Raw genomic sequence first — 69,814 nt, 5'->3', positions numbered from 1 at the left:
TCAAAATCAGGGGGGGAAAACCGGGGGGTGCAAAGCAGGGGATGAAATCCGAGGGGTGCAAAGCAGGGAGTGAACATCGGGGCTGAAAACAAAAACCGGGGCTGAAAACCAAAACCGGGGCTGCAAATGGAACGAAAACCAGGGCTGAAAACCAAAACCGGCACCACAAACCGGGCTCGGGGCTCCCGTTACCTGCCCGTTCTTCATCAGGTCGGCCCACATGCTGGTGCCGTCCCCGCCGCGCATCAGGACGTGGTAGGTGAAGAAGTAGATGCCGGGCAGGGGGCAGGTGAATTTGCCGCTCGAGGGCTCGTAGTAGTTGCCCACGTTGGTCACCACATCGTCGAAGCGCAGCACCTCGTAGCCCTCGTGCGGCTTCCTCAGGCCGGCGTAAAAGGCGATTTTGGGGCTGTAGAAGGACGGGATGTACCCGCCCGGGCCCGGCCCCGGAGGTCCCGGCGGGCCAGGCCGGCCCGGTTCCCCCGGGGGTCCCCGCGGCCCCGGCGGCCCCGGCGGCCCGCGGAGCCCGGAGCGGCCCTTGCGGCCCGGCTCGCCCTTAGCCCCGGGCAGGAAGGGCGGCGGGGAGGCGGCGGCGGCCGGGGGCAGCTCGGGGTAGGGGTCGCAGACCATGCGGCAGCTGCCCAGCATCTCGTAGTGCGCGGCCGCCTTGGAGCCGTGCACCAGCAGCGGGATGGCCACGAGCAGCAGCAGCAGCATGGCCACGCCGATGGCCACGCCGGCCACCCGCTTCCTGCGGCTCAGCCGCGACGCCGCCAGCGCCAGCAGGTCCTCGTCGCCCTTGGGAGCGATGGTGGCGAGCGGCGGAGACGGCGGGAGGCCGCCCGGGGAAAGCGGAGAGACGGAGGGGACGGGGATGGGGATGAGGCGGGGATGGGGACAGGGAAAGGGACAGGGATGGGGCTGGGAATGGGATGGGGACGGGGATGGGGACAGGGATGGGGACAGGGATGGGGCTGCTGGTGGCGGTGGGAGAGGGGGGAATGGCAGATTAGGGGTGCAGGGAATGGGGACAGAGCGGGGATGGAGTTGGTGGGGACAGGGATGGGGACAGGGACAGCAATGGGGACAGGGACAGGGATGGGGCCAGCGGCTGCAGCTGCGGGTGGAGCCGGGGGTGAAACGCAGCGAGGGGATGGGGCGAGGATGGGATTGGGAGCGGGGATGGGGCCGGGAAGGGGTCGGGGATGGGGCTGAGGCCGGAGAAGCTGCGGGTGGAGCCGGGGATGGGACCCAGAGCAGACACGGGGCCGGGAATGGGATCGGGATCAGGAGCCGGTAATAGGATCAGGAACGGGATCGGGAATGGGATCGGGAGCCGGGAATGAGATCAGGAACTGAGATGAGCCCAGGAATAGGATCGGGAATGGGGCCGGGGCTGCGGGCGGAGCCGGGGATGGGACCCAGAGCAGAGACGGGGCCGGGAATGGGATCGGGAGCCGGGAATGGGATCGGGAGCCGGGAATGGGATCGGGACCGGGGCCGGGGCTGCGGGCGGAGCCGGCGGCGGCACCGGGAGCGGGGCTGGGGCTGCGGCCGAGGACGGGACCGGCGGCGGGGCTGGGGCCGCGGGCGGGGCCGGGAGCGGCGCTGGCGGAGGGGACGGAGCGGAGCCGGCGGGGCTGGAGGAGCCGGAGCCGGTACCGGAGCTAGAAGTGCTAAGGAGCCGGAGCCGGTACCGGGAGCGGAGCCGGGGGTGCTGGAGGAGCCGGTACCGGGAGCGGAGGCGGGCACGGGCTGGGAGCGCAGCCGGACACGGAGTCAGAGCGGAGCTCCTGCAGCAGCCAGGACCGGAGCCGGGGTGGGAGCTGGTGATGTAACCGGAGCCGGGATGGAGCCGCCAGGGAGCCGCCACCGGAACCGGGATAGAACCGGCACCGGGGCGGGGTGGAACCGGGACAGAACCGGGATGGAGCCGCGACCGGACCCGGGCTGGAATCGTGATGGAACCGGGAAAGAACCGGGAATGAACCAGGATGGAACCGCGACCAGAGCCGGGATGGAACCGGGATGGAACCGGGATGGAACCGGGATGGAACCGGGAATGAACCGGGATGGATGGAGCCGCGATGGCCCCGCCACGACGCGCGGGGCAACTTCTCCCCAAGTTCCCGTGAGTGACGCGCGGGGAGCGGCACCCCCGGGATTGTCCCCCCAGGGATTGTCCCCTCGGGATTGCCACCCCAGGACTGTCCCCTCGGGATTGTCACCCCGTGATTGTCCCTCGGGATTGTCACCCTGTGATTGTCCCCTCGGGATTGTCACCCCGTGATTGTCCCTCGGGATTGTCACCCCAGGATTGTCCCCTCGGGATTGCCACCCCAGGATTGTCCCTCGGGATTCTCCCCCCCAAATTGTCCCCTCGGGATTGTCCCCTTGATTTTGTCCCCCCGGTATTGTCCCCCCGCGCTGTCCCCGCCGTGTCCCGCGGGTCCGGCCCGGGCGGCAGCACCGGGGGGATCTCCCGGGGGTCCCCCCGCCGTCCCGGGTCCCCCCCCCGCCGGTACCTGCGGCCGGTGCCGCCGCCGCGCCCGCAGCGAGCCCCGCTCCCGCTCCCGTTCCCGCTCCCGTTCCCGCTCCGCTCCCGTTCCCGCCCCGCCCGACGGCCCCGGGCACGGCGGGGGCGGGGAGGGGCCGGCGGCGGGGGGGGCACGGGGGGGGGGGTGAGTGTGCAACGGGTGTGCAACCGGTGTGCAAGGCGGTGGGGATGGGGCACGGGGGGTTTGGGGCCATCCCGGGGCTCGGGGACGCCCCCGGTACCGGGGGTCCCACACGGGGGTGAGGGGTCCCTGGAGGAGGAGGGAGCTGGGGGGGGTTTGCACACGCGTGTGAATGGGGGGGCACACGCGGGGTCTGCATGGCTGCGGGGGGATCCTGTGGGTGCACGGGGAGTGTGCAGGGCCTGGCCAGGCGTGAGTGCAGGTGTGAGTGTGCAAGGTGGGTGTGCAGGTGTGAGTGTGCAAGGTGGGTGTGCAGGTGTGTGCGCAGGTGTGAGAGTGAAGGGCCCGGGCAGGTGTGAGTGTGAGTGTGAGCTCTGCAAGTGAGTGTGAGCTCTGCGTGTGAGTGAGCTCAGGGCCTGTGTGAACTCTGTGTGTGTGTGTGTGTGTGTGAGCTCCGTGTGAGCTGTGTGTGTGTGTGTGAGTGAGCTCAGGTCCTGTGTGAACTGTGTGTGTGTGTGTGTGTGAGCTCTGTGTGTGTGTGTGAGCTCTGTGAGTGTGTGTGTGTGAGCTCCGTGTGAGCTCTGTGAGTGTGTGTGTGTGTGTGTGTGTGTGTGTGTGTGTGAGCTCTGTGTGTGTGTGTGAGCTCTGTGAGTGTGTGTGTGTGAGCTCCGTGTGAGCTGTGTGTGTGTGTGTGTGTGTGTGAGCTCCGTGTGAGCTCTGTGTGTGTGTGTGTGAGCTCTGTGTGTGTGTGTGTGTGTGTGTGTGTGTGTGTGTGAGCTCCGTGTGAGCTGTGTGTGTGTGTGTGTGTGAGTGAGCTCAGGTCCTGTGTGAACTGTGTGTGTGTGTGTGTGTGAGCTCTGTGTGTGTGTGTGTGTGTGTGAGCTCCGTGTGAGCTCTGTGAGTGTGATCCCACGTGTGAGCTCTGTGTGAGCTCTGTGTGTGTGTGTGTGTGAGCTCTGTGTGTGTGTGTGAGCTCTGTGAGTGTGTGTGTGTGAGCTCCGTGTGAGCTCTGTGTGTGTGTGTGTGAGCTCTCTGTGTGTGTGTGTGAGCTCCGTGTGAGCTCCGTGTGAGCTCTGTGTGTGTGTGTGAGCTCCGTGTGAGCTCTGTGAGTGTGTGTGTGAGCTCTGTGTGTGTGTGTGTGTGAGCTCTGTGAGTGTGTGTGTGTGAGCTCCGTGTGAGCTCTGTGTGTGTGTGTGTGTGAGCTCCGTGTGAGCTCTGTGAGTGTGATCCCACATGTGAGCTCTGTGCATGTGTGAGGTCAGGCTGTGTGTGCCTTGTGTGAGTGTGAGCTCTGTGTGTGTGTGAGCTCAGGCCATGCGTGTGCATCCTCCTGTGAGAGTTCTGAGCGTGAGCTCCGTGTGAGTGTGAGCACTGTGCATGTCTGTGCATCCTGTGTGTGAGCTCAGGCCGTGTGTGTGATCCCGTGTGCGAGTTCTGTGTGTAATCCTGTGTCTGTGTGTGATCCTGTGTGTGAGCTCTGTGCACGTGTGATCTGTGTGTGATCTGTGTGTGATCCTGTGTGTGAGCTCTGTGCACGTGTGATCCTGTGTGTGATCTGTGTGTGATCTGTGTGTGATCTGTGTGTGAGCTCTGTGCACGTGTGATCTGTGTGTGATCTGTGTGTGAGTGTTGTATTGCACTAAATGTGAGCTCTGTGCACGTGTGTGAGCTCCGTGTGTGAGCTCAGGCCTTGCGTGTGTGATCCCGTGTGCAAGTTCTGTGTGTAATCCTGTGTCTGTGTTTGATCCTGTGTGTGAGCTCTGTGCACGTGTGATCTGTGTGTGATCTGTGTGTGAGTGTTGTATTGCACTAAGTGTGAGCTCTGTGCACGTGTGTGAGCTCTGTGTGAGTGTGAGCTCTGTGTGAGTGTGAGCTCCGTGTGTGAGCTCAGGCCGCGTGTGTGATCCCGTGTGCAAGTTCTGTGTGTGAGCTCTGTGCACGTGTGTGCATTTTGTATGACAGTCCCGTGTGTCAGCCCAGGCCATGTGCGTGTGATCCTGTGTGTGTGAGCTCTGTGTGTGAGTGCGAGCTGTGCGTGTGCGAGATCTCCGTTCACGTGTGTGTCCCGCCTGTGTGTGAGTGTGAGCTCAGGCCACGCGTGTGATCCCGTGTGTGCCAGCTCTGTTCACGTGTGCATCCCATGTGTGAACGTGTGTGAGCTCTGTGTGAGTGTGAGCTCTGTCCATGCTCACCCTGTGCGTGTGCAAACCCCACGTGTGCTCACTCCATGCGTGTGCCAGCCCTGAGCACGCGTGTGCATCCGTGTGTTCGTGTGTGTGTGAGTGTATTTCAGGTGTATTTTCAGTGTATTTTTTGTGCATTTTAGGTGTATTTTGGCTGTATTTTAGGTGTATTTTCAGTGTATTTTAGGTGTTTTTTGGCTGTATTTCGGCTGTATTTTGGCTGTATTTTGAGTGTATTTTAGGTGAATTTTCAGTGTCTTTCGGGTGTATTTTGGCTGTATTTTAGGTGTATTTTCAGTGTATTTTGGGTGCATTTTAGGTGTATTTTGGCTGTATTTTAGGTGTATTTCAGGTGTATTTTGGCTGTATTTTAGGTGTATTTTGGCTGTCTTTTAGGTGTATTTCAGGTGTATTTTCAGTGTCTTTTGGGTGTATTTCAGGTGTATTTTGGCTGTATTTTGAGTGTATTTTAGGTGTATTTTCAGTGTATTTCAGGTGTATTTTCGGTGTATTTCAGGTGTATTTTGTCTGTATTTTACGTGTATTTTCAGTGTATTTCAGGTGTATTTCAGGTGTATTTTGTCTGTATTTTATGTGTATTTTCAGTGTCTTTTGGGTGTATTTCAGGTGTATTTTGGCTGTATTTTGGCTGTATTTTAGGTGTATTTTCAGTGTATTTCAGGTGTATTTTGGCTGTATTTTGAGTGTATTTTAGGTGTATTTTCGGTGTATTTTGGGTGTATTTCGGGTGCATTTCCTGCCTTTCCCATGCATTCAAACATGGATTTTTTTGGTGCTTTTTCTGCGTTTCCTGTGTGCTTTTAAAATGAATTTTCTACATTTCCCACGTGGTTTTACCCATTTCTATGTTGCCCACGTATTTTTTTACCCATTTTCCATTTTCCCACCTATTTTTACCCATTTCTATGTTTCCTATGTGCTCTTTTATGAATTTTCTATTTTCCCCACCTATTTTTTACCCATTTTCTTTTCTCCATGTGTTTTTTACCCATTCCTATATTTCCCATGTATTTTTTACCCATTTCCCACCTATTTTTACCCATTTCTATATTTTCCATGTGGTTTTTACCCATTCCTATTTTTACCACCTATTTTTTACCCATTTTCTATTTTCCCCCACTTATTTCTTATCCATTCCTATGCTTCCCATATATTGTTATTAATTTTCTATTTTCCCACCTATTTTTTACCCATTTTTTATTTTTCCCACCTGTTTTTTACCCATTTCTATGTTCTCCATGTGTTGTTACCCATTCCTATATTTCTCATGTATTTTTCACCCATTTTCTGTTTTCCCACCTATTTTTACCCATTTTTTAATTTTTCCCACCATTTCCCCCTTTTTTTCTATTTTCCCACCTATTTCTTACCCATTTTCTATTTTCCCACCTATTTTTTACCCATTTCTATATTTTCCATGTGTTTTTTACCCATTCCTATTTTCCCCACCTATTTTTTACCTTTTTTCTATTTTCCCACCTATTTTTTACCCATTTTTTATTTTTCCCACCATTTCCCCCCCCATTTTTAATTTCCCACCTATTTCTTACCCCTTTTCTATTTTCCCACCTATATTTTACCCATTTTTTATTTTTCCCACCATTTCCCCCCATTTTTTATTTTCCCACCTATTTCTTACCCCTTCCTACGCTTCCCATGCATTTTTAAATTAATTTTCTATTTTTCCCACCAATTTTTTACCCATTTTTTGATTTTTCCCACCGATTTTTCCCCGTTTTCTCCCCTCCCACGCCCATTTCTCCCCCTCCCTGTCCCTTGGGGACAATCCATCGCGACAATCGCGACAATCGCGGCTCTATCGCGATTCCCGCTCGGGATTCACGGCCGGGTTGGGGACATTGAGGGGACAGCGGTGCCAGCGCCACCCCCGCGTGTCGCCTCGGCCTTAATGAGAGAATTAATTAGCGGCGAGGAGAGGGGGAAGCGCTAATTAGGGGGGTGGGGGACAGAGGGGGAGCGTGGGGGGGGCGGTTTGGGGACATTTTTGGGGTCCCCCATTTGGTGTCACCCAATGGGTGACAGATTTGGGGTCCCTCGGTTGGTGGCACTCGGGTTTGGGGGGGTTTGGTGACAATTTGGGGTCCCTTGAGGGGTTCACTCCCGTTTTTTGGGGGTCCCTTGGTTGGTGGCACCGAGGTTTGGGGGGGCTTGGTGACATTTTTGGGGTCCTTCATTCGATGTCACTGAGTTTGGGGTCTCAGCCCCATTTTTGGGGTCCCTTGGTTGGTGGCACCGAGGTTTGAGGGGTTCGGTCTCAGTTTTGGGGTCCCACATTTGGTGGCACTGAGATTTGAGGGGTTTTGGGGACATTTTTGGGGTCCTTCCGTTGGTGTCACCCGATTTGGGGGGGGGTTCAGTCCCATTTTTGGGGTCCCCCATTTGGCGTCACCGGATCTGGGGACATTTTTGAAGTTCCTCATTTGGTGTCACCGGGTTTGGGGTCTCAGCCCCATTTTTGGGATTGGTGGCACCCGATTTGGGGGGTTCGGTCTCATTTTTGGGGTCCCTCTGTTGGTGACACCGGATTTGGGGGGTCTCACCCCCTTCTGCGTGGGTCCGTCCCATCCGTGCCTCAGTTTCCCTCCCCGCTGTGCCACCTCTGTCCCCCCCAGACGCTCAGGGGGGGTTTGGGGACAAGTGACAATGGTGTCCCCCTCCTTTGTCACCTCTGTGTCCCCCCCAGACGCTCAGGGGGGGTTTGGGGACAAGTGACAATGGTGTCCCCCTCCTTTGTCACCTCTGTGTCCCCCCCAGACGCTCTCGGTGCCGGGGGGGGGGGGTTGGGGACAGGCGACATCGCCCCCCCCGCGGTGGCGGCCGGGCCCAGCCCATGAATAACGCATCAGCTCCGTGTCCCCACGGCGGGGACGGCGCCACCACCTCGGCCACCACCTCGGCCACCAGCTCTGTCCCCAGCTCTGTCCCCAGCTCTGCCACCAGCTCTGTCCCCAGCTCTGCCACCACCGCGGTCCCCGGCTCTGTCCGTGGTTCTGTCCGTTGTTCTGTCCCCAGCTCTGCCACCAGCTCTGCCACCAGCTCTGCCACCACCGCGGTCCCCGGCTCTGTCCCCAGCTCTGTCCCCAGCTCTGCCACCAGCCCTGTCCCCAGCCCTGTCCGTGGTTCTGTCCCCAGCCCTGTCCCCAGCCCTGTCCGTGGTTCTGTCCCCGTCTCTGTCCCCAGCCCTGTCACCAGCTGCCACCGCGGCCCCCCAGGACACACCGGGAGCGGGGAGGGGGTGACAGAACTGGGGGGGGGTGACAGATTCAGGGGTGACAAATGGGGGAGGGGGCACATGGGGGTGACAAATCGGGGGGTGACAGGCCCGGGGGTGGGGGGGGGAAATGGGGGTGACAGATCGGAGAGGGACAGAACTGGGGGGGGGGGGGGCGGTGACAGATCCAGATCCAGAGGTGACAAATGGAGGGGGGATATGGGGGTGACAAATCGGGGGGTGACAGATTCAGGGGTGACAAATGGAGGGGGGATATGGGGGTGACAAATCGGGGGGTGACAGATTCAGGGGTGACAAATGGAGGGGGGATATGGGGGTGACAAATCGGGGGGTGACAGATCCCAGAGGTGACAAATGGAGGGGGGATATGGGGGTGACAAATCGGGGGGTGACAAATCGGGGGGTGACAAATGGGAGAGGGGGGAAATGGGGGGACAGATCCGGGGGTGACAGATCGGGGGGAAGACACGGGGGTGACAGGTTCAGGGGTGACAAATCGGGACAGGGACATGGAGGTGACAGAGCGGGGGTGACAGATCCGGGGGGGGGACATGGGGGGGACAATTAGGGGGGTGACGGGTCGGGAGGGGACAGACTGGGGAGGGTGACAGATTCAAGGGGGGGTGACAGCCCTGGGGGGACACTGGGGTGACACGGGGGGGGGCACCGAGGGGACACTGGGGGGGCAATAAGGGGGATAATGGGGGACACTGCGGGGACATTGGGGGGACACTGGGGGGGACACTGGGGGGGACACTGGGGGGACATTGGGGAGGCAGCGAGGGGACAATGGGGGGGATAATTGGGGGAAATTGGGGTGACACCGGGGGGGATAATTGGGGGACATTGGGGGATAATTGGGGGACACTGGGGGACATTGGGGGATAATTGGGGGACATTGGGGTGACAGTGGAGGGGACACTTTGGGGGGACAATGCGGGGACATTGGGGGACAATGAGGGAGATAATGGGGCGACATTGAGGTGACAATGGGGGGCAATGGGGGGACACTGGGGGGACAAGGGGAGGCAATGGGGGGATAATGGGGGGACAATGGGGGAGGGACATTGAGGTGACATTGGGGGGACAATGGGGGCCACTGGGGGGGATAATTGGGGAATACTGGGGGACAATGAGGGGGACATTGGGGTGACAGTGGGGGGACAATGGGGGCCACTGGGGGGGATAATTGGGGAATACTGGGGGACAATGAGGGGGACATTGGGGTGACAGTGGGGGGGACAATGAGGGGATAGTGGGGGGAGACACTGGGGGGCAATGGGGGACATGGGGGGCCAGTGGGGGGACATTGTCGGGGGACAATATTGGGGACATTGAGGGGGCCACACTGGTTGTAGGATTGCCCCCCCCCGCGCGATCAGGACCGGTTGAACCCCGTTTGTTTGGGATTCGGAATTAAACATTTGGGATTGGTTATTTGGGGTTGGTTATTTGGGGTTGGTTGTTTGGGGTTGGTTATTTGGGATTGGTTATTTGGGGTTGGTTATTTGGGGTTGGTTATTTGGGGTTGGTTATTTGGGGTTGGTTGTTTGGGGTTGGTTACTTGGGGTTGGTTATTTGGGGTTGGTTATTTGGGGTTGGTTATTTGGGGTTGGTTGTTTGGGGTTGGTTATTTGGGGTTGGTTACTTGGGGTTGGTTATTTGGGGTTGGTTATTTGGAATTGGTTATTTGGGGTTGGTTATTTGGGGTTGGTTATTTGGGATCCGGGCGGTGCCGATCCATCCCAGTTAGGGCAGGGGGGCTCTCCCGGGGGGGTTTTCGGGATTTATTCCCCCCTCCCGTCCACGGTTAAATCCCATTTATTTAGGATTCATTCTTTAGGATTCGCTCTTTGGGATTCCTTCTTTGGGATTTGGGATTCGGGAGGTGCCGGGAATTCCAATTAGGGCGGGGGGGCTCTCTCGGGGTCGTTTTTTAGGATTTATTTCCCTCCCCCGCGGTCAGGACCGAGTTAAATCCCGTTTATTTGGGATTCCTCATTTAGGATTCCTCATTTGGGATTCCTAATTTAGGATTCATTCTTTGGGATTCATTCTGCGGGATTTGGACTTCGGGAGGTGCCGGGAATTCCAATCAGGGCGGGGGGGGGGGGGGTGGGTTAGGATTTATCCCCCCTCCCCGGTTAAATCCCATTTATTCAGTATTCATTAATTAGGATCCATTAATTAGGATTCATTCATTAGGATTCATTCTTTGGGATTCCTCATTTAGGATTCCTCATTTGGGATTCCTCATTTGGGATTCCTTCCCTGGCATTTGGGATTCAGGCGGTGTCCGCAGCCCCAGTTAGGGCGGGGGGGGGGGTTTAGGATTTATTTAGGATTTATTTCCCCCCTCCCCGCCCGCGTTTAAATCCCGTTTATTTGGGATTCCTCATTTGGGATTCCTCATTTGGGATTCATTCTTTGGGATTTGGGATTCGGGAGGTGCCGGGAATTCCAATTAGGGCGGGGGGGCTTTTCCCGGGGGGGTTTTTTAGGATTTATTTTAGGATTTATTTTCCACCCCCCACGGTTAAATCCCGTTTATTTGGGATTCCTCATTTGGGATTCCTCATTTGGGATTCCTGCCCCGGCATTTGGGATTCAGGCGGTGTCCGCAGCCCCAATTAGGGCGGGGGGCTTTTCCCGGGGGGGTTTTTAGGATTTATTTTTCCCTCCCCCGCTCGGGCCGGGAGATGGATGGGGTCGGGTTAAACCCGCGGCCAGCGCCGCTCATTTGGGATCCATCATTTAGGATTTGGCATTTAGGATTTGTCATTTCGGGTTCGTTTACTCGGGATCCGGGAGGTGCCGGGAATTCCAATTAGGTTCTCCCGGGGGGGTTTTTTAGGATTTATTTTTCCAACCCCCACGTTTACATCCCGTTTATTTGGGATTCGTCATTTAGGATTTCTTATTTGGGATTCCTTATTTGGGATTCATTCTTTGGGATTTGGGATTCGGGAGGTGCCGGGAATTCCAATTAGGGCGGGGGGGGGGTTTTTTAGGATTTATTTTAGGATTTATTTTCCACCCCCCAGTTTAAATCCCATTTATTTAGGATTCCCTATTTAGGATTCCTCATTTAGGATTCATTCTTTGGGATTTGGGATTTAGGAGGTGTCGGGAGCCCTGATTCATCCCCAGTTAGGGCGGGGGGGCTCTCCCGGGGGGGGGGTTAGGACTTATTTCCAACCCCCACGTTTAAATCCCATTTATTTGGGATTCATTATTTAGGATTCCTTATTTAGGATTCATTCTTTGGGATTCCTCATTTAGGATTCATTCTTTGGGATTCATTCTTTGGGATTTGGGATTCAGGAGGTGCCGACAGCTCCAATTAGGGCGTGGGGGGGGGTTTAGGATTTATTTCCCCCCCTCCCGTGGTCAGAGCTGGGTTAAATCCCATTTATTCGGCATTTAAGGTTATTTATTTAGGATTAATTATTTAGGATTAATTATTTGGGATTCATTCTTTGGGATTCCTTTATTCGGGATTTGGGATTCAGGAGGTGTCAGGAATTCCAATTAGGGCGGGAGGGGGGGGGGGTTAGGATTTCCTCCCCCCCATGCATTTAAATCCCATTTATTTGGGATTCATTAATTAGGATTCATTAATTAGGATTCCTCATTTAGGATTAATTATTTGGGATTCATTCTTTGGGATTCCTTTATTCGGGATTTGGGATTCAGGAGGTGTCGGGAATTCCAATTAGGGCGGGGGGGGCGCTCAGAGTTTTTTATAGGATTTTTGAGCAGTCAGGACAGGGTTAAATCCCATTTATTTGGTATTTAAGATTGTTTATTTAGGATTAATTATTTAGGATGAATTATTTGGGATTCATTCTTTGGGATTCAGGAGGTGACAGGAATTCCAATTAGGGCGGGGTGTTTATTTAGGATTTCTGCCCCCCGTCACGATCAGGACTGAGTTAAATCCCATTTATTCGGGATTTAAGATTAATTATTTAGGATTAACTATTAGGAATTCCTTCTTTGGGATTTGGGATCTGTTTTTTGGGATTGGTTATTTGGGATGGGTTATTTGGGATTTGGTATTTTCAGGATGGGTTATTTGGGATTTGGGATGGGTTATTTGGGATTTGGTATTTTCGGGATGGGTTATTTGGGATGGGTTATTTGGCATTTGGGCTATTGGGGATTTTCAGGGTGGGTTATTCAGGATGGGTTATTCAGGATCTATTTGGGATTGGTGATTTGGGATGGGTTATTTGGGATTGGTTCTTTAGGGTGGGTTATTTGGGATTCAGGATCTGTACTTTGGGATTTGGGATGGGTTATTTGGGATTTTTGGGGTGGATTATTTGGGATGGATTATTTGAGATTCAGGATCTGTACTTTGGGATTTGGGAGGGGTTATTTGGGATGGGTTATTTGGGATATCAGGATGGGTTATTTGGGATGGACAATTTGGGATTGGTGATTTGGGAGCTGTTATTTGGGATTGGTGATTTGGGGTGGGTTATTCAGGATGGTTTATTTGGGATTCGGGATCTGTACTTTGGGATTTAGGATTTGTTATTTGGGATGGGTGATTTCAGGATGGGTTATTTGGGATGGATTGTTTGGGATGGGTTATTTGGGATTTGGGATCGATGATTTGGGACGGGCTGTTTGGGATCTGTTATTTGGGATTGGTGATTTGGGGTGGGTTATTCAGGATGGTTTATTTGGGTTTCGGGATCTTTCATTTGGGATTTCGGGATGGATTGTTCAGGATGGGTTATTTGGGAAGGATTATTCAGGATCTGATACTTGGGATGGGTTATTTCGGATTTCAGGATGGGTTGTTTGGGATGGGTTATTTGGGATGGGTTATTTGGGATGGGTTATTTGGGATTTGGGATCGGTGATTTGGGACAGGCTGTTCGGGATCTGTTATTTGGGATTTAGGATGGCTTATTTGGGGTCTGTTATTTCAGGATGGGTTATTTGGGATGGATTATTCGGGATGGGTTATTTGGGATTTCAGGATGGGTTATTTGGGATGGGTTATTCAGGATGGGTTACTTGGGATGGGTTATTTGGGATTTCAGGATGGGTTATTTGGGATGGGTTATTCAGGATGGGTTACTTGGGATGGGTTATTTGGGATTTCAGGATGGGTTATTTGGGATGGGTTATTTGGGATGGGTTATTTGGGATTTCAGGATGGGTTATTTGGGATGGGTTATTTGGGATGGGTTATTTGGGATTTCAGGATGGATTATTTGGGATGGATTATTCAGGATGGGTTATTTGGGATGGGTTATTTGGGATTTCAGGGTGGCTTATTTGGGATTTCAGGATGGGTTATTTGGGATGGGTTATTCGGGATGGATTATTCGGGATGAGTTATTTGGGATTTCAGGATGAGTTATTTGGGGTGGGTTATTTGGGGTGGGTTATTCAGGATGGGTTATTTGGGGTGGGTTATTTGGGATGGGTTATTTGGGGTGGATTATTCAGGATGGGTTATTTGGGATTCAGCCGCTGTTGATCCCAATTCCCGCGGCCCGGGGGGGGGGGGGGGGGGGGGCGACGCCGCCGAGCGCTGACATTTGAGCAGAGCTGCGGGGGGGGGAACGGGCTGAGTGTGCACAGGTGTGTAAATGCACAACTGTGTCCCCCCAGCCCCATTTTGGGGTCCCCCAGCCCCATTTCGGGGTATCGGGGGCTGCTGGAACTCCCCCCTGCAAAGGACGGGAGGGGTTTGGGGGTTCCCCATTGCTGGGGGGAAGCGGATGGACCCCAAATTCCTCCCCAAATCCTCCCCCAAAATTGCCCCCAAATCGCCTTAAAATCGTCCCCAAATACCCCTAAAATCGCCCCCAAATCGCCCCAAATCCCGCCCTAGGCTGGGTTGGGGGGGAGGGGCAGCAGGAGGGTCCCGCCCCCCCCCGATCGATCCCAGGCAAATCCTGACATTTCCAAATCCCGGGATTCGCTCCGGATCGATGGCAGGGAGGGGAGCGGGGGGGAGGGGAGGGAGATGGGCTGGGAGGGGCTGGGGGGGACCCCGAGATGGGGATGAACCCCCCCAAAATGGGGAGAGACCTCCAAAAATGAGTAGGGATCCCCCCAAAAGGCTCTGAGCCCCCCCCAAAAGATCTGACAGGGCTGGGAGATGAATGTGCCCCCCCCTAAAATGGGTCTGGAGGGGCTGGACCCCCCCAAATGGAACAGAATCCCCCCAAAACGTGTCTGAGCCCCCCAAAATGTGTGTGAGTCCCCCCAGAAGGTTCTGCCATGCTGGAGATGGATGTGCCCCCCGAAAATGGGTCTGGATCCCCCCCAAATGCCCAGAGCCCCCCGAAATGCGTCTGGACCCCTCCTAAATGTGACAAGACCCCCCCCAATAGTTCCGGACTGCCCCTAAATGTGACAAGACCCCCCCCCCAAAGATGTGTCTGAACCACCCCAAATGTGACAAGACCCTCCTCAAATATGACAGGACCCCCCCCAGATGTATCTGAACCCCCCCAGATGTGTCAGGACCCCCCCAGATGTATTTGAACCCCTCCCAGATGTGTCAGGACCCCCCCCCAGATGTATTTGAACCCCCCCCAAATGTGTCAGGACCCCCCCCAGATGTGTCTGAGCCCCCCAAGATGTGTCAGGACCCCCCCAGATGTATTTGAACCCCCCCCCAAATGTGTCAGGACCCCCCCCAGATGTGTCTGAGCCCCCCCAAGATGTGTCAGGACCCCCCAGATGTATTTGAACCCCCCCCCAGATGTGTCAGGACCCCCCCCAGATGTGTCTGAGCCCCCCCTAAATGTGTCTGGGCCCCCTCCTAAATGTGACAAGACCCCCCCCCCCCCAATAGTTCCGGACTGCCCCTAAATGTGACAAGACCCCCCCCCAAGATGTGTCTGAACCACCCCAAATGTGACAAGACCCTCCTCAAATATGACAGGACCCCCCCCAGATGTATTTGAACCCCCCCCAGATGTGTCAGGACCCCCCCAGATGTATTTGAACCCCCCCCAGATGTGTCAGGACCCCCCCCCAGATGTATTTGAACCCCCCCCAAATGTGTCAGGACCCCCCCCAGATGTGTCTGAGCCCCCCCTAAATGTGTCTGGACCCCCCCTAAATGTGACAGGACCCCCCCCCGATGTCTCTGCCCCCCCCTCGGTCGCTGCCATGCCAGGATTGATGTCTCCCCCCCCCCCGCCGTGCCCCCCCCGGCCGGGCCAGCCGAGCGTGCCCGGGGGTCCCGCGGGAGGCGCTGTCAGAGCGGGGGGAGGGGAGGGAGGGGGAGAGGGGGGACTGAAGGGGGGGGCGGGTGGGGAAAATGGGGAATTAAATCTAAAAATGGGGAATTAAAACCAAAAAAAAAGGAGGGGTTTGGTCCCAAAAATGGGGGGGGGGTCCCAAAAAAGGGGGAATGGGACCCCAAAAATGGAGGGATTTGGGTCCTAAAATGGTGGGGGTTGGGGACCTAAAAATGGGGAATTAAATCTCAAATAATGTGGGGGGCTGGACCCCAAAAATGGGTGGTTGAGTCCTAAAAATGGGGGGATTGGGACTGCAAAAATAGGGGGGTTTAGGACCTGAAACTAGAGGGAGAACTGAACCCTAAAAATGGGGAATGGGACGCTAAAAATGGAGAGGGAGGTGGGTTCGAAAAATGGGGAATGGGACCCGAAAAATGGAGGGGTTGGGGACCTAAAAATGGGGAATTGGACCTCAAAAAATGGGGAATTAAATCCTAAAAAATGGGAAGAATGGACCCCAATAATGGGGAGGTTGGGGACCTAAAATTGGGGAATGAGACCCTAAAAATTGAGAGTTTAGGTCCTAAAAATGGGGGGGTTTGGATCCCAAAAATGGGGAATTGGACCCTAAAAATGAGGGGCGTTGATCCCAAAGACTGGGGGAATTGGACCCTTAAAATGGGGGCGTTATGGGGGAACTGGGGGACTCATGGGAGGAGGGGCTTGGGGGTTCTTAATGAGACTGGGGGCGCATTGAGGGGGGGTGTCACCAGTTCAACCCTCCCTATTTCCCCCCGATCCCCCTCAGTTTTTGGGGTGTCCCCCCGTTGTTGGAGTGTCCCCAAATGTCGCCGTTCCTGATCGGGGATTCGAACCCTCGACCTGCCGATCTCCGCGCCGCGCGCGGTTTCGGCCGTTCCCGGAGCGCGCTCGGGCGTTTCCGCCGCTCTCGGCAGTTTCCGTCCACGTTCGGCACCCGCCGCTCCACCCATAAAGGGCGTGGTTTCGGAATAAAGCAATATGATTGGTTAAGTGCGATAAATGGGCGGGGCTTTTGGACAAAACCACTCTACCATTGGCTGGCGGTTCCCTCGCGCCCCCGCCCCTCCTCTCTCTGAATGGCGGCGGGAGGAGGGCGGGACAAACGAAGCTTTTCCGCGCTCTGATTGGTGAAAACACTGAGAGCGCCACGCTTTGATTGGCTAGCCGTTGAAATCCGAGCTCTGATTGGCTGCCGCGCTCTGAGAGCTCTGCCGGGCCGCGGCCCCCTCCCGGAACGTCGCGGGTCAGGCGGGGGGGGGGGCGAGAGACCCCCGGAACCCCCCGGGAGCTCTCGGTGAGTTCGAGACCCCCGGGAGCCCCGGAGGGCGCGGGGGCAGCGGGGGGAGCCCGGCCGAGGGGGCGGAGGGGCCTCCGGAGGGGATGGGATGGGGCAGAACTGCGGGGTCTCGTGAGGGGGAGGGGGGGCTGAGAGGCCTGAGGGGATTTGGGGGGGCTGGGGAGGATTTGGAGGGGTCTGAGGGGTTTTGTGAGGGGATTTGGGGGTTCTGAGAGATTTTGTGAGGAGATTTAGGGGGTCTCAGGGGTTTTGTGAGGGGATTTAGGGGCGCTGAGGGGGTTTGGAGGGGTCTGAGGGGTTTTGTGAAGGGATCTGGGGGTTTTTGTGAGGGGGTGAGTGGGTTCTGGGGGCTCTGAAGGAGTTTTGTGAGGGGTTTTGGGGGCGCTGAAGGAATTTATGAGGGGATTTGGGGGGTTCTGAGGGGTTTGGGGGATCTAAGGGTTTTGTGAGGGGATTTGGGGGCGCTGAGGGGATTTATGAGGGGATTTGGAGGTGCTGAGAGGATTTGGGGGTTCTGAAGGAGTCTTGTGAGGGGATTTGGGGGATCTGAGGAGTTTTGTGAGGGGATTTGGAGGTGCTGAGGAGATTTGGGGGGTGTGAATGCGTTTTGTGAGGGCATTTGGGGGCGCTGAGGGCATTTGTGAGGAGATTTAGGAGGTCTTAAGGATTTTGTGAGGGGATTTGAGGGTTTTGTGAGGGGTTGAGAGCCAGTTCAGGCGTTTTGTGAGGGGATTTGGGGGGGTCCTGATGAGGAATTAGGGGGATCTGAGGAGTTTTGTGAGGGGATTTGGGTGCGCTGAGGGGTTTTGTGAGGAGATTTAGGGGGTCTGAGTTGTTCTGTTAAGGGATTTGGGGTTTTTTTGAGGGATTGAGGGCCAGTTCAGGAGTTTTTTGAGGGGATTTGGGGGTGCTGAGGAGTTTTATGAGCGGATTTGAGGGGTTTTGTGAGGGGGTTTTGGGGGATCTGAGGGGATTTGTGAGGGGATTTGGGGGAGCTGAGGGGATTTGGGGGGTCCTGGTGAGGATTTAGGGGGATCTGAGGGGTTTTGTGAGGAGATTCAGAGGCGCTGAGGTGATTTGGGGGTGCTGAGAGGATTTGGGGGAGTCTGAGGAGTTTTGTGAGGGGATTTAGGGGATCTGAGGGGATTTGGGGGTTCTGAAGGAGTTTTGTGAGGGGATTTGGGGGCGCTGAGGGCATTTGTGAGGCAATTTAGGGGGTCTGAGTTGTTCTGTGAGGGGATTTGAGGGTTTTGTGAGGGGTTGAGGGGGAGTTTAGGGGGTTTTGGGGGATCTGAGGGGTTTAATGAGAGGATTTGGGAGAGCTGAGGGCATTTGGGGGGTCCTGGTGAGGATTTAGGGGGATCTGAGGGGTTTTGTGAGGAGATTCAGAGGCGCTGAGGGGATTTGGAGGTGCTGAGAGGATTTGGGGGAGTCTGAGGAGTTTTGTGAGGGGATTTGGGGGAGTTGAGGGGATTTGGGGGTTCTGAAGGAGTTTTGTGAGGGGATTTGGGGGCGCTGAGGGCATTTGTGAGGCGATTTGGGGGTGCTGAAGGAGTTTTTTGAGGGGATTTGGGGGCGCTTTGGGGGCGCTGAGAGGATTTGGGGGAGTCTAAGGAGTTTTGTGGGGGGATTTGGTCACGTTGAGGGGATTTATGAGGGGATTTGTGGGTTCTGAAGTGTTTTGTGAGGGGATTTGGGGGTTTCATGAGGGGATGAGGCTGAGTTGAGGGGGTTTAGGGGGATCTGAGGAGTTTTGTGAGGAGATTTGGAGGCGCTGTGGGGATTTGTGAGGGGATTTGGGGGCGCCGAAGGAGTTTTTTGAGGGGATTTGGGGGCGCTGAGAGGATTTGGGGGAGTCTGAGGAGTTTTGTGAGGGGATTTGGTCACACTGAGGGGATTTATGAGGGCATTTGTGGGTTCTGAAGGAGTTTTGTGAGGGGAGTTGGGGATCTGAGGGGTGTTGTGAGGGGATTTGGGGGCGCTGGAGGATTTTGAGGAGTTTTGTGAGGGGATTTGGAGGTGCTGAGAGGATTTGGGGGCGCTGAGGAGTTTTGTGAGGGGATCTAAAGGGTTTTGTGAGGGAGTGAGGGCCAGTTCAGGAGTTTTGTGAGGGAATTTGGGGGGATCTGAGGGGATTTGTGAGGGGATTTGGGGGCGCTGAGGGGATTTGGAGGTTCTGAAGGAATTTTGTGAGGGGATTTGGGGATCTGAGGAGTTTTCTGAGGGGATTTGGGGGCGCTGAGGGCATTTAGGGGGTTCTGAGGGGTTTTGTGAGGGGATTTCGAGGTTTTGTGAGGGGGAGTTGAGGGAATTTTGGGGTATCTGAGGGGATTTGGGGGCGCTGAGGGGATTTGGAGGCTCTGAAGGAATTTTGTGAGGGGATTTGGGGGCACTGAGGAGTTTTGTGAGGGGATTTGGGGGCGTTGAGGGGATTTAGGGGGTGCTGAGGGGATTTAGGGGGCCCTGATGAGGATTTAGGGGGGTCTGAGGGGATTTCTGAGGGGATTTTGGAGGTTTTTGAGGGGTCTGAGGGACTTTAGGGGGTTCCGAGGGGATTTAGGGAGTTCTGAGGGGATTTCTGAGGGGATTTTGGAGGTTTTTGAGGGGTCTGAGGGAATTTAGGGGGTTCCGAGGGAGTTTCTGAGGGGATTTTGGAGGTTTTTGAGGGGTCTGAGGGGATTTAGGGGGTTCTGAGGGGATTTAGGGGGTTCTGAGGGGATTTCTGAGGGGATTTTGGAGGTTTTTGAGAGGTCTGAGGGAATTTAGGGACTTCTGAGGGGATTTAGGGGGTTCTGAGGGGATTTCTGAGGGGATTTTGGAGGTTTTTGAGGGGTCTGAGGGGATTTGGGGGGCCCTGATGAGGATTTAGGGGGGTCTGAGTTGTTCTGTGAGGGGTTCTGGGGTTTTTTTTTTGTGCATTTGAGGACTTTTAGGGGATCTTTGGGGTCTCTGTGGGGTTTTTGGGGCTCTTTTTGTGGGGTCTGAGGCATTTTCGGGGTTTCTGAGGGGTTTTTTGGGGTCTTTTTGTAGGGAATATTTAAAAATATTCCCAGAAAACCCCCCCTGGATCATCCCTTAAATAAAGAAATATCCTAAAAAATATCCCAAAAATAAATCAATATCCTAAAAAAACCGTGAAATATCCCAAAAAAAACCCCTGAAAATCCCAAAACCCCCCTAAAAAATCCCCCAAAACCCCTGAAATATCCCTAAAATAAAGAAATATCCCTAAAAACCCCTGGAATATCCCCAAAATAATTCAATAATTAAATAATGGGAATAAGGGATCCCAAATCCAATGAAAAAAATGGGAAAATAAAAGGAATTATTGGAGAAAAGGGGGAAAATCCCCCAAATTCTGATGGGGGCAGGGAAAAAAAAGGGAATTTTTCCATTAGAAAAATGGGAATAAAAGGGAATTTTGAGCTGAGGATGGAATTAAATTGGGAATTCTTTAATTGGAGTTGATGAATAATTCATGGAATTCACCTGGAAAAGGTCAAAAATTCCCTGGGAATTTCAAGCTGGAAAAAAAAAAGGAAAAAGGGAGGGGAATATCTGGGTTTTATTAAAATATATTCCTTTTTTTTTTTAATATTTCTCTATTTTAGGGACATTCCAGGATTTTTTGGGGTTATTTCAGGTTTTTTTTGGATATTGATTTATTTTGGGATATTTCCAAGGTTTTTTTTTTTTTTTTTTTTTGTGGATATTCATAAGATTTTTCCTTCTTTAGCATCCAAAAAATTCCATTTTTTGGGTAAAAAAAGGGAAAAATCCCCAATTAACAAATCCTAATTAATCCCAGCTCTCTGTTAATTATTCCTGATTTTCCCAACCTCCCAAATCCTCAACTTTTAGGGAATATTTTGGGTGTTTCCTATCAAAAAATGGAATTTTTTTCCCTTCCAGCTTCATCCCAGGAGGAAATTCCTGCTTAAATCCCTTAATTAATTAATTCTAATTAATCCTAATTAACCCTGCATCTCTGCTAATTCACCCTGCCTCCCAAATCTCCCAATTTTTTGGGAATTTTCCAACATTTTTCCATTAAAAAAAGGAAAATTCCCAATTTTTTTTCCCTGTTCCATTCTTAATTAATTAATAAATTAATCCTAATTAATCTTGGCTTTTCCTGGTTAAAAACTTTTTGGGAATGTCCCAGTTTTCTATTAAAAAAGGGAATTTTTAAAACTTTTCTTTGTTTCCTTTCTTTGTTTGGTTTTCCAGGGGAATTTTCCTTTGGAATGGGGAAAAAATGGGAAAAAAAGGGGAAAAATGAGGAAAAAATGAGGAAAAAAAGGGAAAAATGTGGAAAATATGGGAGAATAAAATGGGGAAAATTGGGAAAAATGTGAATAAAAAATGGGAATAAAAATGGAAAAAATGGGGGGAAAATTGGGATTAAATTGGGATAAATTTATCCATTAACTTTTAATTCCAGGTTATTTTTAATTCCTTTACTTTAATTCCTTTATTTTAAAATTCCAGGGTTTTTATCCTTTAATTCCAGGGATTTTAAAAAAATCTTTTCTTTTTAATTCCAGGATTTTTCACCCTTTAATTCCATTTTTTTTTTTACCTTTTAATTCCATTTTTTATCCTTTAATTCCATTTTTTATTTCATAATTCCATTTTTTATCATTCCAATTTTTATCCTTTTAAATCCCATTAATTTTCATTTTCACTCCTTCATTCCCTCCCCATTTTTTATTCTTTTCCCCCCTCCTAAAATTCATTTTTTATTCATTTATTTCCATTTTTTCATAGGAAATCTCCCCAAAAATCCCAAATTTCTGCTCCAAACTTCTGGAATTGCAGCCAAAGATGTCCAAGAAGCAGCAGCTCAAAGGTAGGAGATAAAAAAACCCCAAAAATTTGGGAATTTCAGCCCAAAAATCCCAAAAGTTGGAGAGGGAAGGGGGAAATGAAGGAAAAAATTGGGAAAAATGGGGGAAAAAAGGAGAGAATATTGAGGAAAAAAGGGATAAAAAAGGGGAAAAATTGGGGGAAAAATTGGGATAAAAAGGGGAAAAATTAAAGAAAAAAGGGAAAATAAAGTGGGAAAGGGGAAATTTGGGGTTTTGGGGGATTTTCTTGGGATTTTGTGGGGAAATTAAAGGAAAAATGCTGGGAAATGGAGGAAGAAAAAGGAAAATTTTGGGGTTTTTGGGATCTGAGGTTTAATGGGAATTTCCCTGGAATTCCAGAGGGTTTGGGGATCAAAAGCCCAAAATTCCCTTTAGAAGTCCCAAAAAAAGGAAATTAAATGCAAAAAAAAACCCCAAAATTCCCATTTTGTACCCCACAGTTCTCAGGGAATTTTTCCATTTTTTTCCAGGGATTTTCCCTTTTTTTCCCCCATTTTTTCCCAGGGATTTTCCCATATTTTTCCTATTTTATTCTCATTTTTCCCCATTTTTTCCCAGGGATTTTCCCATATTTTTCCTATTTTATTCTCATTTTTCCCCATTTTTTCCCAGGGATTTTCCCATATTTTTCCTATTTTATTCTCATTTTCCCCCCATTTTTTCCCCCTATTACTTCCTAATTTTTCCCAAATTTTTCCCCATTTTTTTCCTATTTTATTCCCATTTCCACCCCAGTTTTTCCTAATTTTATTCCTATTTTTCCCAGTTTTTTCCCCAATTTTTTCCTATTTTATTCCCATTTTTTCCCATTTTATTCCCATTTCTTCCCTTCTTTTCCCCCCAATTTTTTCCTATTTTATTCTCATTTTATTCCCATTTTTTTCCCTTCTTTTTCCCCAATTTTTTCCTATTTTATTCCCATTTTATTCCCATTTTTCCCTTCTTTACCCCAATTTTCCCCCAATTTTTTCCCATTTTATTCCCATTTTTTCCCTTCTTTTCCCCCCAGTTTTTTCCCATTTTATTCCCATTTTATTCCCATTTTCCCCCCAATTTTTTGCTATTTTATTCCCATTTTATTCCCATTTTTTCCCTTCTTTTCCCCATTTTCCCCCCAATTTTTTGCTATTTTATTCCCATTTTATTCCCATTTTTCCCCAATTTTCCCCCCATTTTTCCCCAGTTTTTTTCCCATTTTTTCCCAGTTTTTCCCCCATTTTATTCCCTTTTTTTTTCCCATTTTTCCCAGTTTTTCCCGGCCCTGAGGATTCCCTGCAGTGCCAATTCCAGCGGGGGAGGGGCCTCGTTTGTCTTCATTTACCTTTAATTAATTATTGAGAGGCAATTCCAGCCTGGCCCGGGGATTTGCATTTTCTCATCCACATGGAACCTAAAAAAAATGGGAATTTTGGGGGGAAAATAGGGGAAAAATTGAGGATTTTGGGGAAAAAAATTGGGGATTTGGGGCAGGAAAAAAGGGGGGAAAATTGGGAATTTTGGGGAAAAAAATTGGGGATTTGGGGCAGGAAATAAAGGGATTTCTGGGAATTGGGTTCAGCATTGCCAGGATTTTGGGATTTTGGGAATTTGGGATTTCTGGGAATTGGGTTCAGCATTGCCAGGGAATTTGGGAATTTGGGATTTCTGGGAATTTGGGATATCTGGGAATTGGGTTCAGCATTGCCAGGGAATTTGGGAATTTGGGATTTCTGGGAATTGTGCCCAGCATTGCCAGGATTTTGGGATTTTGGGAATTTGGGATTTGTGGGAATTGTGCCCAGCATTGCCAGGATTTTGGGATTTTGGGAATTTGGGATTTGTGGGAATTGTGCCCAGCATTGCCAGGATTTTGGGAATTTGGGAATTTGGGATTTGTGGGAATTGTGCCCAGCATTGCCAGGATTTGGGAATTTGGGAATTTGGGATTTCTGGGAATTGGGTCCAGCATTCCCAGGATTTTGGGAATTTGGGATTTCTGGGAATTTGGGATTTCTGGGAATTGGGTTCAGCATTCCCAGGATTTGGGATTTGTGGGAATTTGGGATTTCTGGGATTTTGGGATTTCTGGGAATTGGGCCCAGCATTGCCAGGATTTGGGAATTTGGGATTTTGGGATTTGTGGGAATTTTGGGATTTGGGATTTCTGGGAATTGGGCCCAGCATTGCAGGATTTTGGGAATTTGGGATTTGTGGGAATTGTGCCCAGCATTGCCAGGATTTGGGAATTTGGGATTTCTGGGAATTGGGTCCAGCATTCCCAGGGAATTTGGGAATTTGGGATTTCTGGGAATTTGGGATTTCTGGGAATTGGGTTCAGCATTGCCAGGATTTTGGGAATTTGGGAATTTGGGATTTCTGAGAATTGGGTTCAGCATTCCCAGGATTTTGGGAATTTGGGATTTCTGGGAATTTGGGATTTCTGGGAATTGGGTCCAGCATTCCCAGGATTTTGGGAATTTGGGATTCCTGGGAATTTGGGATTTCTGGGAATTGGGTTCAGCATTGCCAGGATTTTGAGGGTTTGGGATTTCTGGGAATCGTGCCCAGCACTGCAGGATTTTGGGAATTTGGGATTTTAGGATTTCTGGGAATTGTGCCCAGCACTGCAGGATTTTGGGAATTTGGGATTTTAGGATTTCTGGGAATTGGGTTCAGCATTGCCAGGATTTTGGGAATTTGGGAATTTGGGATTTCTGGGAATTGGGCCCAGCATTGCCAGGATTTGGGAATTTGAGATTTCTGGGAATTTGGGATTTCTGGGAATTTGGGATTTCTGGGAATTGGGTCCAGCATTGCCAGGGAATTGGGACTGTGAGAATTTGGGATTTGTGGGAATTTTGGGATTGGGATTTCTGGGAATTGGGCCCAGCATTGCCAGGATTTTGGGATTTTGGGAATTTGGGATTTCTGGGAATTGTGCCCAGCATTGCCAGGGAATTTGGGAATTTGGGAATTTGGGATTTGTGGGAATTGTGCCCAGCATTGCCAGGGAATTTGGGAATTTGGGAATTTGGGATTTGTGGGAATCGTGCCCAGCACTGCAGGATTTGGGATTTTGGGATTTGGGATTTGGGATTTGTGGGAATTGGGCCCAGCACTGCAGGATTTGGGATTTGGGATTTGGGATTTGTGGGAATTGTGCCCAGCATTTCCAGGGAATTTGGGATTTGGGATTTGTGGGAATCGTGCCCAGCATTCCCAGGATTTGGGATTTTGGGATTTGGGATTTGTGGGAATTGTGCCCAGCATTCCCAGGATTTGGGATTTGGGATTTGGGATTTGGGATTTGTGGGAATCGTGCCCAGCACTGCAGGATTTGGGATTTGGGATTTGTGGGAATTGGGCCCAGCACTGCAGGATTTGGGATTTGGGATTTGGGATTTGTGGGAATTGTGCCCACCATTGCAGGATTTGGGAATTTGGGATTTTGGGAATTTTGGGATTTGGGATTTTGGGAATGGTGCCCAGCATTCCCGATTTGGATTCCCCACAGGTCCCTCGGGGTTCGTGTTCGACTCTCGCTCCGGGGCCGTGCGGGCGCAGGGCGGCGCCTCCGAGAACATGAGGGAGAAGGTGCCGCATCCCAGCATTGCAGCATTCCCAATAATTCCCAACGTTCCCAACATTCCCAACATTCCAGCATTCCAACATCCCAACATTCCCAACATTCCCAATAATTCCCAACGTTCCCAACATTCCCAGTAATTCCCAATATTCCAACATTCCCAACATCCCAGCATTGCAGCGTTCCAACATTCCCAATATTCCCAATAATTCCCAACATCCCAACATTCCCAATAATTCCCAACATCCCAGCATTGCAACATTCCAGCATTCCCAATATTCCAACATTCCCAGCATTCCCAACATTCCCAATAATTCCCAACATCCCAACATTCCCAAAAATTCCCAGCATTCCCAATAATTCCCAACATTCCAACATTCCAGCATTCCCAACATTCCCAATAATTCCCAGCATTCCCAACATTCCCAACATCCCAACATTCCCAATAATTCCCAACATTCCCAATAATTCCCAACATTCCCAACATTCCCAACATTTCCAACATTCCCACATTCCAACATTCCCAACATTCCAGCATTCCAACATCCCAACATTCCAACATTCCCAATAATTCCCAACATTCCAACATTTCCAATAATTCCCAACATTCCAACATTCCCAACATTCCAACATTCCAATAATTCCCAACATTCCAACATTCCAACATCCCAACATTCCCAACATTCCCAATAATTCCCAACATTCCCAATAATTCCCAACATCCCAACATTCCAACATTCCCAATAATTCCCAACATTCCCAATAATTCTCAACATCCCAACATTCCAACATTCCCAATAATTCCCAACATTCCCACATTCCAACATTCCCAACATTCCAGCATTCCAACATCCCAACATTCCAACATTCCCAATAATTCCCAACATTCCAACATTCCCAATAATTCCCAACATTCCCAATAATTCCCAACATTCCAACATTCCCAACATTCCAACATTCCAATAATTCCCAACATTCCAACATTCCCAACATTCCAACATTCCAATAATTCCCAACATTCCAACATTCCAACATCCCAACATTCCCAACATTCCCAATAATTCCCAACATTCCCAATAATTCCCAACATCCCAACATTCCAACATTCCCAATAATTCCCAACATTCCCAATAATTCTCAACATCCCAACATTCCAACATTCCCAATAATTCCCAACATTCCCAACATTCCCAATAATTCCCAACATCCCAACATTCCCAACATTCCAACATTCCAATAATTCCCAACATTCCCAACATTCCCAATAATTCCCACACATTTTCCCTGTGTTTTTCCATGGATTTTCCCCTGATTTTTCCCTGGTTTTTCCCATGTTTTCCCTGCATTTTCCCCCCATTTTTCCCCTGATTTTCCCCATTTTTTCCCCGATTTCCCCCATATTTTCCCCACCAATTCTCCCACATTTTCCATGAGTTTTCCCATGGATTTTTCCCACATTTCCCATGGATTTTTCCCATGGATTTTTCCCTGATTTTCCCCGTATTTTCTCCCTGAATTTCCCCATGATTTCCCTGTGTTTTTCCATGGATTTTTCCCACATTTTCCCTGTGTTTTTCCCATGGATTTTTCCCACATTTCCCATTAATTTTCCCAGATTTCCCATGGATTTCTCCCTGATTTTTTTCTGTTTTTTCCCATGTTTTCCCTGCATTTTTCCCCCATTTTTCCCCTGATTTTCCCCCTGTTTTTTCCCCGATTTTCCCCATATTTTCTCCCTGATTTCCCCATGAATTCTCCCACATTTTCCCTGTGTTTTTCCATGGATTTTTCCCACATTTTCCATAGATTTTTCCCTGATTTTCCCCTGATTTTCCCCTTGAATTTCCCCATGATTTCCGTGTGTTTTTCCATGGATTTTTCCCACATTCTCCATGTGTTTTTCCCATGGATTTTCCCACATTTCCATGAGTTTTTCCCTGATTTTTTTCTGGTTTTTCCCATATTTTCCCTGCATTTTTCCCCTGATTTTCCCCCTGTTTTTTCCCCGATTTTCCCCATATTTTCTCCCTGATTTCCCCACGAATTCTCCCCCATTTTCCATGGATTTTTCGATGACTTTTCCCACATTTTCCATGTGTTTTTCCCATGGATTTTTCCCACATTTCCCATGGATTTTTCCCACATTTCCCATGGATTTTCCCCGTATTTTCTCCCTGAATTTCCCCATGATTTCCGCGTGTTTTTCCTATGGATTTTTCCCACATTTCCCATGTGTTTTTCCATGGATTTTTCCCTGATTTTTTTCTGCTTTTTCCCATGTTTTCCCTGCATTTTTCCCCCATTTTTCCCCTGATTTTCCCCCTGTTTTTTCCCTGATTTTCCCCATATTTTCTCCCTGATTTCCCCACAAATTCTCCCCCATTTTCCATGGATTTTTCCATGACTTTTCCCCCATTTTCCATGGATTTTTCCATGACTTTTCCCGTATTTTCCATGGATTTTTCCATGACTTTTCCCCTGATTTTCTCCCTGAATTTCCCCATGATTTCCCTGTGTTTTTCCCATGGATTTTTCCCTGGTTTTTCCCATGTTTTCCCTGCATTTATCCCCTGATTTTCCCCCTGTTTTTTCCCCGATTTTCCCCATATTTTCTCCCTGATTTCCCCACGAATTCTCCCACATTTTCCTTGTGTTTTTCCATGGATTTTTCCCACATTTTCCTGTGTTTTTCCCATGGATTTTCCCACATTTTCCATGTGTTTTTCCCATGGATTTTCCCCACATTTCCCATGGATTTTTCCCTGATTTTCCCCTGATTTTCCCCTTGAATTTCCCCGTGATTTCCGTGTGTTTTTCCATGGATTTTTCCCTGATTTTTTTCTGGTTTTTCCCATGTTTCCCCTGATTTTCCCCCTGTTTTTTCCCCGATTTTCCCCATATTTTCTCCCTGATTTCCCCATGACTTTTCCCCCATTTTCCATGGATTTTTCCATGACTTTTCCCCCATTTTCCATGGATTTTTCCATGACTTTTCCCCCATTTTCCATGGATTTCCCCACGAATTCTCCCCCATTTTCCATGGATTTTCCCATGACTTTTCCCGTATTTTCCATGGATTTTTCCATGGATTTTCCCATGACTTTTCCCCCATTTTCCATGGATTTTTCCATGGATTTTCCCATGACTTTTCCCCCATTTTCCATGGATTTTCCCATGACTTTTCCCGTATTTTCCATGGATTTTTCCATGGATTTTCCCATGACTTTTCCCCCATTTTCCATGGATTTTCCCATGAGTTTTCCCCCATTTTCCATGGATTTTTCCATGGATTTTCCCATGACTTTTCCCGTATTTTCCATGGATTTTCCCATGACTTTTCCCCCATTTTCCATGGATTTTCCCATGACTTTTCCCCCATTTTCCTTGGATTTTCCCATGACTTTTCCCCCATTTTCCATGGATTTTCCCATGACTTTTCCCCCATTTTCCATGGATTTTCCCATGACTTTTCCCCCATTTTCCATGGATTTTCCATGGATTTTCCCATGGATTTTCCCATGGATTTTCCCTGTTTCCCCACACTCCCAGGTGCAGGCGGTGCGGGCGGTGGTTCCCAACCGCAGCAACACCGAGATCGTGCTGGTGCTGCAGCACTTCGACAACGCCGTGGACAGGGCGGTGCAGGCCTTCATGGAGGGTCAGCATTCCCAAAAATCCTGGAATTCCTGAAAATCTGGGAATTCTGAGAGGGAAATCTGGGAATTCTGGGGCTTGGGGCTGAAATTCTGCGGTTTGGGGGTGAAATTTTGGGGTTTGGGGGAGTTGGAAAAGGGATTTTGAGGGGGATTTGGGAGGGGATTTTGGGGATAAAACCACTCAGGTCTTCATGGAGGGTGAGAATTCCCAAAAAATCCTGGAATTCTGGGAATGCTGAGAGGGAATTTTGGGGTTTGGGGCTGAAATTCTGGGGTTTGGAGGGAATTTGAGAGGAGATTTTTGAGGGATTTGGGAGGGGATTTTTGGGATAAAACCACTCAGGTCTTCATGGAGGGTGAGAATTCCCAAAAAATCCTGGAATTCCTGAAAATCTGGGAATTCTGAGAGGGAAATCTGAGCTTTGGGAAGGGAATCTTTGGGAATTTTTCTTTTTTTCCTTCCCTCATTCCCAATTTTTCCCATTTTTTTTCCAGGCAATGCCAGTGAGGTGCTCAAGGAATGGACGGTGACTGGGAAGAAAAAGGTAAATCCCAAAAATTCCCAAATTTCCCAAAAAATTCCCCCCAAAAAATCCCAAAAAATCCCCCCAAAAATCCAGAAAAATCCCCAAAAAATAAAAAAAAAAAAAAATCCCCAAAAAATCCTCCAAAAAATCCCAAAAAAATCCCCCAAAAATCCTCCAAAAAATAATAAAAAAAAAAATCCCCCAAAAAATCCCAAAAAAATCCCCCAAAAAATCCCCCAAAAAATCCAGAAAAATCCCCAAAAAATCCCCCCAAAAATCCCCCAAAAATCCCCAAAAAAATCCCCAAAAAATCCAGAAAAATCCCCAAAAAATAAATTTTAAAAATCCCCCAAAAAATCCCCCAAAAATCCCAAAAAAATCCCCCAAAAAATCCCCCAAAAAATCCCAAAAAAATCCCCCAAAAATCCCCAAAAAATCCCCCAAAGAATCCCCCAAAAAATCCCCAAAAAATCCAGAAAAATCCCCCAAAAATCCCAAAAAAATCCCCAAAAAATCCCCCCAAAAATCCCCAAAAAATCCCCCAAAAAATCCAGAAAAATCCCCCCAAAAAAATTTAAAAAATCCCCCAAAAAATCCCAAAAAAATCCCCCGAAAAATCCCCCCAAAAATCCTAAAAATCCCCATTTTTTTTTTTAAATCCCTAATTTCTTCCCCCATTTTTTCACTATTTTTTTCCTGATTAAAATATGGATTTTTCCCCATTTAAATTATGGATTTTCTCCAAGTTTTCCTCAATTTTTCATCCATTTTTTTCCCAATGAAAACCCAAATTTTCCCCCATTTTCCCCCAATTTTCCCCCAAAATTTTCATGATTTTCCCCCAATTTTCCTTATTCAAATATGGATTTTTCCCCCAATGAAAACCTGAATTTTCCCCAATTTTTCCCCAAAATTTTCCCCAATTTTCCCCCAAATTTTCCCCCATTTTGACCCAAATTTCCTCCCATTTTCCCCCCATTTTTTCTTTATTTTCCCCCAAATTTTCCCCAAATTTCCTCCCATTTTTCCCCCCATTTTTTCTTTATTTTCCCCCAAATTTTCCCCAGATTTTCCCCAAATTTCCCCCCCAATTTTTCATGATTTCCCCCCAATTTCCCTCCCAATTTTCCTTATTCAAATATGGATTTTTTTCCCCCATTTTCCCCAATGAAAACCTGAATTTTCCCCAATTTTTCCCCAAAATTTTCCCCAATTTTCCCCCATTTTGACCCAAATTTCCTCCCATTTTCCCCCCATTTTTTCTTTATTCTCCCCAATGAAAACCTGAATTTTCCCCAATTTTTCCCCAAAATTTTCCCCAATTTTTCCCCATTTCCACCCCAATTTTTTCTCCAATTTGCCCCCAAACTTTTCCCCATTTTAACCCAAATTTCCTCCCATTTTCCCCCAAATTTCCCCCCAAATTTCCCTCATTTTCCCCCAAATTTTCCCCCAATTTTTCATGATTTTCCCACACTTTTTTCCTTATTCAAATATGGATTTTCCCCAATTAAAACCTGAATTTTCCCCAATTTCCCCCCAATTTTTTCCCCAAATTTTCCTCAATTTTTCCCCAAATTTCCCCCCATTTTGACCCAAATTTCCTCCCATTTTCCCCCCATTTTTTCTTTATTTTCCCCAATGAAAACCTGAATTTTCCCCAATTTTTCCCCAAAATTTCCCCCAATTTTTCTCCCAAATTTCCCCCAAATTTCCTCCCATTTTCCCCCCATTTTTTCTTTATTTCCCCCAATTAAAACCTGAATTTTCCCCAATTTTTCTCCATTTTGCAGAACAAGAAGAAAAAGCCCAAAGGCCAAACCCAGCCCGGCCCCTCCCCCGCAGCCCCTCAGGAAAAGTTGGAAAATTGGGAAAAATTGGAAAAAAAATTGGAAAAAAATTTGGGAATTTCCATCAATGGTTTCCATGGCAACCGCTCCCCATCCCTGGAGTCGCTCCCTGAGCCCGGAGCAGGTCGGGAAATTCGGGAATTTGGGGGAAATTTGGGAATTTTGGGGGAAATTTGGGAATTTGGGGGGAATTCTGAGGGAATTTAGGGGGAAATTTGAGAATTTTGGGGGGAATTTGAGGGAAATTTTGGGGGTAAATTTGAGGGAAAAATTTGGGAATTTTGGGGACATTTAGGGGGAAATTTGGGAATTTTGGGGAATTTTTGGGGATTTGGGGGGGAATTCTGGGGGAATTTTGGGGAAATTTAGGGGGAATTTTGGGGGAAAATTTGGGAATTTGGGGGGGAAATTTGAGGGAAATTTTGGGGATATTTAGGGGGAAATTTGGGAATTTTGGGGGAATTTTGGGAATTTGGGGGGAATTCTGGGGAAATTTAGGGGGAAATTTGGGAATTTTGGGGGGAATTTTGGGGACAATTAAGGGGAAATTTGGGAATTTCAGGGGAAATTTGAGGGAAAAATTTGGGAATTTTGGGGACATTTAGGGGGAAATTTGGGGGGAATTTGGGGGGAATTTGGGACTTTGAGGGATTTTGGGGGGAATTCTGGGGGAAATTTGAGGGAAATTTTGGGAATTTTGGGGAAATTTGGGGGAAATTTGGGAATTTTGGGCACATTTAGGGGGAAATTTGGGGGAAAATTTGGGAATTTTGGGGACATTTAGGGGGAAATTTGGGAATTTTGGGGGGAATTTTGGGGACATTTAAGGGGAAATTTGAGGGAAAATTTGGGAATTTTGGGGACATTTAGGGGGATATTTGGGAATTTTGGGGAAATTTGAGGGAAAATTTGGGACTTTGAGGGAAATTGGGGGACTTTGGGGGGAATTCTGGGCACATTTAGGGGGAAATTTTGGGACTTTTGGGGACATTTAGGGGGAAATTTGAGGGAAAATTTGGGAATTTTGGGGACATTTAGAGGGAAATTTGGGGGAAATTTGGGACTTTGAGGGATTTTGGGGGGAATTCTGGGGGAAATTTGGGAATTTTAGGGGAAATTTGAGGGAAAATTTGGGAATTTTGCCTTTCCCAGGCCTGGGCAATGGAATCCCAAATTCTGCCCCGACCCCGACCCGGAGCAGCCCCGGATCCCCCGGGGGGAGAAAACTGGGTGAGAAAATGGGGAAAAAATGGGAAAAATGGGAAAAATGGGAATTATGGACAGGAAAATGGGAATTATGGACGGGAAAATGAGGAAAAATCAGGAAAAAATTGGAAAAAATCAGGAAAAAATAGGGGGAAATGGGGAAAAATCAGGAAAAAATTGGAAAAAATCAAGAAAAATTGGAAAAAATCAGGAAAAAGTGGGAAAAATTAGGAAAAAATAGGGGAAAAATGGGGAAAAATCAGGAAAAATTGGAAAAAAAATTGGAAAAAATCAGGGAAAAATGGGGGGGAAATTAGGAAAATAACTGGGGGAAAATGGGGTAAAATGAGGAAAAAACCAGGAATAAATTGAGAAAAATGGGATAAAAACGCAAAAAATTGGGGAAAAAATTGGAGAAAATCAGGAAAAAATCAGGAAAAATTGGGAAAAATCAGGAAGAATTGGGGAAAGAATTGTGGGAAAATTGGGGAAAAATCAGGAAAAGTTGAGAAAAATCAGGAAAAAAATGGAAGAAATCAGGAAAAATTGGAAAAAAATCAGGAAAAATGGGGGAAAATCAGGAAAAAATGGAAAAAAATCGGGGAAAAATGGGGGGAAATCAGGAAAAATTAAGGGGAAAATTGGGAAAAATCAGGAAAAAATTGGAAAAAATCAGGGAAAAATGGGGGGAAATCAGGAAAAATTGGAAAAAATCAGGAAAAATGGGGGGAAAATCAGGAAAAAATTGGAAAAAAATCAGGAAAAAATGGGGGAAAATCAGGAAAAAATAGGGGGAAAATTGGGAAAAATCAGGAAAAAATTGGAAAAAGTCAGAAAAAATTGGAAAAATCAGGGAAAATGGGGGGAAAGTCAGTAAAAAAGTGGGAAAAATCAGGAAAAAATAGGGGGAAAATTGGGAAAAATCAGGGGAAAAATGGGGAAAAATCAGGAAAAATTGGAAAAAATCAGTAAAGAATCGGGGGAAATTTGGGAAAAATCAGGAAAAAATTGGAAAAAATCAGGAAAAATTGGAAAAAATCAGGAAAAAATAGGGGGAAATTTGGGAAAAATCAGGAAAAAATTGGGAAAAAATCAGGAATAAATTGGAAAAAATCAGGAAAAATTGGGAAAAATCAGGAAAAAGTGGGAAAAATTAGGAAAAAATAGGGGAAAAATGGGGGAAAATCAGGAAAAATTTGGAAAAAATCAGGAAAAATCAGGAAAAAAAAGTGGGAAAATCAGGGAAAAATAGGGGGGAAATTGGGAAAAATCAGGAAAAATTGGAAAAAATCAGGGAAAAATGGGGGGAAAATCAGGAAAACATGGGGGAAAATTGGGAAAAATCAGGAAAAATTGGAAAAAAATCAGGAAAAATCAGGGTAAAAAAAATGGGGAAAAATCAGGAAAAAATTGGAAAAAATCAGGAATAAATGGGGGAAAAAATCAGGAAAAACTCGGGGAAGGCCGTGGGGCCCTCGGGAACGTTTCCCAATCCCGTTTTTCCCATTTTTTCCCATTTTTCCCCATTTTTTTCCCCATTTTCCCTGCAGGCCCCAGCCTGGAGCGCTCGCTGAAGGACCTGCAGCGCTGCTCCGTGGCCCTGGCGCGGTTCAGGGCCCTGCTGAGGGACGAGGTGGAGAATTCCCTGCGCAGGGTGAAGGGAGCCTTCGGGGACATCCACGGCTGGTCAGGGAACGGGGAATTCTCAGGGAAAAATGGGGAAAATCCGTGAAAAAATGGGGAAAATCCATCAAAAAATGGGGATTCTGGGGGTGAAAATGGGGGAAAAATGGGAATTTTGGGGGTGAAAAGGGGGATAAATGAGAATTCCCTGCGCAGGGTGAAGGGAGCCTTCGGGGACATCCACGGCTGGTCAGGGAATTCTGAGGGGAAAAATGGGGGAAAAATGGGGAAAATCGGTGAAAATATGGGGAAAATCTTTGGAAAAATGGGGGAAATCCGTGAAAAAATGGGGGAAATCTTTGGAAAAATGGGGATTCTGGGGGGAAAATGGGAATTTTGGGGGTTGGGGATGGAGAATTCCCTGCGCAGGGTGAAAGGAGCCTTCGGGGACATCCACGGCTGGTCAGGGAATTCTGAGGGGAAAATGGGGGAAAAATGGGGAAAATCCATGAAAAAATGGGGATTCTGGGAAAAAATATGGGGGAAATTGATGGAAAAATGGGGAAAATCCATGAAAAAATGGGGATTCTGGGGGTGAAAATGGGGATAAATGAGAATTCCCTGCGCAGGGTGAAGGGAGCCTTCAGGGACATCCACGGCTGGTCAGGGAATTCTGAGGGGAAAATGGGGGAAATCGGTGAAAAAATGGGGAAAATCTTTGGAAAAATGGGGGAAATCCGTGAAAAAATGGGGGAAATCGGTGGAAAAATGGGGGAAATCTTTGGAAAAATGGGGATTCTGGGGGGAAAATGGGAATTTTGGGGGTGAAAAGGGGGATAAATGAGAATTCCCTGCGCAGGGTGAAGGGAGCCTTTGGGGACATCCACGGCTGGTCAGGGAATGGGGAAAATGGGGAAAATCCGTGAAAAAATGGGGAAAATCCATCAAAAAATGGGGATTCTGGGGGGAAAAATGGGGAAGATCGGTGGAAAAATGGGGAAAATCCGTGGAAAAATGGGGAAAATCCATCAAAAAATGGGGATTCTGGGGGGAAAAATGGGGAAGATCGGTGGAAAAATGGGGAAAATCTGTGGAATGGGGAAAATCTTTGGAAAAATGGGGAAAATCCGTGGAAAAATGAGGATTCTGGGGGTGAAAATGGGAATTTTGGGGGTGAAAAGGGGGATAAATGAGAATTCCCTGCGCAGGGTGAAGGGAGTGTTTGGGGAGATCCACAGCTGGTCAGGGAATTCTGAGGGGAAAAATGGGGGAAAAATGGGGAAAATCGGTGAAAATATGGGGAAAATCTTTGGAAAAATGGGGGAAATCCGTGAAAAAATGGGGGAAATCTTTGGAAAAATGGGGATTCTGGGGGGAAAATGGGAATTTTGGGGGTTGGGGATGGAGAATTCCCTGCGCAGGGTGAAAGGGGACTTCGGGGACATCCACGGCTGGTCAGGGAATTCTGAGGGGAAAATGGGGGAAAAATGGGGAAAATCCATGAAAAAATGGGGATTCTGGGAAAAAATATGGGGGAAATTGATGGAAAAATGGGGAAAATCCATGAAAAAATGGGGATTCTGGGGGTGAAAATGGGGATAAATGAGAATTCCCTGCGCAGGGTGAAGGGAGCCCTCAGGGACATCCATGGCTGGTCAGGGAATTCTGAGGGGAAAATGGGGGAAATCGGTGAAAAAATGGGGAAAATCTTTGGAAAAATGGGGGAAATCCGTGAAAAAATGGGGGAAATCGGTGGAAAAATGGGGAAAATCCATGAAAAAATGGGGATTCTGGGGGTGAAAATGGGAATTTTGGGGGTGAAAAGGGGGATAAATGAGAATTCCCTGCGCAGGGTGAAGGGAGCCTTCGGGGACATCCACGGCTGGTCAGGGAATGGGGAAAATGGGGAAAATCCGTGAAAAAATGGGGAAAATCCATCAAAAAATGGGGATTCTGGGGGGAAAAATGGGGAAGATCGGTGGAAAAATGGGGAAAATCCGTGGAAAAATGGGGAAAATCCATCAAAAAATGGGGATTCTGGGGGGAAAAATGGGGAAGATCGGTGGAAAAATGGGGAAAATCTGTGGAATGGGGAAAATCGGTGAAAAAATGGGGAAAATCCGTGGAAAAATGAGGATTCTGGGGGTGAAAATGGGAATTTTGGGGGTGAAAAGGGGGATAAATGAGAATTCCCTGCGCAGGGTGAAGGGAGTGTTTGGGGAGATCCACAGCTGGTCAGGGAATTCTGAGGGGAAAAATGGGGGAAAAATGGGGAAAATTGGTGAAAATATGGGGAAAATCTTTGGAAAAATGGGGGAAATCCGTGAAAAAATGGGGGAAATCTTTGGAAAAATGGGGATTCTGGGGGGAAAATGGGAATTTTGGGGGTTGGGGATGGAGAATTCCCTGCGCAGGGTGAAAGGGGACTTCGGGGACATCCACGGCTGGTCAGGGAATTCTGAGGGGAAAATGGGGGAAAAATGGGGAAAATCCATGAAAAAATGGGGATTCTGGGAAAAAATATGGGGGAAATTGATGGAAAAATGGGGAAAATCCGTGGAAAAATGGGGATTTTGGGGGTTCAGGGTGGAGAATTCCCTGCGCAGGGTGAAGGGAGCCTTCGGGGACATCCACGGCTGGTCAGGGAACGGGGAATTCTCAGGGAAAAATGGGGAAAATCGGTGAAAAAATGGGGAAAATCCATCAAAAAATGGGGATTCTGGGGGTGAAAATGGGGGAAAAATGGGAATTTTGGGGGTGAAAAGGGGGATAAATGAGAATTCCCTGCGCAGGGTGAAGGGAGCCTTCGGGGACATCCACGGCTGGTCAGGGAATGGGGAAAATGGGGAAAATCCGTGAAAAAATGGGGAAAATCCATCAAAAAATGGGGATTCTGGGGGGAAAAATGGGGAAGATCGGTGAAATAATGGGGAAAATCTGTGGAAAAATGGGGAAAATCTGTGGAAAAATGGGGATTGTGGGGGGAAAAATGGGGAAGATCGGTGGAAAAATGGGGAAAATCCATGAAAAAATGGGGATTCTGGGGGTGAAAATGGGGGAAAAATGGGAATTTTGGGGGTGAAAAGGGGGATAAATGAGAATTCCCTGCGCAGGGTGAAGGGAGCCCTCAGGGACATCCATGGCTGGTCAGGGAATTATGAGGGGAAAATGGGGGAAATCGGTGAAAAAATGGGGAAAATCTTTGGAAAAATGGGGGAAATCCGTGAAAAAAATGGGGGAAATCGGTGGAAAAATGGGGAAAATCCGTGGAAAAATGAGGATTCTGGGGGTGAAAATGGGAATTTTGGGGGTGAAAAGGGGGATAAATGAGAATTCCCTGCGCAGGGTGAAGGGAGTGTTTGGGGAGATCCACAGCTGGTCAGGAAATTCTGGGAATTCTGAGGGAAAAATGGGGCAAAAATGGGGAAATCTATGAAAAAATGGGGAAAATGTGGAAAAAAAATGGGGATTCTGGGAAAAAAAAGGGGATTTTTGTGGGATTTTTGTGGGGATTTTTGTGGGATTTTTGTGGGAATTTTTGTGGGATTTTTGTGAGTATTTTGTGAGTATTTTTGTGGGATTTTTGTGGGGATTTTTCTGGGGATTTTTGTGGGATTTTTCTGGGGATTTTTGTGGGATTGTTGTGGGGATTTTTGTGGGATTTTTGTGGGGATTTTTGTGGGGATTTTTGTGGGATTTTTGTGGGGATTTTTGTGGGGATTTTTGTGGGAATTTTGTGGGATTTTTGTGGGATTTTTGTGGGATTTTTGTGGGGATTTTTGTGGGGATTTTTGTTGGATTTTTGTGGGGATTTTTGTGGGATTTTTGTGGGGATTTTTGTGGGATTTTTGTGGGATTTTTGTGGGGATTTTGGGGGAATTTTTGTGGCGATTTTTGTTGGATTTTTCTGGGGATTTTTGTGGGATTTTTGTGGGGATATTTGTGGGGATTTTGTGGGATTTTTGTGGGATTGTTGTGGGGATTTTTGTGGGGATTTTTGTGGGATTTTTCTGGGGATTTTTGGGGGATTTTTGTGGGATTTTTCTGGGGATTTTTGTGGGATTTTTGTGGGATTTTTCTGGGGATTTTTGTGGGATTTTTGTGGGGATTTTTGTGGGGATTTTTGTGGGGATTTTTGTGGGATTTTTGTGGGGATTTTGGGGGAATTTTTGTGGCGATTTTTGTTGGATTTTTGTGGGGATTTTTGTGGGAATTTTGTGGGATTTTTGTGGGGATTTTTGTGGGATTTTTGTGGGATTTTTGTGGGGATTTTTGTGGGGATTTTTGTGGGGATTTTTGTTGGATTTTTGTGGGGATTTTTGTGGGAATTTTGTGGGATTTTTGTGGGGATTTTTGTGGGATTTTTGTGGGGATTTTGGGGGAATTTTTGTGGCGATTTTTGTTGGATTTTTCTGGGGATTTTTGTGGGATTTTTGTGGGGATATTTGTGGGGATTTTGTGGGATTTTTGTGGGATTGTTGTGGGGATTTTTGTGGGGATTTTTGTGGGATTTTTCTGGGGATTTTTGGGGGATTTTTGTGGGATTTTTGTGGGGATTTTTGTGGGATTTTTGTGGGATTTTTCTGGGGATTTTTGTGGGATTTTTGTGGGATTTTTGTGGGGATATTTGTGGGGATTTTGTGGGATTTTTGTGGGATTGTTGTGGGGATTTTTGTGGGGATTTTTGTGGGATTTTTCTGGGGATTTTTGTGGGATTTTTGTGGGATTTTTCTGGGGATTTTTGTGGGATTTTTGTGGGATTTTTCTGGGGATTTTTGTGGGATTTTTGTGGGATTTTTGTGGGGATTTTGGGGGAATTTTTGTGGCGATTTTTGTTGGATTTTTGTGGGGATTTTTGTGGGAATTTTGTGGGATTGTTGTGGGGATTTTTGTGGGATTTTTGTGGGGATTTTTGTGGGGATTTTTGTGGGGATTTTTGTGGGGATTTTTGTGGGATTTTTGTGGGATTTTTCTGGGGATTTTTGTGGGGATTTTTGTGGGATTTTTCTGGGGATTTTTGTGGGATTTTTGTGGGATTTTTCTGGGGATTTTTGTGGGAATTTTGTGGGATTTTTGTGGGGATTTTTGTGGGGATTTTTGTGGGATTTTTGTGGGATTTTTGTGGGGATTTTTGTGGGGATTTTTGTGGGATTTTTGTGGGATTTTTGTGGGGATTTTGGGGGAATTTTTGTGGCGATTTTTGTTGGATTTTTGTGGGGATTTTTGTGGGAATTTTGTGGGATTTTTGTGGGGATTTTTGTGGGAATTTTGTGGGATTTTTGTGGGGATTTTTGTGGGATTTTTGTGGGGATTTTGGGGGAATTTTTGTGGCGATTTTTGTTGGATTTTTGTGGGGATTTTTGTGGGATTTTTGTGGGATTTTTGTGGGGATTTTTGTGGGATTTTTGTGGGATTTTTGTGGGGATTTTGGGGGAATTTTTGTGGCGATTTTTGTTGGATTTTTCTGGGGATTTTTGGGGGATTTTTGTGGGATTTTTGTGGGGATATTTGTGGGGATTTTGTGGGATTTTTGTGGGGATTTTTGTGGGATTTTTGTGGGATTTTTGTGGGGATTTTTGTGGGATTTTTGTGGGGATTTTTGTGGGATTTTTGTGGGGATTTTTGTGGGATTTTTGTGGGGATTTTGGGGGAATTTTTGTGGCGATTTTTGTTGGATTTTTGTGGGGATTTTTGTGGGAATTTTGTGGGATTTTTGTGGGGATTTCTGGGGATTTTTGTGGGATTTTTGTGGGGATTTTTGTGGGGATTTTTGTAGGATTTTTGTGGGGATTTTTGTGGGATTTTGGGGGAATTTTTGTGGGATTTTTGTGGGGATTTTTGTGGGATTTTTGTGGGATTTTTGTGGGATTTTTGTGGGGATTTTTGTGGGATTTTTGGGGAATTTTTGTGGGATTTTTGTGGGATTTGAGCAGCGATTCCTCCTCCTGCTCCTCCCAGCCCCAATTCCCGATTTCCCCGCGGCTCCGGCGCCCCCTGGCGGCGAATCCCGGAATTCCCGCCGAGCTCTCCCTGCCCTTCCCTTCCCACTTTTCCCCCATTTTTCCCTGATTTTTCCCATTTTTCCCTGTTTTTTCCCACTTCCCCCCCATTTCTCCCAGTTTTTCCCAATTTTTCCCCATTTTTTCCCACTTTTTCCCCATTTTCCCCCTCCAGCCTCATGGACCGGGAGGTGGCTCTGCTGGCCGAGATGGACAAAGTCAAGGCAGAAGCAAGTGAGGAGAATTCCCAAAATTCCCAAATTTATTCCCATTTCAGTGGCCCTGAGGCAGTGCAGGGCTGGAATTCCAATCTTTTATCCCAAATTCCAGGTGTTTTATCCCCAAATTCCCACTTTTTATCCCAAATTCCCAGTTTTTATCCCATTTTCCCCCATTTCTCCCAGTGGATCTCCTGTCCCTGCAGCAGCACCAGGTTGGGATTCCCAGTGTTTTATCCCAAATTCCTGATGTTTTATCCCCAATTCCAGGTGTTTAATCCCAAATTCCCAATGTTTATTCCAAATTCCAGGTGTTTTATCCCCAAATTCCCACTTTTTATCCCAAATTCCCAGTTTTTATCCCAATTTTTCCCCATTTCTCCCAGGGGATCTCCTTTCCCTGCGGCAGCACCGGGTTGGGATTCCCAGTGTTTCATTCCAAATTCCTGATGTTTTATCCCAAATTCCAATGTTTATTTCCAAATTCCAGGTGTTTTATCTCAAATTCCCAGTTTTTATCCCCAAATTCCCAGTTTTTATCCCAATTTTCCCCCATTTCTCCCAGGGGATCTCCTGTCCCTGCGGCAGCACCGGGTTGGGATTCCCAGTGTTTTGTCCCAAATTCTCAATATTTTATCCCAAATTTCTGGGGTTTTTTCCCCAATTCCAGGTGTTTTATCCTAAATTCCCAGTGTTTTATCCCAGTTTTTATCCATAATTCCCATTTTTCCCCATTTGTTCCCAGTGGATCTCCTGTCCCTGCGGCAGCACCGAGTTGGGATTCCCAGTGTTTATTCCCAAATTCCCGGTGTTTTATCCCAAATTTCCGGGGTTTTTCCCCAAATTCCCAATGTTTTATCCCTAAATTCCCAGTTTTTATTCCCAATTCCCAATATTTGATCCCATTTTCCCCCATTTCTCCCAGTGGAGCTGCTGTCCCTGCGGCAGCGCCGGGCTTGGACTCCCGGTGTTCTATCCCAAATTCCCGGTGTTTTATCCCAAATTTCCAGGGTTTTTTCCCAAATTCCCAATGTTTTATCCCTAAATTCCCAGTTTTTATCCCAATTCCCAGTGTTTTATCCCAGTTTTTATCCATATTTCCCAGTTTTACCCCATTTATTCCCAGTGGAGCTGCTGTCCCTGCGGCAGCACCGGGCTGGGACTCCTGGTGTTTATTCCCAAATTCCCGATGTTTTATCCCAAATTTCCGGGGTTTTTTCCCCAATTCCCGGTGTTTATTCCCCAATTCCCGGTGTTTATTCCCAATTCCAGGTGTTTTGTCCCAAATTCTCAGTTTTTATCCCATTTTCCCCCATTTCTCCCAGTGGAGCTGCTCTCCCTGCGGCAGCGCCGGGCTGGGACTCCCGGTGTTCTATCCCAAATTCCCGATGTTTTATCCCAAATTTCCGGGGTTTTTTCCCCAATTCCCGGTGTTTATTCCCCAATTCCAGGTGTTTTGTCCCAAAATCCCAGTTTTTAATCCCATTTTCCCCCATTTCTCCCAGTGGAGCTGCTGTCCCTGCGGCAGCGCCGGGCCGAGGCCCTGCGGGAGCTGACGGAGGCGGCCCCGGGGATGTCGGAGGAGCAGCTGCAGGAGCTGAGGGCTGACATCAAGGTGAGCCCGGAATTCCAGCCCTAATCCCATAAAAATTCCAACCCCAATCCCGTGGGAATTCCTGCTCCAATCCCATTGGAATTCCTGACCCAAATCCCATAAAAATCCCGACCCCAAATCCTGTGGGAATTCAGTCCAAATCCCATGGGAATTCTCACTCTGTCCTGTGGGAATTCCTGCCCCAGTCCCATGGGAATTCGTGACCCCAATCCCGTTAAAATCTCAACCCCAATCCCATGGAAATTCTTGACCCAATCCCATGGGAATTCCTGCTCTAATCCCATGGGAATTCAACCCCAATCCATGGGAATCCTGACCCCAATCCCTTGGGAATTCAGCCCAAATCCTGTGGGAATTCCTGACCCAAATCCCATTAAAACTCCAGCCCCAATCCCATGAAATTCCTGATCCCAATCCCATGGGAAATCCTGACCCCAATCCTGTGGGAATTCCTGACCTAATCCCATTGGAATTCCTGGCCCAAATCCCATTGGAATTCCTGACCCAAATCCCATTAAAATTCCAGCCCCAATCCCATGAAATTCCTGATCCCAATCCCATGGGAATTCTCACTCTGTCCTGTGGGAATTCCTGCCCCAGTCCCATGGGAATTCGTGACCCCAATCCCATTAAAATCTCAACCCCAATCCCATGGAAATTCTGGACCCAATCCCATGGGAATTCCTGCTCTAATCCCATGGGAATTCAACCCCAATCCATGGGAATCCTGACCCCAATCCCTTGGGAATTCAGCCCAAATCCCATGGGAATTCCTGACCCAAATCCCATTGGAATTCCTGGCCCAAATCCCATGGGAATTGCTGCTCCAATCCCATTGGAATTCCTGGCCCAAATCCCATGGGAATTCAGCCCAAATCCCATGGGAATCCTGACCCCAATCCCTTGGGAATTCAACCCCAATCCCCTGGGAATTCCTGACCCAAATCCCTTGGGAATTCAGCCCCAATCCATGGGAATCCTGACCCAAATCCCTTGGGAATTCAGCCCAAATCCCATGGGAATTCCTGACCCCAATCCCATGGGAATTGCTGCTCCAATCCCATTGGAATTCCTGGCCCAAATCCCATTAAAACTCCAGCCCCAATCCCATGGAAATCCTGATCCCAATCCCATGGAAATCCTGACCCCAATCCTGTGGGAATTCCTGCCCTAATTCCCTAGGAATTACTGACCCTAATCCCATTAAAATTCCAACCCAATCCCATGGAAACTCCTGACCCCATCTCATGGGAATTCCTGACCCCAATCCCATAAAAATCCTGCCCCCAATCCCTTGGGAATTCAGCCCCAATCCTGTGGAAATTCCTGATCCAAATCCTGTGGGAATTCCGATGCAGTCCCCTGGGAATTCCTGACCACAATCCCATAAAAAATCCTCACCCTAATCCCGTGGGAATTCTCACCCCATTCCCATGGAAATCCCCATTTTCCCTGCCCCGTTCCCAATAGGAATTCCCGTTTTTCCCTGCCTCGTTCTCAGTGAGAATTCCCGTGGGAGTTCCCATTTTTTCCTGCCCCATTCCCATGGGAATTCCCATTGTTCCCCTGCCCCATTCCAGGTGGGAATTCCATTGGGAATTCCAGGGTTTTTCTGCTTCATTCTCAATAGGAATTCCTGTGGTTTCCCTGCCCCATTCCCATGGGAATTCCAGTGAGAATTCCCATTGTTCCCCTGACCCATTCCCAGTGACAATTCCCATTTTCCCTGCCCCATTCCCATGAAATTCCCATTTTTTCCCTGCCCAATTCCCATGGAAATCCCATTGTTCCCCTGCCCCATTCCCAGTGAGAATTCCCATTTTCCCTGTCCCATTCCCATGGAATTCCCATTTTCCCCATTCCCAGTGAGAATTCCCATTTTCCCTGTCCCATTCCCATGGAATTCCCATTTTCCCCATTGCCAGTGAGAATTCCCATTTTCCCTGCCCCATTGCCAGTGACAATTCCCATTTTCCCTGCTCCATTCCCATAAAATTCCCATTTTTTCCCTGCCCCATTCCCATGGGAATTCCAGTGGGAAATCCCATTGTTCCCCTGCCCCATTCCCAGTGAGAATTCCCATTTTCCCTGCCCCATTCCCATGGAATTCCCATTTTTTCCCTGCCCCATTCCCATGAAATTCCCATTTTTTCCCTGCCCCATTCCCATGGGAATTCCAGCAGGAATTCCCATTGTTCCCCTGCCCCATTCCCATGGAATTCCCATTGTTCCCTGCCCCATTCCAGGTGGGAATTCCCATTTTCCCTGCCCCATTCCCATGGAATTCCCATTTTCCCCATTCCCAGTGGGAATTGCCATTTTTCCCCATTCCCATGGAATTCCCATTTTCCCTGCCCCATTCCCATGGAATTCCCATTGTTCCCTGCCCCATTCCAGGTGGGAATTCCCATTTTCCCTGCCCCATTCCCATGGAATTCACATTTTCCCCATTCCCAGTGACAATTCCCATTTTCCCTGCCCCATTCCCATGAAATTCCCATTGTTCCCCTGCCCCATTCCCAGTGAGAATTCCCATTTTCCCTGTCCCATTCCCATGGAATTCCCATTTTCCCCATTGCCAGTGAGATTTCCCATTCCCACGGAATTCCCTGCCCCATTCCCACGGAATTCCCACAGAAATTCCCATTTTTCCCCATTCCCATGGAATTCCCATTTTCCCCATTCCCAGTGACAATTCCCGTTTTCCCTGTCCCATTCCCAGTGGGAATTGCCATTTTTCCCCCTTCCCAGTGGGAATTCCCATTGTTTCCCTGCCCCATTCCCACAGAAATTCCCATTTTTCCCCATTCCCATGGAATTCCCATTTTTTCCCTGCCCCATTCCCATGGGAATTCCAGTGGGAATTCCCATTGTTCCCCTGCCCCATTCCCATGGAATTCCCATTTTCCCCATTCCCAGTGACAATTCCCGTTTTCCCTGCCCCATTCCCAGTGGGAATTCCCATTTTTCCCCATTCCCATGGAATTCCCACAGAAATTCCCATTTTTCCCCATTCCCATGGAATTCCCATTTTTCCCCATTCCCACGGAATTCCCACAGAAATTCCCATTTTTCCCCGTTCCCATGGAATTCCCATTTTTCCCCATTCCCACGGAATTCCCTGCCCCATTCCCATGGAATTCCCACAGAAATTCCCGTTTTTCCCGTTCCCAGCACTTTGTGAGCGAGCGCAAGTTCGATGAGGAGCTGGGCCGGGCCGGGCGCTTCGGCTGCGACCTCGAGGCCCTGAGGGGCAGCATCGGGGCCTTCGGGCAAGGTGGGTCTGAACCCCAGAACCACTGGGAATTCCCAAAAATCCCATGGGAAAAACCCTGGGAAAGCTGCCCTGGCAATGTCCCCGGCCTTCGGGCCAGGTGGGGTCGCAATCCTGCAAAAATCCCATGGAAAATCCTGCAAAAATCCCACGGAAAATCCTGCAAAAATCCCACGGAAAATCCTGCAAAAATCCCATGGAAAATCCTGCAAAAATCCCACGGAAAATCCTGCAAAAATCCCACGGAAAATCCTGCAAAAATCCCACGGAAAATCCTGCAAAAATCCCACGGAAAATCCTGCAAAAATCCCATGGAAAATCCTGCAAAAATCCCACGGAAAATCCTGCAAAAATCCCATGGAAAATCCTGCAAAAATCCCATGGAAAATCCTGCAAAAATCCTGGGAAAACCCCTTGGGAATTTCTCCTGGTGCAGCCAGGGCAGGTCTGGGTCTCCCACTTGGAGCCTGGCCCCATTCCCAGTGCTCCCAGTGCTCCCATTAACCCCATTCCCAGTGCTCCCAGTGCTCCCAGTGCTCCCAGTGCTCCCATTAACCCCATTCCCAGTGTTCCCAGTGCTCCCAGTGCCATTAACCCCATTCCCAGTGCTCCCAGTGCTCCCAGTGCTCCCATTAACCCCATTCCCAGTGTTCCCAGTGCTCCCAGTCCCATTAACCCCATTCCCACTGATCCCAGTCCCATAAATCCCATTCCCAGTGTTCCCATTCCCAGTGCTCCCAGTGCCATTAACCCCATTCCCAGTGCTCCCAGTCCTATAAATCTCATTCCCAGTGTTCCCAGTGCTCCCATTAACCCCATTCCCAGTGTTCCCATTCCCAGTGCTCCCAGTGCCATGAATCCCATTCCCATTCCCACTGATCCCAGTCCCCGTTAATCCCATTCCCAGTGTTCCCAGTCCCATTCCCAGTGCCATTCCCATTAATCCCAGTCCCATTTCCAGTATTCCCAGTCCCATTCCCAGTGCTCCCAGTGCTCCCAGTCCCATTCCCAGTGCTCCCAGTGCTCCCAGTCCCATTAATCCCAGTCCTATTCCCAGTGTTCCCAGTCCCCCTCCCAGTGCTCCCAGTGCTCCCAGTGCTCCCAGTCCCATTAATCCCAGTCCTATTCCCAGTGTTCCCAGTCCCATTCCCAGTGCTCCCAGTGCTCCCAGTGCTCCCAGTCCCATTAATCCCAGTCCTATTTCCAGTGTTCCCAGTCCCCCTCCCAGTGCTCCCAGTCCCATTCCCAGTATTCCCAGTCCCATTCCCAGTCCCATTCCCAGTATTCCCAGTGCTCCCAGTCCCATTCCCAGTCCCATTCCCAGTGCTCCCAGTATTCCCAGTATTCCCAGTATTCCCAGTCCCATTCCCAGTATTCCCAGTCCCATTCCCAGTGCTCCCAGTCCCATTCCCAGTATTCCCAGTCCCATTCCCAGTATTCCCAGTATTCCCAGTCCCTCTCTCTGCAGTTTCCCACCCCAGGCCCAGCTATTCCAGCCGCTCCCGCTGCAGCTCCAGCCCCGGATCCACAGCGGGATCAGCAACAGCGGGATCAGCAACAACGGGATCAGCAACAACGGGATCAGCAACAACGGGATCAGCAACGGGATCAACAACGGGATCAACAACAATGGGATCAACAACGGGATCAACAACGGGATCAGCAATGGGATCAACAACAATGGGATCAACAACAATGGGATCAACAACGGGATCAGCAACGGGATCAGCAATGGGATCAGCAATGGGATCAGCAACGGGATCAGCCCCGGGAGCCCCCCCGGGAGCCCCGGAATTCCCAACGGGATCAGGATCAGCCCCGGGATCGGCCCCGGGATCGGCCCCGGGATCCCCCCAGGGCGGCGCCGCCCCAATGGAGCCACCCCCGAGCCCACAGGTGGGAATGGGACTGTGGGAATTGGGATTGGGATTTGGGATCTGGGATGGGGTTTGGGATTGGGAGTTCTGGGATTTTTGATGGGGATCAGGATTGGGAATGTTGGGATCAGAGTTCAGAGCCACCCCGGAGCCCACAGGTGGGGCTGGGACTGCGGGATTTGGGAGCTGGGATCAGGATTTGGGATCAGGGATCCGGGATCAGGATGGGATTTTGGATCTGGGATTTGGGATCATGATGGAGTTTGGGATCAGGATCAGGATGGGATTTGGGATCAGGATTTGGGATTGGGATCAGGATTTGGGATTGGGATCAGGGATGGGATTTGGGATCTGGGATGGCATTTGGAACAGGATCAGGATTGGGATTGAGGATCAGGATTGGGATCAGGATCAGGATGGGATTTGGGATAGGGATGGAGTTTGGGATTGGGAGTTCTGGGATTTGGATCAGGATGGGGATCGGGAAGAATGGGATCAGGATTGGGGTCAGGATCAGGACAGGGATCGGGATTGGGTTTGGGATCTGGATCAGGTTTGGGATCAGGACTGGAGGCGCTGGCATTTGGGATCCAGCTTCTCCCCCCTTTTCTCTCCCACCCTTCCCAGATTTGGGAAATCAGGGTTTCCTCTGGGACTGGGATTTGGGATTTCAGCCCTTGGGCATTTCCCAGGGCTTGGGATTTGGGATCATTCCCAGGGTTTGGGATTTGGGGTTTGGGCATTTCCAGGGTTTGGGATTTGGGCATTCCCAGGGTTTGGGGTTTGGGATCATTCCCAGGGTTTGGGGTTTGGGATCATTCCCAGGGTTTGGGGTTTGGGATCATTCCCAGGGTTTGGGGTTTGGGATCATTTCCAGGGTTTGGGGTTTGGGATCATTTCCAGGGTTTGGGATCTGGGATAATTTCCAGGGTTTGGGGTTTGGGATTTGGGCATTTCCAGGGTTTGGGATTTGGGGTTTGGGCATTCCCAGGGTTTGGGATTTGGGGTTTGGGCATTCCCAGGGTTTGGGGTTTGGGCTCATTTCCAGGGTTTGGGATTTGGGGTTTGGGCATTTCCAGGGTTTGGGATCTGGGATCATTTCCAGGGTTTGGGATTTGGGGTTTGGGCATTTCCAGGGTTTGGGATCTGGGATCATTTCCAGGGTTTGGGATTTGGGGTTTGGGCATTCCCAGGGTTTGGGGTTTGGGCTCATTTCCCAGGTTCTGGGATCATTTTCAGGGTTTGGGATTTGGGCATTCCCAGGGTTTGGGGTTTGGGTTCATTTCCCAGGATTTGGGATCATTTTCAGGGTTTGGGGTTTGGGCTCATTTCCCAGGATTTGGGATCATTTTCAGGGTTTGGGATTTGGGCATTCCCAGGGTTTGGGGTTTGGGTTCATTTCCCAGGATTTGGGATCATTTTCAGGGTTTGGGGTTTGGGCTCATTTCCCCTTTTCCCGCAGCCGCCCCAGCGCAGCCGGAACCCCCCGGGAGCAGCCGGAGCCCGCCCGGACCCCCAGCGCCCCCCGGGGACCCCCAAAAACCCCGAGAACCCCAAACCCCCAGGGGACCCCAAAAACCCCGAAAATCCCAAATCCCCCAAATCCCCCAAATGCCCCAAACCCGCCCGGAGCCGCCCGGGGCCCCGCAGGAGCCGCCCCGAGGGGGCCAACGCCTGAAAAACCCCAAAATTCGGGATGGGGATTTGGGGTCCCATCCTGGCAACGTTTACAGATCCCACTGTGCCATTTCCCCCTTTTTTCCCCCCTTTTTTTCTCCTTTTTTCCCCTTTTTTTCCCATTTTCCCCCATTTTTCCCTTCTTTTTTTCCCCCTTTTTTCCCCATTTCCCCCCCTTTTTCCCCGATTTTCCCCCTCTTTTTCCCCCTTTTTTTTCAATTTTTCCCCCCTTTTTTCCCCTCTTTTTCCCACTGGGATTTTTGGGGTTTCCTTTTGTCCCAATCCCACAATTTTTCCCCCCAAAAAATTCCCAAAATCCCAACCCCGACCTCGCGCTGGCAGCGAATGGGGAAAAATTTGGGATTTTGGGGGGGAGAAAAATTTGGGATTTTGGGGGAGAAAAATTTGGGATTTTGGGGGGGGGGAAATTTGGGATTTTGGGGGGAAAATTTTGGGATTTTGGGGGAAAAATTTTGGGATTTGGGGGGGGAAATTTTGGGATTTTGGGGGAGAAAAATTTGGGATTTTGGGGGAGAAAAATTTGGGATTTTGGGGTCTCCCAACATCTGGGATGTCCCTCTGGAATTTGGGATGTTCCCTGTGGGATTTGGGGGGGGGTCCCTGCATTCCTGACCCCCGAAATTTGGGAATTTTCCCATTGGAATTTGGGATTTTCCCCCCCAACCTTTGGGATTTTTCCCTTTGGGATTTCCCCCCAAAATTTGGGATTTCTCCTTTGGAATTTGGGATTTTTTTGGGATTTCCCTTTGGGATTTGGGGTTTTCCCCTTTGGAATTTCCCTTTGGGATTCAGGATTTCCATTTGGGATTTTTCCCCCAAAATTTGGGATTTTTCCCTTTGGGGTTTGGGATTTCCCCCCCCCAACCTTTGGGATTTTTCCCTTTGGGAATTTCAGATTTCCCTCTGGAATTTCCCTTTGGAATTTGGGATTTCTCCCTTTGGGATTTGGGATTTTTTTGGGATTTCCCTTTGGGATTTGTGCTGTCCCCCCTGCCCCCATTACACTCCACCATTTTTGGGTTTTCTCTGGAATTTATTTCAGGAATTTCCTCCCCACACCCCAATCCCAGCCCCAAATTTTTGGGGTTTTTTGGGAATTTTGGGAGATTCCCCAATTTCCCCCCCTTTTTTTTTTCCCAAGTTTTGGGATTTTTTTTTTTCCCAAGTTTTGGGATTTTTTTGTTTCCTTTTCTCTTTTTTTTTTTTGGGAATTTTTCCCTTCAACAAACAAAACTCGAGAACAAATCCAATAAAAACTTTGGAGCTTTAAAATTCGAGAATTTTGGTTTTGGGGAAGGGACCAAAATTTGGGATTTGGGGGGGAAATTTTGGGGCAATTCTGAGGAAATTCAGCCCAGCCCAAACTGGGAGCACTGGGAGGGTCCCAGTCCCAAACTGGGAGCACTGGGAGGGCTCCAGTCCCAAACTGGGAGCACTGGGAGGGCTCCAGTCCCAAACTGGGAGCACTGGGATGATCCCAGTCCCAAACTGGGAGCACTGGGAGGGTTCCAGTCCCAAACTGGGAGCACTGGGACAATTCCAGTCCCAAACTGGGAGCACTGGGAGGGCTCCAGTCCCAAACTGGGAGCACTGGGATGATCCCAATCTTAAACTGGTGGCACTGGGACAGTTCCAGTCCCATACTGGGATGGTCCCAGTCCCATACTGGTGTTACTGGGAGGGTCCCAGGCCCATACTGGGATGGTCCTAGTCTCATACTGGGAGCACTGGGAGGTCACTGGGATGGTCCCAGTCCCATACTGGTGTTCCTGGTGCCATACTGGTTCCTACTGGTGTCACTGGGACAGTTCCAGTCCCATACTGGGAGGGCCCCAGTCCCAAACTGGTGGCACTGGGATGGTCCCAATCCCATACTGGGAGCACTGGGAGGATTCCAGTCCCAAACTGGTGGCACTGGGACAGTCCCAGGTCCATACTGGGATGGTCCCAGCCCCAAACTGGGAGCACTGGTGGCACTGGGAGGGTCCCAGTTCCAAACTGGTGGCACTGGGACAATTCCAGTCCCACACTGGTGTTACGGGGACACTCCCAGTGCCGTACTGGTCTGTACTGGTGTCACTGGGACACTCCCAGTCCCAAACTGGTGTCACTGGGACCATCCCAGTCCCATCCCAGTCCTGCACTGGTCCATACTGGTGCCACACTGGTGTCCCTGGGACACTCCCAGTGCCGTACTGGTCTGTACTGGTGTCACTGGTTCCATACTGGTGTCCCCGGTGTCAGTGGGACCATCCCAGTCCCATCCCAGTCCCAAACTGGTCTGTACTGGTGCCACACTGGTGTCACTGGGACACTCCCAGTCCCAAACTGGTTCATACTGGTGTTACTGGGACACTCCCAGTGCCAAACTGGTCTGTACTGGTGTCACTGGTTCCATACTGGTGTCCCCGGTGTCACTGGGACCATCCCAGTCCCAAACTGGTCCATACTGGTGCCACACTGGTGCCATACTGGTGTCACTGGGACACTCCCAGTCCCGTCCCAGTCCCAGACTGGTCCATACTGGTGCCATACTGGTGCCATACTGGTGTCCCTGCTGTCCCTGGTGTCACTGGGACACTCCCAGTCCCGTCCCAGTCCCAAACTGGTCTGTACTGGTCTGTACTGGTGTCCCCGCTGTCCCCGCTGTCCCCGCTGTCACTGGTGTCACTGGTGCCATACTGGTGTCCCTGGTGTTACTGGGACACTCCCAGTCCCAGACTGGTCTGTACTGGTGTCACTGGTGTCACACTGGTTCCATACTGGTGTCCCCGCTGTCCCCGCTGTCACTGGTGTCCCTGCTGTCACTGGTGTCACTGGTTCCATACTGGTGTCACTGGGACACTCCCAGTCCCATACTGGTGTCACTGGTTCCATACTGGTGTCCCCGCTGTCCCCGCTGTCCCCGCTGTCACTGGTGTCACTGCTGTCACTGCTGTCCCCGCTGTCACTGGTGTCACTGGTGTCCCCGCTGTCCCCGCTGTCCCCGGTGTCACTGGTGTCCCCGCTGTCACTGGTGTCCCCGCTGTCCCCGCTGTCCCCACTGTCACTGGTGTCACTGCTGTCACTGGTGTCACTGGTGTCCCCGCTGTCCCCGCTGTCCCCGGTGTCACTGGTGTCACTGCTGTCACTGGTGTCACTGCTGTCCCCGCTGTCACTGGTGTCCCAGATGTCACTGGTGTCCCCGCTGTCCCCGCTGTCCCCGGTGTCACTGGTGTCACTGCTGTCCCCGCTGTCCCCACTGTCACTGCTGTCACTGCTGTCACTGGTGTCCCAGATGTCACTGGTGTCCCCGCTGTCCCCGCTGTCCCCACTGTCCCCGCTGTCACTGGTGTCACTGCTGTCACTGGTGTCACTGGTGTCCCCGCTGTCCCCGCTGTCACTGGTGTCACTGCTGTCCCCGCTGTCACTGGTGTCCCCGCTGTCACTGCTGTCACTGCTGTCACTGGTGTCACTGGTGTCACACTGGTATCCCCACTGTCACTGCTGTCCCCGCTGTCACTGGTGTCCCCGCTGTCCCCGCTGTCCCCGCTGTCACTGCTGTCACTGCTGTCACTGCTGTCCCCGCTGTCCCCGCTGTCCCCGCTGTCCCCGCTGTCACTGGTGTCACTGCTGTCACTGCTGTCCCCGCTGTCCCCGCTGTCCCCGCTGTCCCCGCTGTCCCCGCTGTCCCCGCTGTCACTGCTGTCACTGCTGTCCCCGCTGTCACTGGTGGCCGAGGCGCGCGGCCTCGCTGCGGATCAGCGCGATCAGCTCCTGATTGATCAGGAACACGAAGCGGAGACTGGCGATCTGGGGGGGAGGGGGCGGTGAGACCCCTCCCCAAAACCCCACAGACCCCCAAAAAACCCAGAGAGCCCAAAATCCCCCCCCAGGACCCCTCCCCAAAATCACCCCAAATCTGGGAATCCCACAGAGACCCCTCCCCAAAAACCCAGAGACCCGAAAATCACCCCCAGGACCCCCAAAAACCCAGAGAGCCCTCAATCCCCCCAGGACCCCTCCCCAAATCCTGGAACCCCTCCCCAAAATCACCCCAAATCCAGGAATCTCACAGAGACCCCTCCCCAAAATCCCGGAGACCCCAAAATCCCCCCCAAGGACCCTCAAAATCCCACAGACCCCTCCCCAAAATCCCTGAGACCCCTCCCCAAAATCCCAGAGACCCCCAAAATTCCAGAGACCCCTCCCCAAATCCTGGGACCCCCCCAAAACCCCACAGACCCCTCCCCAAAATCCCACAGACCCCAAAATCACCCCCAGGACCCCCAAAAACCCAGAAACCTCCAAAAAACCCAGAGACCCCTCCCCAAAAACCCAGAGACCCCTCCCCAAAATCACCCCAAATCTGGGAATCCTCCAGAGACCCCTCCCCAAATCCTGGGACCTCCAAAACTCCTCAGAACCCCCCAAATCCCCCTTAGGACCCCCCAAGCCCCCCTGGACCCCCTAAAATCCCCCCAAACCCTTCCAGGACCCCCCAAATCCCCCCCAAATGCCCCTTAGGACCCCCAAATCCTCCCTGGACCCCCTAAAATCCCTCCAGGACCACCTGAAATCTCCCCCAAAATCCCCCTCAAACCCCTCCAGGACCCCCCAAATCTCCCCCAAATCCCTCCAGGACCCCCCAAAATCCCCTCAGGACCCCCCAATTTCACCTCAACCACGGAATTGTTGCTGAGTTTCCATTTGCTGCCCCCCAGCACGGGGCGGCCGTCGATGAAGATCGGCCCCAAACCCCCCCAAACCCTTCTGGGACCCCCCCCAAATTCCCCCAAATCCCCCCCAGGACCCCTCAAACCCCTCCAGGACCCCCCAAATTCCCTCCAGGACCCCCTGAAATCCCCCCAAAACCCCCCAGGACTCCTCAAGGATCCCCCAAATCCTCCCCAGGGCCCCAGAAATCTCCCTCAAACTGCCCCAAAACCCCCCAAAATCCCCCTCAAACCCCCCAAAATCCCCCTCAAACCCCTCCAGGACCCCCCAAATCCCCTCAGGACCCCCCAATTTCACCTCAACCACGGAATTGTTGCTGAGTTTCCATTTGCTGCCCCCCAGCACGGGGCGGCCGTCGATGAAGATCGGCCGCCGGCCCTCGTTGGCGATGAAGAATTCCCCGTTGTTCTTCAGCTTGATCACCCCTGGGAAAAGGGGAAAATTCGGGAATTTCAGGAATTTTGGGGGATTTCCAGGAATTCCCAATAATTCCAAAGGGTTCCCGACCACCTTTGAGGGGGTTTTGAGGGGGTTAAATGGTGGGCAAAGGGTTGGTGGAGAAATGGAGATTTGATAGAAATGCCTCAAAAAATCGCCCCAAAAATCCTTCAGGAAACACCAAAATATCCCCAAGTGTATGGGGGACCTCAAAACCCACCCAAAAAAAACACCCCAAAACTCCCTGAGGGACCCCAAAATGCCCAAAAAAACCCAAAATACCCAAAAAAACCCCCAAATCCCCCTCAGATCACCCTTCAGATGGGGATCCTTTCAAAAACCCCAAAAACGCCAAAAAACCACCCAGAAACCCCCCCAAAATCCCTGGAGAATCCTCCCAAAAAAACCCAAAACCCCCTGGGGGACCCCAAAATACCCAAAAAATCCCCAAACCCCCTGAGATCCATCCAAAAACCCCATTAAAAAACCCCCAAAAAAACCCCAAATCCTCCCCCCAAAAAAATCCTAAATCTTCCCCCAGGATCCCTTCAAAAACCCCATAAAAAGCTCCCAAAAATCCCAAAAAACCACCCAGAAACCCCAAAAAATCACTGGATATTCATCCCAAAATATCCCCAAATGCACGGGGGACCTCAAAAACCTCCCCAGACCCCCAAAAGGACCCCAAAACCCCAAAAATAAACCCAAAAAAACCCCAAATCCCCCCCAGATCACCCCGGGACCCCTCCATAAACCTCAGCAACTCCCCACAAAAACCTCATAAAACCCCCCTAAAACCCCCAGAAAAACCCCAAAAACTCCACAAATTCCACTTGAAGAGCCCCCAAAAAAAAACCCAAAACCCCCCAAAAAAACCCAAAACCCCAAAAAAACCCCAAAACCCCAAAAAATCCCCCCAAAAAAACCCCAAATCCCCCCCAAGATCCCTCCAAAACCCTCAGCAACTCCCCCCAAAAACCCCATAAAAACCCCAACAAAACCCCCCAAAAAACCCAAAAATCCCCACCAAAATCCCAGTGAGGACCCCCTAAAACCCCTGGGGGACCCCAAAAACCCCAAAATCCCCCCAAAAAACCCCAAACCCACCCAAAAAACCCCAAACCCACCCAAAAAACCCCAAACCCACCCTGCTTGCGGGAGATTTTCCAGGCTGGGCCCTCCAGAGCCAGGTCCACGTCGATCTGGTTGTCCTTGGTGGCTCTGCCCAGGGTGATCTGGGGGAATTTGGGGTTTTTTGGGGGATTTTTTGGGGTTTTGGGGTTTTTTTTGGGGGTTTTGGGGTTTTTTGGGGGCTCTTCAAGTGGAATTTGTGGAGTTTTTGGGGTTTTTCTGGGGGTTTTAGGGGGGTTTTATGGGGTTTTTGTGGGGAGTTGCTGAGGGTTTTGGAGGGATCTTGGGGGGGATTTGGGGTTTTTTGGGGGATTTTTTGGGGATTTTGGGGTTTTTTGGGGTTTTTGGGGTCCTCCAGGGGATTTAGGGGGTCCTCACTGGGATTTTGGGGGGGTTTTGGGGTTTTTTGGGGGGTTTTGTTGGGGTTTTTATGGGGTTTTTGGGGGGAGTTGCTGAGGGTTTTGGAGGGATCTTGGGGGGGATTTGGGGTTTTTTTGGGGGATTTTTTGGGGATTTTTGGGTTTTTTGGGGGGATTTTTTTTGGGGATTTTTGGGTTTTTGGGGGGATTTTTTGGGGTTTTGGGGTTTTTTGGGGGGGTTTTGGGGTTTTTTGGGGGCTCTTCAAGTGGAATTTGTGGAGTTTTTGGGGTTTTTCTGGGGGTTTTAGGGGGCTTTTATGGGGTTTTTGTGGGGAGTTGCTGAGGTTTATGGAGGGGTCCTGGGGTGATCTGGGGGGGATTTGGGGTTTTTTTGGGGGATTTTTTGGGGATTTTGGGGGTTTTTGGGGTTTTTGGGGTCCTCCAGGGGATTTAGGGGGTCCTCACTGGGATTTTGGGGGGGTTTTGGGGTTTTTTGGGGGGTTTTGTTGGGGTTTTTATGGGGTTTTTGGGGGGAGTTGCTGAGGGTTTTGGAGGGATCTTGGGGGGGATTTGGGGTTTTTTTGGGGGATCTTTTGGGGATTTTTGGGTTTTTTGGGGGATTTTTTGGGGTTTTGGGGTTTTTTTTTGGGGTTTTGGGGTTTTTTGGGTGCTCTTCAAGTGGAATTTGTGGAGTTTTTGGGGTTTTTCTGGGGGTTTTAGGGGGCTTTTATGGGGTTTTTGTGGGGAGTTGCTGAGGTTTATGGAGGGGTCCTGGGGTGATCTCGGGGGGATTTGGGGTTTTTTTGGGGGATTTTTTGGGGTTTTGGGGTTTTTTGGGGGGTTTTGGGGTCCTCCAGGGGTTTTAGGGGGTCCTCACTGGGATTCTGGGGGGGTTTTGGGGTTGTTTGGGGGGTTTTGTTGGGGTTTTTATGGGGTTTTTGGGGGGAGTTGCTGAGGGTTTTGGAGGGATCTTGGGGGGGATTTGGGGTTTTTTTGGGGGATCTTTTGGGGATTTTTGGGTTTTTTGGGGGATTTTTTGGGGTTTTGGGGTTTTTTTGGGGGGTTTTGGGGTTTTTTGGGTGCTCTTCAAGTGGAATTTGTGGAGTTTTTGGGGTTTTTCTGGGGGTTTTAGGGGGGTTGTATGGGGTTTTTGTGGGGAGTTGCTGAGGTTTATAGAGGGGTCCCGGGGTGATCTGGGGGGGATTTGGGGTTTTTTGGGGGATTTTTTGGGGATTTTGGGGGTTTTTGGGGTTTTTGGGGTCCTCCAGGGGATTTAGGGGGTCCTCACTGGGATTTTGGGGGGGTTTTGGGGTTGTTTGGGGGGTTTTGTTGGGGTTTTTATGGGGTTTTTGGGGGGAGTTGCTGAGGGTTTTGGAAGGATCTTGGGGGGGATTTTTGGGTTTTTTGGGGGATTTTTTGGGGTTTTTTGGGGGGATTTTTTGGGGATTTTTGGGTTTTTTGGGGGATTTTTTGGGGTTTTGGGGTTTTTTGGGGGGGTTTTGGGGTTTTTTGGGGGCTCTTCAAGTGGAATTTGTGGAGTTTTTGGGGTTTTTCTGGGGGTTTTAGGGGGGTTTTATGGGGTTTTTGGGGGGAGTTGCTGAGGGTTTTGGAGGGATCTTGGGGGGGATTTGGGGTTTTTTTTGGGGGATTTTTTGGGGTTTTGGGGTTTTTTGGGGTTTTTGGGGTCCTCCAGGGGATTTAGGGGGTCCTCACTGGGATTTTGGGGGGGTTTTGGGGTTTTTTGGGGGGTTTTGTTGGGGTTTTTATGGGGTTTTTGGGGGGAGTTGCTGAGGGTTTTGGAGGGATCTTGGGGGGGATTTGGGGTTTTTTTGGGGGATTTTTTGGGGATTTTTGGGTTTTTTGGGGGGATTTTTTTTGGGGATTTTTGGGTTTTTGGGGGGATTTTTTGGGGTTTTGGGGTTTTTTTTTGGGGTTTTGGGGTTTTTTGGGTGCTCTTCAAGTGGAATTTGTGGAGTTTTTGGGGTTTTTCTGGGGGTTTTAGGGGGGTTTTATGAGGTTTTTGTGGGGAGTTGCTGAGGTTTATGGAGGGGTTCCGGGGTGATCTCGGGGGGGATTTGGGATTTTTTGGGGATTTTTTGGGGATTTTGGGGTTTTTTGGGGTTTTTGGGGTCCTCCAGGGGATTTAGGGGGTCCTCACTGGGATTTTGGGGGGGTTTTGGGGTTTTTTGGGGGGTTTTGTTGGGGTTTTTATGGGTTTTTTGTGGAGAGTTGCTGAGGGTTTTGGAGGGATCTTGGGGGGGATTTGGGGTTTTTTTGGGGGATTTTTTGGGGATTTTTGGGTTTTTTGGGGGGATTTTTTTTGGGATTTTTGGGGTTTTTGGGGGATTTTTTGGGGATTTTGGGGTTTTTTTGGGGGTTTTGGGGTTTTTTGGGTGCTCTTCAAGTGGAATTTGTGGAGTTTTTGGGGTTTTTCTGGGGGTTTTAGGGGGGTTGTATGGGGTTTTTGTGGGGAGTTGCTGAGGTTTATGGAGGGGTCCTGGGGTGATCTCGGGTGGATTTGGGGTTTTTTTGGGGGATTTTTTGGGGTTTTGGGGTTTTTTGGGGGGTTTTGGGGTCCTCCAGGGGTTTTAGGGGGTCCTCACTGGGATTTTGGGGGGGTTTTGGGGTTGTTTGGGGGGTTTTGTTGGGGTTTTTATGGGGTTTTTGTGGGGAGTTGCTGAGGGTTTTGGAGGGATCTTGGGGGGGATTTGGGGTTTTTTTGGGGGATTTTTTGGGGATTTTTGGGTTTTTTGGGGGGATTTTTTTTGGGGATTTTTGGGTTTTTGGGGGGATTTTTTGGGGTTTTGGGGTTTTTTGGGGGGGTTTTGGGGTTTTTTGGGGGCTCTTCAAGTGGAATTTGTGGAGTTTTTGGGGTTTTTCTGGGGGTTTTAGGGGGCTTTTATGGGGTTTTTGTGGGGAGTTGCTGAGGTTTATGGAGGGGTCCTGGGGTGATCTGGGGGGGATTTGGGGTTTTTTTGGGGGATTTTTTGGGGATTTTGGGGTTTTTTGGGGTTTTTGGGGTCCTCCAGGGGTTTTAGGGGGTCCTCACTGGGATTTTGGGGGGTTTTGGGGTTGTTTGGGGGGTTTTGTTGGGGTTTTTATGGGGTTTTTGGGGGGAGTTGCTGAGGGTTTTGGAGGGATCTTGGGGGGGATTTGGGGTTTTTTGGGGGATTTTTTGGGGATTTTTGGGTTTTTTGGGTTTATTTTTGGGGTTTTGGGGTCCTTTTGGGGGTCTGGGGAGGTTTTTGGGGTGCTCTGAAGGGTGTTTGGGCGTTTTTGGGGTCCCAGGTGAGGTTTTGGGGTACTTAAGGGTATTTTGGGGGTGTTTTGGAGATATTTTTGAGGGGTTTGGGGATGTTTTGGGGACATTTTTGGGGATGTTTTTGGGGACGTTTTTGGGGATGTTTTTGGGGTATTTTGGGGGTGGTTTTGGGGTATTTTGGGGGTGGTTTTGGGGTGTTTCGGGGTGTTTTGGAGTATTTAAGGGCGTGTTTGGTGTTTGGGGGGTGGTTTGGGGTATTTAGGGGATGTTTTTGGGGTATTTAGAGTGATTTTGGGGGGTTTTGGGATGATTTTGGGGTGTTTTTGGGGATGGTTTTGGGGATGTTTTGGTGGGGGGGTTAGGGTGTTTTTGGGGTGTTTTTGGGGATGTTTTTGGGGTGTCTTTGGGATGGTTTTGAGGTGTTTTTTGGGGTATTTGTGGATGGTTTTTTTTGGGTTTTGGGGTATTTTGGGGATGTTTTTGGGATGGTTTTGGGATGGTTTTGGGGTGTTTTTGGGGTATTTTTGGGATATTTTTGGGATGGTTTTGGGATGGTTTTGGGGTGTTTTTGGGGTGTTTTTGGGGTGTTTTTGGGGATGTTTTTGGGGATGTTTTGGGGATGTTTTTGGGGATGTTTTTGGGGTGGTTTTGGGATGGTTTTGGGGTGTTTTTTGGGGTATTTGTGGATGTTGTTTTGGGGTATTTTGGGGATGTTTTTGGGGTGTTTATGGGGTGGTTTTGGGGATGTTTTTGGGGTATTTTTGGGATATTTTTTGGGACGGTTTTGGGGTGTTTTTTGGGTGTTTTGGGGGTGTTATTGGGGATGGTTTTTGGGGTATTTTTGGGATGTTTTTGGGGTGTTTTTGGGGATGGTTTTGGAGTGTCTTTGGGATGCTTTTGGGGTGTTTTTTGGGGTATTTGTGGATGTTTTTTTGGGTTTTGGGGTGGTTTTGGGGATGTTTTTGGGGTATTTTTGGGATATTTTTTGGGATGGTTTTGGGATGGTTTTGGGGTGTTTTTTGGGGTATTTTGGGGGTGGTTTTGGGGTGTTTTGGAGTATTTAAGGGTGTGTTTGGTGTTGAGGGGGTGCTTTGGGGTATTTAGGGGATGTTTTTGGGGTATTTCGAGTTATTTTGGGGGATTTTGGGATGTTTTTGGGGATGGTTTTGGGGATGTTTTGGTGGGGGGGGTTTTGGGGATGGTTTTTGGGGTGTTTTTGGGATATTTTTTGGGTGTTTTAGGGGATGTTTTTGGAGTGTCTTTGGGATGGTTTTGGGGTGTTTTTTGGGGTATTTGTGGATGTTGTTTTGGGGTATTTTGGGGATGTTTTTGGGGTGTTTATGGGGTGGTTTTGGGGATGTTTTTGGGATATTTTTTGGGATGGTTTTGGGGTGTTTTTTGGGGTATTTTGGGGATGTTTTTGGGGTGTTTTTGGGGATGTTTTTGGGGATGTTTTTGGGGATGTTTTTGGGGTATTTTGGGGATGTTTTTGGGGTGTTTTTGGGGATGTTTTTGGGGTGTTTTTGGTGTGGTTTTGGGGATGTTTTTGGGGTATTTTTGGGATATTTTTTGGGATGGTTTTGGGATGGTTTTGGGGTGTTTTTTGAGGTATTTTGGGGTGTTTTTGGGGATGTTTTTGGGGTGTTTTTGGGGATGTTTTTGGGGTGTTTTTGGGATGGTTTTGGGGTGTTTTTTGGGGTATTTGTGGATGTTGTTTTGGGGTATTATGGGGATGTTTTTGGGGTGTTTATGGGGTGGTTTTGGGGATGTTTTTGGGGATGTTTTGGGGATGTTTTTGGGGATATTTTGGGGTGGTTTTGGGGTATTTTGGGGTGGTTTTGGGGATGTTTTTGGGGTATTTTTGGGATATTTTTTGGGATGGTTTTGGGGTGTTTTTGGGGGTATTTTGGGGATGTTTTGGTGGGGGGGTTTTTGGGGTGTTTTTGGGGATGGTTTTTGGGGTGTTTTTGGGATATTTTTTGGGATGGTTTTGGGGTGTTTTTTGGGGTATTTTGGGGATGTTTTTGGGGTATTTTGGGGATGTTTTTGGGGTGTTTATGGGGTGGTTTTGGGGATGTTTTTGGGGTATTTTTGGGATATTTTTTGGGATGGTTTTGGGATGGTTTTGGGGTGTTGTTTTGGGGTATTTTGGGGATGTTTTTGGGCTGTTTATGGGGTGGTTTTGGGGATGATTTTGGGGTATTTTTGGGATATTTTTTGGGGATGTTTTTAGGGTGTTTTTGGGGGTGTTTTTGGGATGTTTTGGGGTTTTTGGGGTTCTCTCACCTCGCGGGAGCGCATCAGGTACCGAACCATCCGGCCCCGCAGCACGGCCAGAGTCTGACTGTCGAAATCCGGGGAGCTCATCCCTGGGACAGACGGACAGAGGGACAGTGAGGGGACAGACAGACAGCCAGGGGACAATGGGGACAAATCCGGGGGGGCTCATCCCTGGGACAGACGGACAGAGGGACAGAGATGGGGAAGGGAGACGATGGGGCACGGACGGACAGTGGGACAGAGAGGGGACAATGGGGACAGCCAGGGGATCCTCAGGGGACAGACGGATGGACAGGGAGCTGGACACAGGGACAGACAGACGGGCCCAAGGGTGGACAGACGGACGGACACTTGCCCAGACCCAAGGCTGAGCAAGGATGGGCCCAGGGATGGACAGACAGACACAGGGGTGGACACAAAGACCCAGGGATGGACAGACAGACACAAGGACAGCCGGACGGACGGACGGACGGATACGAGGACAGCCGGACGGACGGACGGACGGCCGCGCCCACCTGTGATGGAGTCCACCAGCACCTGCCAGCGGTGCAGCTCCTGCTCCAGCTGCCGGATCTCGCGCTTCTGGCGCCGGTCAGCAACGGTCAGCTCTGACAGACAGACAGACAGACAGACAGAGAGACAGAAACGGTCAGCTCTGACAGACGGACAGACAGACAGAGAGACAGGGTCAGCTCTGACAGATGGACAGACAGACAGAGAGACAGAGAGACAGAGAGACAGGGTCAGCTCTGATAGACAGACAGACAGACAGAGAGACAGAAATGGTCAGCTCTGACGGATGGACAGACAAACAGACACGGTCAGATTTGCATGGACTGACAGACAGAGAGACAGGGTCAGCTCTGACAGACGGACAGACAGACAGACAGAGACAGAAATGGTCAGCTCTGACGGATGGACAGACAGACACGGTTAGCTCTGATGGACAGACAGACAGAGAGACAGGGTCAGCTCTGACAGACAGACGGACAAGGTCAGCAATGGTCAGCTCTGATGGACGGACAGACAGACAGACACGGTCAGATCTGCACGGACTGACAGACAGACACAGGGTCAGCTCTGACAAACAGACAGGGTCAGCTCTGACAGACACACAGACAGACAGACAGACAGACAGACAGACAGACAGAAGTTCCCGGCGCTCTCACCGTGCTCCAGGACCTCGTCCCGCACGTCCCTGTGGGAGGGTGAGAGGTGACACAGAGACCCCAAAACCCCCAAAACCCCCAAATCCCCCCCAAATCCCCCCAAACTTCCCCAAATCCCCCCCAAATTCTCCCCAAATCCCCCCAAACCCCTCAGACACCCCCAAACCCCCCAAACCTCCCCAAATCCCCCCCAGAATTCTCCCCTATACCCCTCTGAGTCCCCCCAGATGCCCCAAATTCCCCCCAATGTTCCCCAAAATCCCCCCCAGATCCCCCAGACCCCTCCAAGCCCCCCCAGAATCCCTCAAATTTCCCCAAATTTTCCCCAGGACCCCCCAGGACCCCCCAAATCCCCCCAAAGCCCCACCTGAGTTTGCCATCGTCCAGCAGCTCCTCGGCGTCGGAGAAATTCAGGACCTGATCCCCCTTGGGCAGGGGCTGCACTGCAGGGCCAGGGGGGTCAGAACCCCAAAAACCCCAAAATCCCCCCCAAAATATCCCCAAAAACCCCAAATCCTCCTTGGGCAGGGGCTGCACTGTGGGGCCAGGGGGGTCAGAACTCCCAAAACCCCAAAATCCCCCAAAAAAAACACCAAAACCCCAAATTCCCCTTGGGCAGGGGCTGCACTGTGGGGCCAGGGGGGTCACACCCCAAAAACACCAAAATCCCCCCCAAAATATCCCCAAAAACCCCAAATCCCCCTTGGGCAGGGGCTGCACTGTGGGGCCAGGGGGTCAGAACCCCAAAAACCCCAAAATCCCCCCCAAAAAAACCCAAAACCCCCCAAAAAACCCCAAATCCCCCTTGGGCAGGGGCTGCACTGTGGGGCCATGGGGGTCACACCCCAAAAACACCAAAAAACCCCAAAATCCCCCCCCAGAAACCCAAATTCCACCTGGGACCCCCAAATCCCCCTCGGGCAGGGGCTGCACTGTGGGGCCAGGGGGGTCACACCCCAAAAAACCCCAAAATTCCCCCAAAAAAACCCAAAACCCCCCAAAAAACCCCAAATCCCCCTTGGGCAGGGGCTGCACTGCAGGAGCAGGCGGGTCAGACCCCAAAAAACCCCAAAATCTCCCCCAAAAAAACCCCAAAACCCCCCCAAAAGATCCCCAAAAACCCCAAATCCCCCTCGGGCAGGGGCTGCACTGTAGGAGCAGGGGGGTCAGAACCCCAAAAAAACCCCAAATCCCCCCAAAATATCCCCAAAAACCCCAAATCCCCCTCGGGCAGGGGCTGCACTGCAGGGCCAGGGGGGTCACACCCCAAAAACACCAAAAAACCCCAAAATCCCCCCCCAAAAACCCAAATTCCACCTGGGACCCCCAAATCCTCCTTGGGCAGGGGCTGCACTGTGGGGCCAGGGGGGTCACACCCCAAAAAACCCCAAAATTCCCCCAAAAAAACCCAAAACCCCCAAAAACCCCAAATCCCCTCGGGCAGGGGCTGCACTGTGGGGCCAGACCCCTCAAAAAACCCCAAAATCCCACCTGGGACCCCCCTCGGGACCCCCAAATTCACCCTAAAACCCCTCCAGGACCCCTCAAATCCCCCTGAGACCCCTCCCAGACCTCCCCAAATCCTCCCTGGGACCCCCCCAATCCTCCTAGGACCCCCAAAGCCCCCTCCCCACCTGGCCAGGTGCTACAGGTGCAGGAGCTGCTGCACTTTGGGGGTCCCTGAACCTTCCAGGACCCCCCAAAACCCCTCCAGGATCCACCCAAATCCCCCCTGGGACCCCCCAAATTCCCCCAATCCCCTCCAGGATCCCCCAAAACCCTTCCAGGACCCCCCAAATCCCCCCAGGACCCCCCCAGGACCCCTGCCCACCTGTCTGCTCCTGCAGCAGGTGCCACTGGCACAGGAACTGCTGCACTCTGGGGGTCCCTGAACCTTCCAGGACCCCCCAAAACCCCTCTGGGACCCCCCAAATCCCTTGAAAACCACCCTGGGACCCCCCAAATCACCCCCAAATCCCCCCAGGACCCCCTAGGATCCCCCAGGACCCCCCCCAGGACCCCTGCCCACCTGTCTGCTCCTGCAGCAGGTGCCACTGGCGCAGGAACTGCTGCACTTTGGGGGTCCCTGAACCTTCCAGGACCCCCCAAAACTCCCCTGGGACCCCCCAAAACCCCCCGAAAACTCCCCTGGGACCCCCCAAATCACCTGAAAACCACCCTAGGATCCCCTAAATCACCCCCAAATCCCCCCAAATCCCCCCCCAAGCCCCCTGCCCACCTGTCTGCTCCTGCAGCAGGTGCCACTGGCACAGGAACTGCTGCACTCTGGGGGTCTCTGAACCTTCCAGGACCTCCCAAAACTCCCCTGGGACCCCCCAAAACCCCCCAAAAACTCCCCTGGGACCCCCTAAATCACCTGAAAACCACCCTGGGACCCCCCAAATTCCCCCCAGGACCCCCAAGCCCCCTGCCCACCTGTCTGCTCCTGCAGCAGGTGGTACTGGCGCAGGAGCTGCCAGTGCAGCTGCAGGGCCTTGGGGGTCCTGGCAGGGTAAAACACGGCCGGGTGGCGCTGCAGCAGCTCCTGGAAGGTGTCCAGCGAGGGCACCGGGCTCTGGGGACAGGTGGGGACAGGTGGGGACAGTTGGGGACAGCAGGGGACACCGAGGGACACAAGGACAGGGCAAGGGACATGGGGCAGGGCAGAGGACAGATCCTGGCAGGGTAAAACATGGTGTGTGGCAGGTCCTGGAAGGTGTCCAGCGAGGGCACCGGGCTCTGGGGACAGTTGGGGACACCAGGGGACACCAGGGGACACCAAGGGACACGGGGACAGGGCAGGGGACATGGGGACACAGCAGGGGACAGGTCCTGGCAGGGTAAAACATGGTGTGTGGCAGCTCCTGGAAGGTGTCCAGGGATGGCACCGGGCTCTGGGGACAGCTGGGGACACCAGGGGACACCAAGGGACACAGGGACACAGCAGGGGACAGGTCCTGGCAGGGTAAAATGTGACCTGCCACAGGTCCTGGAAGGTGTCCAGCGAGGGCACCGGGCTCTGGGGACACGTGGGGACAGTTGGGGACACCAGAGGACACCAGGGGACACCAAGGGACACGGGGACAGAGCAGGGGACAGGTCCTGGCAGGGTAAAACATGAAGTGCCACAGGTCCTGGAAGGTGTCCAGGGATGGCACCGGGCTCTGGGGACACGTGGGGACAGCTGGGGACACCGAGGGACACCAAGGGACACAGGGACAGGGCATGGGACAGGTCCTGGCAGGGTAAAACACGGCCTGCAGCAGCTCCTGGAAGGTGTCCAGGACAGGCCAGGGCTCTGGGGACACCAGGGGACACCAGGGGACACCAGGGGACATGTCAAGGGGACATTTGGGGACATTTGGGGACAGTCCCTACCAATGACATGTGGGTCAGCAGCAATGGGGGGATGTTAAAGTGACATCAGGAGACACGAGGTGACGTTTGGGGACATTAGGGGACACTGACCGATGGCACACAGGTCAGGGGGGTGATGTTAGGGGACATCTGGGGACATCTGGGGACATCTGGGGACAGTCCCTACCGATGGCCCTCGTGTCAGCAGCAGGGGGTGATGTCAGGTGACATTAGGTGACATTTGGGGACACCAGGTGGCACTGACCGACGGCCCTTGGGTCAGCAGCAGTGCTGTGACTGACATTTGGGGACATTTGGGGACATTTGGGGACATTTGGGGACATTTAGGTGACATCTGGGGACATTAGGGGACACTGACCAATGGCACTCGGGTCAGCAGCAGGGGGATGATTGACATTGGGTGACATCAGGTGACATGAGGTGACACTAGGGGACACTGCCCGATGGCACTCGGGTCAGGGGGGGGATGTTAGGTGACATTAAGTGACATTAAGGGACATGAGGTGGCACTGACCGATGGCACGCGGGTCAGGGGGATGACATGAGGTGACATGAGGTGGCACTAGGTGGCACTAGGTGGCACTGACCAGTGGCACTCGGGTCAGGGGGATGACGTTAGGTGGCATTAGGTGGCATTAGGTGACATGAGGTGGCATTAGGTGACACTAGGTGGCACTAGGTGGCACTGACCAGTGGCACTCGGGTCAGGGGGATGACATGAGGTGACATGAGGTGGCACTAGGTGGCACTGACCGATGGCACGCGGGTCAGGGGGGTGACATGAGGTGACATTAGGTAACATTAGGTGACATGAGGTGACATGAGGTGGCATTAGGTGGCACTGACCGATGGCACTCGGGTCAGGGGGGTGATGTTAGGTGACATGAGGTGACATTAAGGGACATGAGGTGGCACTGACCGATGGCACTCGGGTCAGGGGGATGACATGAGGTGGCATTAGGTGACATTAGGTGGCACTAGGTGGCACTAGGTGGCACTGACCGATGGCACGTGGGTCAGGGGGGTGACATTAGGTGACATTAGGTGGCACTAGGTGGCACTGGGTGGCACTGACTGATGGCACGCGGGTCAGGGGGATGACGTTAGGTGACATTAGGTGACATTAAGGGACATTAGGTGGCACTGGGTGGCACTGACTGATGGCACGCGGGTCAGGGGGATGACGTTAGGTGACATTAGGTGACATTAAGGGACATTAGGTGGCACTGGGTGGCACTGACCGATGGCACGCGGGTCAGGGGGATGACGTTAGGTGACATTAGGGGACATTAGGTGGCACTGGGTGGCACTGACCGATGGCACGCGGGTCAGCAGCTGCTCCTCGGCCTTGCTGAACAGCACCTTGCTCTGGATGGCGGCCACGGCCTCGGGGTGCAGCTGGCGCATGGCCTGGCACGAGAGCCTGGGGACATTGGGGACATTGGGGACACTGGGGACATTGGGGACACCCCTCAGGGACAGTCCCATGGCCTGGCACGACAGCCTGGGGACATTGGGGACGTTGGGGACACCCCTGGGACAGCTGTGACACCCCTGTGACACTCTAATCCCTCAGGGTGCAGCTGGCGCATGGCCTGGCACGACAGCCTGGGGACATTGGGGACATTGGGGACGTTGGGGACATTGGGGACGTTGGGGACACCCCTCAGGGACAGTCCCATGGCCTGGCACAACAGCCTGGGGACACTGGGGACACTGGGGACACTGGGGACATTGGGGACACTGGGGACATTGGGGACACCCCTGTGACACCCCTCAGGGACAGTCCCATGGCCTGGCACGACAGCCTGGGGACACTGGGGACACTGGGAACACTGGGGACACTGGGGACACTGGGGACACTGGGGACATTGGGGACACTGGGGACACTGGGGACATTGGGGACACTGGGGACACTGGGGACACCTCTGGGACTGTCCCCAAATCCCCTCCTGGGGTCCTCAAGCAGAAGCTCCCGGCGCTCCTGGGTGTCCCACGGGTGTCCCACGGGTGTCACACCAATGTCACCGTGTGCCCCTGCTGTCACCTGTGTCCCCCGGCTGTCACCTGTGTCCCGCTGCTGTCACCTGTGTCCCCTGACTGCCACACCTCTGAGACCCCTGGGACCCCCTCAGGACGCCCCAAGGACCCCCCAAATGTCCCTCACTTGCAGATGACGGGGTCGCAGAGCAGCGAGTGCCAGCGCTCCTGGGTGTCCCACGGGTGTCCCATTGGTGTCCCATGGGTGTCACCTGTGTCCCCTGAATCCCACAACCCCCCCACACCTGTGGGACTCCCCCAGGACCCCCAAAGACCCCCAGGACCCCCCAAAGACCCTCGAGGACCCCCCAAAGACGCCCCAAATTTCCCTCACTTGCAGATGACAGGGTCGCAGAGCAGCGAGTGCCAGCGCTCCTGGGTGTCCCACGGGTGTCCCATGGGTGTCCCATGGGTGTCACCTGTGTCCCCTGAATCCCACAACCCCCCCACACCTGTGGGACCCCCCCAGGATCCCCAAAGACCCCCCAGGACCCCCCAAATTGTCCCCACTGCAAGTGACGGGGTCGTAGAGCAGCGAGTGCCAGCGCTCCTGGGTGTCCCATTGGTGTCCCATTGGTGTCCCATGGGTGTCACCTGTGTCCCCTGAATCCCACGACCCCCCCACACCTGTGAGACCCCTGGGACCCCCCCCCCCAGGACCCCCCAAAGACCCTCGAGGACCCCCAAAGACACCCCAAATGTCCCCACTTGCAGATGACGGCGTTGTAGAGCAGCGAGTGCCAGCGCTCCTGGGTGTCCCATTGGTGTCCCATGGGTGTCACCTGTGTCCCCTTGAGTCTCCCCAAATGCCACGACCCCCTCACACCTGTGAGACCCCTGGGACCCCCTCAGGACCCCCCAGAGACCCCCTGGGACCCCCCAAATGTCCCTCACTTGCAGATGACAGGGTCGCAGAGCAGCGAGTGCCAGCGCTCCTGGGTGTCCCATTGGTGTCCCATTGGTGTCCCATGGGTGTCACCTGTGTTCCCTGAATCCCACAACCCCCCCACACCTGTGGGACCCCCCCAGGATCCCCAAAGACCCCCCAGGACCCCCCAAATTGTCCCCACTGCAAGTGACGGGGTCGTAGAGCAGCGAGTGCCAGCACTCCTGGGTGTCCCATTGATGTCCCATTGGTGTCCCATTGGTGTCCCATGGGTGTCACTTGTGTCCCCCCGAATCCCACAACCCCCCCACACCTGTGAGACCCCTGGGACCCCCCCCAGGACCCCCCAAAGACCCTCGAGGACCCCCAAAGACACCCCAAATGTCCCCACTTGCAGATGACGGCGTTGTAGAGCAGCGAGTGCCAGCGCTGCTGGGTGTCCCATTGATGTCCCATGGGTGTCACCTGTGTCCCCTTGAGTCTCCCCAAATGCCACGACCCCCTCACACCTGTGAGACCCCTGGGACCCCCTCAGGACCCCCCAGAGACCCCCTGGGACCCCCCAAATGTCCCTCACTTGCAGATGACGGGGTCGTAGAGCAGCGAGTGCCAGCGCTGCTGGGTGTCCCACGGGTGTCCCATGGGTGTCCCATGGGTGTCACCTGTGTCCCCTGAATCCCACAACGCCCCCACACCTGTGGGACCCCCCCAGGATCCCCAAAGACCCCCCAGGACCCCCCAAATTGTCCCCACTGCAAGTGACGGGGTCGTAGAGCAGCGAGTGCCAGCGCTCCTGGGTGTCCCATTGATGTCCCATTGGTGTCCCATTGGTGTCCCATGGGTGTCACCTGTGTCCCCTGAATCCCACAACCCCCTCACACCTGTGGGACTCCCCCAGGACCCCCAGGATCCCCCAAAGACCCTCGAGGACCCCCCAAATGTCCCTCACTTTGCAGATGACGGGGTCGTAGAGCAGCGAGTGCCAGCGCTCCCGAGCGTCACACAAATGTCACCTGTGTCCCCCTGAATCCCACGACTCCCCCACACCTGTGAGACCCCTGGGACCCCCCCAGGACCCCCTAAAGACCCTCGAGGACCCCCCAGGACCCCCGAAATGTCCCTCACTTGCAGATGACGGGGTCGTAGAGCAGCGAGTGCCAGCACTCCTGGGTGTCCCATTGGTGTCCCATGGGTGTCACCTGTGTCCCCTTGAGTCTCCCCAAATGCCACGACCCCCTCACACCTGTGAGACCCCTGGGACCCCCTCAGGACGCCCCAGAGACCCCCTGGGACCCCCCAAATGTCCCTCACTTGCAGATGACGGGGTCGTAGAGCAGCGAGTGCCAGCGCTCCTGGGTGTCCCATTGGTGTCCCATTGGTGTCCCATGGGTGTCACCTGTGTCCTCTGAATCCCACAACCCCCCCACACCTGTGGGACTCCCCCAGGACCCCCAAAGACCCCCAGGACCCCCCAAA

The 69,814-nt window shown here is 50.8% G+C and overlaps 3 protein-coding genes across 3 annotated transcripts in view; 1 reads left to right on the top strand and 2 right to left on the bottom strand.

Annotated features, from left to right (window-relative positions):
- The window catches only part of C1QL4 (complement C1q like 4), a 4,796-nt gene extending 4,079 nt beyond the window's left edge, over positions 1-717 (bottom strand). Inside the window, exon 1 of the mRNA XM_058822216.1 lies at positions 193-717. Coding sequence (XP_058678199.1) covers positions 193-717 — 525 coding nt within the window. The remainder of the gene's footprint in view (positions 1-192) is intronic.
- A 15,928-nt stretch (positions 718-16,645) lies between these two features.
- SPATS2 (spermatogenesis associated serine rich 2) lies at positions 16,646-48,801 on the top strand. Its single transcript, XM_058822210.1, has 13 exons — positions 16,646-16,697; positions 21,471-21,552; positions 25,065-25,144; positions 28,686-28,794; positions 29,288-29,337; positions 31,113-31,293; positions 32,322-32,399; positions 33,926-34,061; positions 40,173-40,231; positions 41,721-41,830; positions 45,005-45,107; positions 46,573-47,000; positions 48,444-48,801. Exons 2-13 carry the CDS (start codon positions 21,528-21,530, stop codon positions 48,657-48,659), a joined length of 1,575 nt encoding a protein of 524 aa, XP_058678193.1. The 5' UTR covers positions 16,646-16,697; positions 21,471-21,527; the 3' UTR covers positions 48,660-48,801.
- Positions 48,802-52,287: 3,486 nt separating this feature from the next.
- The window catches only part of MCRS1 (microspherule protein 1), a 26,295-nt gene continuing 8,768 nt past the window's right edge, over positions 52,288-69,814 (bottom strand). Inside the window, exons 6-14 of the mRNA XM_058822003.1 lie at positions 66,727-66,835; positions 64,471-64,609; positions 62,402-62,477; positions 62,035-62,063; positions 61,381-61,473; positions 60,872-60,954; positions 54,981-55,068; positions 53,693-53,820; positions 52,288-52,471 (exon numbers count right to left, since the gene is read on the bottom strand). Coding sequence (XP_058677986.1) covers positions 52,385-52,471; positions 53,693-53,820; positions 54,981-55,068; positions 60,872-60,954; positions 61,381-61,473; positions 62,035-62,063; positions 62,402-62,477; positions 64,471-64,609; positions 66,727-66,835 — 832 coding nt within the window. The 3' untranslated portion in view covers positions 52,288-52,384. The remainder of the gene's footprint in view (positions 52,472-53,692; positions 53,821-54,980; positions 55,069-60,871; positions 60,955-61,380; positions 61,474-62,034; positions 62,064-62,401; positions 62,478-64,470; positions 64,610-66,726; positions 66,836-69,814) is intronic.

This window comes from Ammospiza caudacuta, chromosome 31, assembly GCF_027887145.1.
Source record: "Ammospiza caudacuta isolate bAmmCau1 chromosome 31, bAmmCau1.pri, whole genome shotgun sequence".
Lineage (NCBI taxonomy): Eukaryota > Metazoa > Chordata > Aves > Passeriformes > Passerellidae > Ammospiza > Ammospiza caudacuta.
Note: the sequence above shows the minus strand (reverse complement) of the source record. Positions and strands in the feature narration are given on the sequence as shown.

Coding starts and splice junctions, on each gene's coding strand:
- SPATS2 (XM_058822210.1), top strand. CDS start 21,528: ATGTCCAAGAAGCAGCAGCTCAAAG. Junction 25,145..28,685: donor CCGAGAACATGAGGGAGAAG/GTGCCGCATCCC, acceptor CCACACTCCCAG/GTGCAGGCGGTGCGGGCGGT. Junction 28,795..29,287: donor GGTGCAGGCCTTCATGGAGG/GTCAGCATTCCC, acceptor TTTTTTTTCCAG/GCAATGCCAGTGAGGTGCTC.